General features: G+C 28.2%; 6 protein-coding genes, 1 long non-coding RNA gene and 3 other non-coding genes across 15 annotated transcripts in view; 5 read left to right on the top strand and 5 right to left on the bottom strand.

Moving 5' to 3' along the window:
- Nucleotides 1–13,022, bottom strand: part of LOC135924403 (solute carrier family 12 member 3-like) — a 44,793-nt gene extending 31,771 nt beyond the window's left edge. The window contains exons 1-3 of the mRNA XM_065459460.1: nucleotides 12,584–13,022; nucleotides 11,310–11,399; nucleotides 6,743–6,818 (exon numbers count right to left, since the gene is read on the bottom strand). Of these exons, the coding sequence (XP_065315532.1) occupies nucleotides 6,743–6,818; nucleotides 11,310–11,399; nucleotides 12,584–12,958 (541 nt within the window). The 5' untranslated portion in view covers nucleotides 12,959–13,022. The remainder of the gene's footprint in view (nucleotides 1–6,742; nucleotides 6,819–11,309; nucleotides 11,400–12,583) is intronic.
- A 10,115-nt stretch (nucleotides 13,023–23,137) lies between these two features.
- LOC135924990 (uncharacterized) lies at nucleotides 23,138–26,140 on the top strand. The gene is made up of 3 exons (XR_010571481.1): nucleotides 23,138–23,255; nucleotides 23,297–23,437; nucleotides 26,024–26,140. It is a non-coding gene; the product is annotated as an uncharacterized LOC135924990 (long non-coding RNA).
- Nucleotides 26,141–26,942: 802 nt separating this feature from the next.
- Nucleotides 26,943–30,683, bottom strand: LOC135923664 (uncharacterized). The gene is made up of 2 exons (XM_065458535.1): nucleotides 30,632–30,683; nucleotides 26,943–28,796 (listed from the first exon to the last, which is right to left on the bottom strand). Exon 2 carries the CDS (start codon nucleotides 28,790–28,792, stop codon nucleotides 27,044–27,046), a length of 1,749 nt encoding a protein of 582 aa, XP_065314607.1. The 5' UTR covers nucleotides 28,793–28,796; nucleotides 30,632–30,683; the 3' UTR covers nucleotides 26,943–27,043.
- A 10,544-nt stretch (nucleotides 30,684–41,227) lies between these two features.
- On the bottom strand, nucleotides 41,228–41,392 carry LOC135925598 (U1 spliceosomal RNA). Its single transcript, XR_010571683.1, has one exon. It is a non-coding gene; the product is annotated as a U1 spliceosomal RNA (small nuclear RNA).
- Nucleotides 41,393–43,025: 1,633 nt separating this feature from the next.
- On the bottom strand, nucleotides 43,026–43,190 carry LOC135925597 (U1 spliceosomal RNA). The gene has a single exon (XR_010571682.1). It is a non-coding gene; the product is annotated as a U1 spliceosomal RNA (small nuclear RNA).
- Nucleotides 43,191–45,460: 2,270 nt separating this feature from the next.
- LOC135925596 (U1 spliceosomal RNA) lies at nucleotides 45,461–45,625 on the bottom strand. The gene has a single exon (XR_010571681.1). It is a non-coding gene; the product is annotated as a U1 spliceosomal RNA (small nuclear RNA).
- A 1,205-nt stretch (nucleotides 45,626–46,830) lies between these two features.
- LOC135924402 (uncharacterized) lies at nucleotides 46,831–47,226 on the top strand. Its single transcript, XM_065459459.1, has one exon. It carries the CDS (start codon nucleotides 46,831–46,833, stop codon nucleotides 47,224–47,226), a length of 396 nt encoding a protein of 131 aa, XP_065315531.1.
- Nucleotides 47,227–47,333: 107 nt separating this feature from the next.
- On the top strand, nucleotides 47,334–47,933 carry LOC135924401 (uncharacterized). Its single transcript, XM_065459458.1, has one exon. The coding sequence runs from the start codon at nucleotides 47,334–47,336 to the stop codon at nucleotides 47,931–47,933; it is 600 nt and encodes a 199-aa protein (XP_065315530.1).
- Nucleotides 47,934–47,935: 2 nt separating this feature from the next.
- Nucleotides 47,936–48,304, top strand: LOC135924400 (uncharacterized). The gene has a single exon (XM_065459457.1). The coding sequence runs from the start codon at nucleotides 47,936–47,938 to the stop codon at nucleotides 48,302–48,304; it is 369 nt and encodes a 122-aa protein (XP_065315529.1).
- Nucleotides 48,305–61,177: 12,873 nt separating this feature from the next.
- On the top strand, nucleotides 61,178–70,869 carry LOC135923854 (uncharacterized). 6 transcript variants are annotated; one of them, XR_010571282.1, is made up of 10 exons: nucleotides 61,186–61,295; nucleotides 68,638–68,709; nucleotides 68,811–68,882; nucleotides 68,994–69,069; nucleotides 69,132–69,324; nucleotides 69,370–69,483; nucleotides 69,526–69,650; nucleotides 69,712–69,828; nucleotides 69,871–69,943; nucleotides 70,041–70,864. XR_010571282.1 is itself a non-coding variant. In XM_065458831.1 (10 exons), exons 5-8 carry the CDS (start codon nucleotides 69,265–69,267, stop codon nucleotides 69,728–69,730), a joined length of 315 nt encoding a protein of 104 aa, XP_065314903.1. In that variant the 5' UTR covers nucleotides 61,186–61,295; nucleotides 68,638–68,709; nucleotides 68,811–68,882; nucleotides 68,994–69,065; nucleotides 69,132–69,264; the 3' UTR covers nucleotides 69,731–69,828; nucleotides 69,871–69,943; nucleotides 70,041–70,869. The 6 variants fall into 6 exon arrangements, 1 of the variants encoding a protein (XP_065314903.1); XR_010571280.1 differs by having other exon boundaries at nucleotides 68,994–69,065; nucleotides 70,041–70,859; XM_065458831.1 differs by having other exon boundaries at nucleotides 68,994–69,065; nucleotides 69,132–69,321; nucleotides 70,041–70,869.
- The last annotated feature ends 1,220 nt before the right edge of the window (nucleotides 70,870–72,089 follow it).

Below are 72,089 nucleotides of genomic sequence, written 5' to 3'. Positions count from 1 at the left end.
CAGCTACTATGACAGTAGTGAAGGCGCTGTAATCGAGCCTGAGCCTTTTAGGGTCCGGTAATACGGTAAATGGTAAGAAAAATTTACATTTGTTAATTAGCAATGAAATCTTTCTGAGGACCACAATCTGGACAAGCCTTTTTATATTTTACGGTCCGTAATATAATATTTTACCTATTTTAGTATATTGTATTTTTTGTTAATTTTTATGAGGAGTTATTTTGGTTTTTGTGAATTTTTAGTTCATTTTTATTTTAGCTGTATGAAAAACCATAAGTTTATTAAAGAAGCATTTTACTTATAGTCCCAATAAACAAGGATTAAATTAGGTAAAAACAACATAAAAAGGTCTTTTTATTTAGGACCATGGTCTGTATGTTCATTATTAATTAAAATGTATAATGTTAGAATGATAATAGCTCACAGTATCAGGTCAATTCAGCGAAACTTTTATCGCGAATGTCGTTTATCGCGAAAAGTTTTTATAACGAAGGTAAAATCGCGAAACCAATTCTGCGAATTTATCTCCGCGAAACATTTATAGCGAAAACAATTTCGCGAAGCCATTGTCGCAAATTTATTTCCGCGAAACCTTAACCGCGAATTTATTAGAGCGAATACATTTTAGCGAAACATTATACGCGAACATTTTACAGCGAATTTTTTATCGCGAATATGTTTGCGCGAAGTCATTATCGCGAGCGCATTACCGCGAAACAATAAATATATTGCGAATGCATTTATTTAAAAGAAAACAAACAACATATTATTTATTATTAAAAAATGATATGCTACTGCTATTGTAATATTATTTTTGTTACAATTTATTAGTGATTTTCACGCCCAAGATTTTTAGTAAAAAATATTTATTTAAGTTCAAAAAAATTTATGAACAAATTATGATAAAAATTTTAAATCTTCTTTGTAAATATATCTTTTTTAAGGAATTCTTTTGTGAAATTTATTATAAATATACAATTTTTAGGTGAAATCTTTTATAGCTTTTTTATCATTTTTGTAAAATTATCAATTTCTTAAGTAAATTAAAAGAGGTGGCTAAATATTTTTTTTAAAATATTTATATTTAACTTATTTATGTTATTTTATGATCTTTTTAAGGATAATATTCTAATGTGACAATTGTCATATTCGTTATTTTTAAGATTTTTGAAATTTTTTGACTCAAAAGGGTAAAAATATCATTTAGATTGTAAACATGCTAAATTAAAATTTCATGAAGATCTACCATTGAAAAGTGACAATTGTCATATCGTTATTTTTAAAGTATTTTGATTTTTTTTGACCAAAATGCGTTAAAATAAGTATTGCTAGTATGTTTAAATAAAACACAGTGAAGATGTACCCTAGATAAGTGACAATTATCATAATCATATTTTTAAACTTTTTTAAATTTTTTTAACGTAAATGGGTAAAAATATAGATTGTTAACATGTTAAATTAAAATTTCATGAAGATGTACCATAGAAAAGTGATAATTGTCATAATCGTTAAAATTCATTCTCGATAAAAGTTTCGCGAAAAAGTGTTTCGCAATAAAAGTTTCGCTGAATTGACATGGAACCAATAGCTCAACTCAAAGAATGTTCTATTGAAGGAGATTTTTTAATTGGATGAAATATATTCAAAATTAAACAAGTATGTGAAGTAAGGAAGTGGAGAATTAAGGATAAGAAAGATATTACTTAGAGTTAATTAAAGATTTACGGGATATGTATTAGAGTCAAGATACATTAAAATAAGTTTTAATAAAAATGAATGTCATATCTGACAGTTTTATGTGATTATAAATAAGCGAATATAAATTTAAATATAAACGTGTTATAAAGACAATTTCCTTGGGTTGAACCATAATCACGATACATATATCATAATAGAATTAATTCCAATGTAATAGTATTTAAAAATTAAATTCAATCCGTGAAAAAAATTTTTTTTTAAACACAATGAGCTATATTTTAGATAAATTGTTTATAATCAAAGCTGGTCATCAATTATTTTAATTAGGTGACTTTATCATTGTTTATATATGATTTAATGCCCTGTACAGACAAATACGAATCCGAACAGACCAAACACAGATGTCTGCCCCGGACTCAGGCCAATTCGGAGCTTGATTTTAGAAGATTCTTCAGATTGGATCGATATATAAATTATATTGTCTAAATTTTTTTATAAATATCATTTTCAAAAATAACTGTAAAATTATTTATTATCCTTTCAACCTTATAAAAAAAATCCCCATTTCGTTGAAATATCGCATACTATTTTTAAACAGTTCTAAATAAAAAAAAAATGCGAATTGGATTGGAATGGATTCAAACATAATTCTAAAATAAAATTTGGGTAGGATCAGACTTGAATATATAAAAAAATTCTCGAATCAAATGGGTCGGACGAACTTTTTAGAGATTTTTTATCGGATCGGGTCGGATATGAAAAAATAGGTATATACTATGCTTCAAATCATAGTGATTATTTAATAAACATCATTTTGAAAGTAAATTAGAAAAAAATACAAGCCTTCAAAAAATCCGAAAATTTCCGATATACACATGAAAATGCCGAAAATTAATATTTAATATTGATTAAATAAACAGTTATTCATGGTAGCTCGAGTAAATGTTTATTAAAATGTTAGCACGATATTCTCGGTGAAGTATACAAAATTTGCTAAATTTTTATGTATATGTATACTTCGCCGCAAATTCGCGCTAACTATGAATGCAGGGTAAGTAAGATTATGGTTATTGTGGCTAGGGTTTATTTTGATATGTAATATTAATTTCCATATTAATTTTCGAATATTGATTTTTCATCAATCATATGACACTCAATTCTCAGATTCTCTGCGTGATCATAATTAATATTGTTTTCTAATTGGATTATTAAAGAAGATTCTTTTTTTATTTTCACCTCTCGTCTCTTTCTCAAATATGATCTTTTATATTATAAGTCGGTAATAAATTTATCGATTTTAAAACCAAAAAAATTAAATGCTTTTTGTTTAAAAAAAATAATTTCGGGATCTAATTCTTATCATTGATTCTATTGTGTCGATTTTTAATTTCCGCTTAAATAATCTGATAAACAACATATTTTAAAAAATAAGAAGTAAAACACCAAACAACACTATTTTAAAATTTTTTAAATAAAAACCAAAAAATTAAAGAAAATAAATAAATAAGTTGAATTTCTTTATACCACTGGAATGGGGTGGAGCACATGACGCAAGATTGTCAAAAATTAGGAAATTAGGGGAGGGGGGCAAGTTATGAAGTGTATTATGTGGGGGTGGAGGATGGGGGGGGGGGGGGATAGTTTTGATTTTGATTAATTTTTAATGCCAAATTTGATTTAATGAGAGGGGGGCTAGAAGATAAGATAGAGGTGAGTAGGGGGTAAAAAGCGGGTAGGAAATAAATCATCATTGGCTTAGGGATAAAATACAATGTATAAAATATAGAATATTTATTTAAAATAGTAAAAGTGGGGAAAACATAAAACATGAAATAAAGAGTCAAGAAGAGCATATTTATATTAAAAATTGAAATAATAAAAATTAAAATATTTTTCAAATTAATTATAATTATTTTATAATATTATTTTGAATTTGGAATATTGATTTGATATTATATCAATATTATGCTTCCTTTTCTTTAATAGGAACAAAAATTTACAACTGAAATTTAAAATTTTAAAATAATCGATTTAAAAAGTAAGAAAAGAAATCAATTATAGAATTATATGATTCGATCTTTTATAGACCCTAATTTAATAAGATTGTAAATGTGCTGAATCAAGCCTGTTTTACCAGCCAAAATAGCGCGAATAAAAAATATGTGAGAATTTTCTAAATTTTTAACAGGTGAGAGGAGCTAAGTGGGTAATTTATATTCTTTTTCTGCTGTCCAAAATATATAATATATTCTATATTTTATTAATTGCGCTTGCTTCGCTATTTAAAATTTCTCGTAAATTAACCCTGACCTCAAAGATGCAGCAGGAGTTATATATGGAACCAAAAAAACTTACTAGTTAAAATTTATAATATTAAGTAATTAATTATCGAACCGGGTCCGGGTTTCGCCTGATGAAAGGATATGTAAGTATTTAAAGGCGGATGATTAAAACCTAACGTCATTTTGCGGAACGTTAGATTTTTTGATCATTTTTACCAGTATAAAATTGATATTTAGTCAGTATAGAATAGAATCCCTGTTAAATACAAAATTTGTAGGTATTTTTTTTGATCAGTGAAAAATATTGATTATTAATAACATAATTTGATTAGTAAAAAAAAAAAATTTGATAAGTAGTAAATTCGATTAGTAAAAAAGTAAAATCTGTGAGGCCGATCGAATGTCCTATAAAAATAGGTTTTTTGTAAATTTCTTATCATTGAGATTTGAATGATACCTGTGGACTGTAGCTAAAAGGGTTAAGGGTCTGTCCTCGTTCTGGAACAACAAATTTCTAAGACCGCCATATTAAACTAGATTAGAGTAAAATAAAAAGGTTAGCGAGATATGTAGGATTAATATACAGTTTAACTAAACTTCAAATGCTTAACCCTGCATTTATTGATAGCACGAATTAGCAGCGAAACATACAAATTCGTCACGAATTCGCGTTAACTGTGAATGCAGGGTAAGTAAACTACAAATTCTGCAACTATAAATTATTTATATACTCTATTAATTATGTTTCTATTTCTTTTCTAACAATATAAACGAGTCTATAAAATTAACTTCTTTTTCTTTCTTTCTTTAAGAGGATCAATTAAGGGAAAATTAATCTGCATATATTAATATTTTTTGTCACATATAATTGTGTTGGAAAACAGTTATGTATAATTATTCCCCCATTTAAAAAGGGGTGAACATATTTGGAAATTTAGAAAAATCATTATTTTTAGTTATAAAAATTTAGAGATCATTTTTATAATAGGGGAAGAAATAATTACTTAAAGATAGCGGTATAAATGGGGTCAATTCTTCTCCGTTTTGTGTTTTGTAAAAATGGGGAGGGGGGGGGAGTATAAAATGTATAAATGGTGTTGTTTGTAAAAGCTAATTTATTGTACCGGCGGCATAAATATTTTTTGTTTATAATAGTATAACATGTTTATTTAAAGAGTTCGATGTATTTTAAGTTAAGTGTACTGACTTAATGTCAGGTATTTGATTTAGTTTTATTAATTTTTATCTTAAATTTTTCCCAGGCCGAATTCCCCGAATGATGCTAAAGAAGTGATTAAGATGATATTTTTAATTTACCATTGAAATAGGGATAGTTACCTTAATATTAAAGATTTGATCTCGAAAGGTAACATTTATTATTTTGTAAGAATGTAAGTTTATGATTTTTAAATTATATGAAAAAATTATATTAAAATATTTTTTCTTTAATTTGATAATGTTCGAATTCCAACCCTCAAGATTTTACTAAATCAGCACCCGACCTTCTAAATTTAGGGTTCAGGATTGAAGAATTGTTTTTTTTATTTGCAATATTAAAAACTTTATTATGTGGAAATTCATTTTTCTCGTGGAATCATTTTTATCACATTTTATGTAAAAATTTTAAAATTTTAACTGCCATATTTTATAAAAAAAAATATATAAGTTAAATATATTTTAAGAATATTTATTGATGTTTGGTTGGGCTATGGGTTAGCAATCATATTTAGCACCCTCTATTTGATGTGGTCCATCGATGTTTAGAATATAATATAATTAAGTCTAAATAATTGTTATATACACTACTAATTAAATCATATATAGAATACTAATGAAAAACTTGAAATTTCTCGGTTATAAAAATATGTATAGATCTTAAAATAAAAATAATACAAATTAACAAATATATTTAATTTAATTAAATAGAATAAAAAAATATAATTTTATATTTAATTCGCAAGATAGCGTTTATTGCCATTGATAATATTATAAATAAATTTGAAAATAATATTCTTAGCCAGTAAATTTTGAGTCAATAAAATTAAACTTTAAAACAAAATGATGAAATTAATTAAATCTGTATAATCTTTTATTAGTAAATTTAAAATAATGGAGAGAGAAAAAAAGTTTACTAATTAAATTGGTAAAAACTGAAACGGGGCGGGGCTACAAGTTATTTTAAAATAATGATTGTTTTAGGGTTCTTTGTACTCTGATGTTAATAATATGAGGGGGGGGGGGGTATTTACTGAGGGGGAAGGGTATAATATCGAAATTTTTACATTGAACACTTATAAACTGGTAAAATTAATCAAATACTAAAAATTTTGTTATTCCACTGAAGATATATCTTTTTAGATACTGGCAGTAGTATTGTTAAACGGTCCATTTTGACAAATTTTTAAAACGGCTAACTCAATATTTTATCCAGAAAAATATTATGCAAGCCATAAGATTTTGCTCATAGATGGCACAAAGGTTTATTAACAAAATCTCGAGGCTTAGGCAATATTATTCCTTTTTAAAAATCGACTCAAATCTAGCCGTTTAACAACACTAACTGGTAGTTTCGAATAAAATACGGGAGTAAGAAATAAATAATTTTAAAACATTTTCGAGTTACTTATTAATGAACGATGAAGTTATAGCAAAAAAAAAAAATTAAATTTATATAATTATTGAAAATATATTATTTGGTTATTTATGAAATATATAATTATATTTTTGAAGAAGAAAAAAAGTAATTATATATTATGATAAACCTATTCCTGCTTGTCCAACTATCCACGAAAGTCTCAAAAATAGCATAACACCCCATATATTGAGCGAACAGCGTATCTTAAAAAAAAATACACATAAATATCAAATAAAATTTAAAGCGCATTCATATTATAAATAATTTTCAATGGCATTGTCGAAAAAAAGGCTCTAAAAAAGAATCTCAAAATATCTAAATTTAATAAGAACACGTCCAAAATATTTTCTAGCAAAACACGCCCTTGTCGCTCAAATGTTAAAAAAAGAGAATGATTTATAAGCATTTCATAAATATTATGATATCGCGATGCCATTTTATTCAATTTTATAAATAATCATCTAAATTAAATTATAAGATTACATTGAAAATTGGTAGTAATATTTTATTTTATATAAATTTAGGTTTATGATTATATGAATGTGACTTTTTAAACACTCTTTTGGCCTGGCCCATATTTTTTTGATTTTTTAAAACCAGCATTCTAAAATTTCGTTATTTTCAATAATTTAGGCTGTGTTTTATCAATTCAATCGTTTCAAAGGGAAATGTACATATGAACAGTAAATAAATATTAATTAATCCCAGCCTAGATTCCATTTTCAGAATATTTTAGTATAACGGGTCTGCAGGTCTTTGATTTATATTACTAATACTAAATCAGAGTTTGAAAAAAAAAATGTTCAAAAAATTTTGAGCAATTCTTTGAAGATATTTTTTTTTAAATTTGTTATTTCATCTTGAAAGATTTTTTTCTTATGCATGGAAATTAACATATAATTTACTTATAAAATATTTTTTGCAAAAGATTTTTCAATTTTTAGGTAAAATTTTTCAAAAATTTCAAAAAAAATGTTGATTTAAAACTCTGCTTTTTAATATATTAGGTTTTCTGTATCGATTATTATATAGAAAATGTAGGTTATCATTAAAAAATAAATATAAAATAGAGATTGGATTTTCCATTCCAATTAGTGTTATTAATGAGTCGATTTTTAAAAACGGCTAATCCAATATTTTAGGCTAAAAATAATAAGTAAAGCCTGAAGATTTTTTTTTAGAGATTCCTGAAAGGTTTGAGCATCTATTATTTTGAGGCCTGCGTAATATTATTTTGGCTAAAACCCTTAATTTAAAATTGGCTAAATAGAGCCGTTTAATAACACTACATTCCATGTCTTATAAGGTATAAAAAAATTGATTATATATAAATAATAAATATATTTGGACTGCCAAAATAATTTTCCATAAAATAAATGAATAAAACTTTTGAGAAATTTTTGTGTTTTTACAATAGTAAAGAATGTGAATCATTAAAATTTGAATTTTTTAAAAAAAGGAAATTAAAAATCAAATTTTACTTTCAATACAAAAAAATATGTTAAAAATGTAAACTTATTTTTTCCAAAAAAGGAAGCAAAAGATATAGAAAAATAGTTTTTAATTTAATACGATTCAAAATATAAATTGCATATGTTTACATGTAATACGCCTAAAATTTTAAAAAGAAAAAAAATGTAAAATATATTATTACTATTTAAGAAGACTGTTAGATTCCTTAATAAAAAAAGTATTTTACTATTAAACTTTCAAATTATGGTAATAAAATTTGGGGAATGGTATATATCCTGCTTATGATAAATATTTATTTATTTATTTTTTGATAAAAAATACAAGTACTCCCCCCCCCATCAAGCCTTTTTTTGCGGGTCTAATATGTATCCCCAATCCGATATAATAAAAAAAGAGAAAAGAAAGAAACTATTTCCCATGAGATTCGAACTCAACCAATGGCGTAAAGGAAAAATATGATTAGGTAAAATTTTGTGTTCAAAAATTTGCTTCAACTTTTTTAAAATTGATAAAATTCCCTCCTTAATTTCTAATTCTATAAAAATCATCTCAAAAATTTCTATATTTAAAAAAAGTGCGTGTAAACATAAAAATCTACGAATAAAACAATATTATATATGCACAGCGACAGCACATTTCATTTTATAAATCAAATTTCCCACATATAAAAAAATTTGTTATAAATTATATTTTATAAAAAAAAGTGAAAAACGGGAAGCTTCCCGAAGTTGCTATAATTAGTATGGGATAGATTTAATCTTTCCTATTAATAACAGTAAGCGCACTTAATATTTGCAGTACTACCGTTAGACATTAGAGCCTGAGAGTAAAAAAAATCATCTATTGTAAACGTTTTTAATTTCACCGTAAGAACTGATCCATCTTATTTTGGTATCACATTTTCCATAGATGTCTCAAGTCTGTTTGACTACTTTTTTAGGCTACCGCTGCTAAATTATAAAATAATATCAAATCTTTATACTTCCATATTTTTGGTTCTATCTTGAATTTTGTAGAAATTTCCTTAATTTTCTAACAACTTTTTTTTAATTCTGTTTATCTAGTGTTGGTAAACCGTTCGATTTGAGCCGATTTTTAAAAACGGTTAACTCAATAATTTAACCATAAAAATATTGCTTAAGCCTCGGAATTTTGCTAATAGATGTTCAAACCTTTGTGCCATCTATGAGCAAAATCTTTATGTTTGCGCAATATTTTTCTGGATAAAATATTTAGCGGTTTTTAAAAATCGGCTCAAATCGAGCCATCTAACAACACTATGTTTACCAAACCGTTTAAAGCATTAAACTAATGTATATACTATTTAAAGAATACATATTGGCCTAATCTTAATTATTAAGTGCTTTCGAAAGTTTGGCAATCTTCATGTTTAGGATTGCTCTCATGAGATGCAAATTCATATTGTAAAAAATATAAACAAATAATACATATAAAGATCGGAATCATGAATTAAAAATATTTTTAATCGGGAAAAAAGAAACCATAATAAATTAATTAAATTGGGAATAGGGGGTAGTTTCGATTTGAATTTCGTTTTTTTTGCTATTTGTATTTAGATTTTATTTTTTTGCTAATTATAATGGGGGATGGGGTGGGGTAGTGAGTTAAATTTGGAAGGAGGGTAGGGGTAAAATTTTAAAGGGGTAAGAGTTAAAATTTTAGAGGGAGTAAAATTTTCAAAGGTGGAGGGGGGGCTGCCCAGATAATTAGGGCTTCTATTATTTTCGTCCAAGCACGATTCCAATCTTGACAATTTTAATTAATTATTTTGCAAATAATGCATTTTTCTTATCTACCAAATGTAAGCACAAATAATGTACTACATATAGATAATCTAGCTTGAAGTCATTGTTTTTATTTAATTTATAACTCGGATTCTTTTTGGGTTTAGCAAAATTTTTTAAAGAATTAATAAGCATTAGTCAGACATTGCAAACCAAATATTTCGTTCTTCTATATTTCCCATCTTAGGATAAAGCAAATTTTGACAATAAATTATTTTTTTCTTTATACGAACTACCAAACGGATTAAAATAATATACAATTAAACAAACATTTAATAAAATGTTCAGAATAAATGCTTTCAGAAGCTTTTCAATCGTAAGGTTGACTAAAATTTTGTTGCTAACAAATTTTTTCTTTATACTGGCTACTATACTATTTAAAGTTCCCAGGTATTAAATAAATCATGAAATATTAACGGAGAGGATATATAGCTATTACATATTCTAAAAATGGAATATTAAAAATAATGATGGAAAAATTTTAAAAAGCCCTAATCATAATTTTTCTTAATGAGGGATCCGGCCGAAGGCTGGGCAAATGAGGGTTTGGGGGCCAAGTTCTCAAAATATTTTTAGTAACCTCTTCCCTTGAATATCCTGGCCAAACCACCAAACACGTGTAAGGAACATCGACAAGTTTGGATGTATTAACCTAGCCTCTTATCTTTTATTCCACTCGTGTCCTGTTTCGAAAAGAAATTAAAGAAATTTTTGTTTGATCCATCTGATCCGAGTATTATTTTCTTTTCAAAGATCCCATCCGATCCAAAAATTTACTTTAAAAATAGATCGGTGTGAAAAAAGTAATTTATTTCAACATAGGCAGAAAAAATAATTGTGTTATTATTGAAAAGAATATTTATAAAAACATTTAGGAAAATAAAATTTTTTTTAAAAATTTTGTCAAGGTTCAAGTCTGATTAAGTTAAAATAAATTTTAAAATCAAAGTCTAAATCACAATGAGTCTGAGAGAATATATATGCAATACCCACAGGCACAAGTTCAATTGAACTGAACTCAAACTGTTGATTCATGCAGGGCTCTAGTATTTATTAAAAAATTATACTACTCATAAGAAATATATTTTACTCAAACATTACATCACCTACTCAAGACAATAAGTCACCAAGTGGGATAAAAAATTTGATAAATCTCGTATATTTACAGCGATATAAGAGATATCTATAAGATTTAAGATATCGTCTAAGTATAATTTGAAATAAATTGGTGAAAATTGCCTAATTAGTTAGATATTAATTTTTAACATGTTAAATTTCGATTTTAAAAAAAAAAACATTAATCCATAAATGTTTAAAGCATCTAAAAAGAAAAGAAAATTTTATATTATGCGTTAGTATTTGTTAGGGAGTAGGGTTAAAAAAAAATTAACACAAATCTCTTTTGAATAAAATTACCATAACTCCTTTAATCCAACCAAATTTAGTTCCTTTCGATATTCCTCTCTGCAAATCTTCTGAAACAACATCTAAACTTTGTCTGGGTTTCTTGAGAATTTTTTTAAAAATAATAAATAAAAAAAAAATTTTTAATTTTTAATTTATTTTTTTAAATTGCATAGATAAAATAAGAAACAAAGGATGTGAGACTAATTATTTCATTCTCTTTTTTTTACATATAAACAGGCCAGATGCGACACTAGTTTCCAATTTGCCGGAACTCAATGGGTGATAACTATTCCTTTTCCCTTATTGTTCTTTAGAATGTTTTGACTAAAAGTGCAGGAATGTTTAACATAAGCATTTATAAGTAGAAAATAAAATTTCTTTTAATAACTTTATCCATTTCTAACCATATGCCATGTGTAATGTTGTTAATGAGCCGATTCTTAAAAACGGCTAATTATATTTTATTCAGAAAAATATCATGCATGCCTAAAGATTGTGCTCATATATGGCACAAAGGTTTGGACATCTTTTAACAAAATCTTGATACTAAGGCAAATCGGGTCAAATCGCCATTTAAGCAACACTAGTCATGTGTAAGGCTTTTATAAATTCAGTATTTCAATGTCCTAGGTTTTTTTTTAGCAAATTTGTAAAACTTAAATCATTTATAAATCATGTTTTTTATTTTAAGTAACTAATCTACTCCGTAAATGTTAATTTCTTAATTTTTGTAGATTTTTTCATACAAATTTTTATGATAAAATTGTCAGAAATTCAGAGAATACTCTACATGTATATACTGGAATATGGAAATAATTTCATTTCTGGCTGGCTTTTTGAAATTAAAAAAAATGCAAGCTGTAAATGAGTTGTTTTAAAAATTCTTTATTTCCCTGAATATAATATAACCTACCTTCAGCATATACATTTTTATATTAATTTTTGTACTATATATTTTTTTTCTTTAGTCAATCCTAAATTTTTATTTTTATATCTACTCTGTAAGTGGGAACCAAAAAATCAGGAATTATCAAATATTTTGTCTTGAAAATAATTTTTTTTATAGTTTTTACTATAGTTTTATTTTGATTTAATATTAAAAAAAGTTTCAAGAGGAATAAAATAAATTAAGAATATATTTTGTCATTAATTAATAAGATAATTAAATTAAAAGTTCTAAGGAATTTACATTGTATACTAATTCTAATCTATATAATTTCCTACATAACAAAGATGAGATAGTTTACAAATAAATATATAACATTTGCAAATTTTATATATACTTGTAATAGATCTCTATCACCTGGCTCATGTAAATCTGATAAACTTGGCCTTTTTTTATTTTTATCTAGAGAAAAAATATCTTTATAATGTTCAACTTTAGGAAGAGTTTCATGTAGGGAGATGCGCCTGATTCTTGGATTTTCAGTTTGAATTTCTTCATTGCCCAAAATTTTAAGATCGACTTCATCTTTCATATATAATGATGGATTTTCATATTCATATGATGACGGTGTATTTTTTGCATCAATACATGTCACCATGGGTGCAATTTCTCCTGAGACAGAATAAATTTGAAATCTAGAATCATTTTTATTAATTGGCAGAAAATTTCCCTTTCTTTCATCTTCCTTAGGAATCTTATCTCCTGATAACATACCGTAGTAGGTATTAATTTTCAATCAATTTGACATTTATCACTTAATTTTTTTTTAAAAAAAATTCAAGTTTTTGAATATTTGGATGGGTGATTAATATCAGCTGTTTGTAAATAATTTTTAAGTATAATTAATATTAATTAATAACTTATAAAAAGGGAAGATGTTGTAATTATTCAGGACATTTTATTTTTATTAATTGTGTAAAATTTATTTGTAATGGCATTTAAGGGGGGTTTGACTCTTAAATTTTAAATGAAAAAAGGCAAAATGTAATACTCTAAAAATTTATACTTTTATTATAGACCATTATAATACAATAATATTGCTGAACATCCACCAAATCTATATATTGAGCACATAAGCGTAGCTAAATCTTTCCTAAATGGGGGGGGGGGAATTAAAAAATTACTGGGGCCTTCGCTCAGACCTCATTTTGGGCGGGCCTTGGCCCCTCTTTTGTCCGGCCTTCGGCCGGGTTACCTTAGTCTATTATATAGTCATAAAATATTTTTATAAGATAGGAGGTTATTTTAATAAAAAAATAAGCCTGGAACAAATTTTTATTAGTTTATAATATTATAAATTAGTTTATATAAAATATTATAAATTAGTTTATATAAAATATTATAAATTAATTTATATAAAATATTATTAATTAATTTATATAAAATATTATAAATTACTCTATATACATCAATATAAAAGCATGATAATAATTTATTAAAAACAAGTGCAATGACAAGTATAAGAAATTTATTTATAAAAAGTAAGTAGACATATAATTTATATTCCTCTATTATATAGAATTATATATAGAATTATATATAGAATTAGTTACAAAATACTAGGTAATATTATACTTTTACAGACTTATTTGACAGTTAGAGAATATATTACAGTTAATATTTTAAGAAATTTTTCTAATCAATGCTCTTGATAATAAATTTAGCAATAATTTGCATTCAATTATTTAACGCCATCTATTTAATTTATGTAACAAATTTTATTAAAAGTTTATCTTTATATTATTCAACCCCACAATGTCATTAAAAGATATTTTCTTATGTCCTTATCAATATTTTATTGTTTTCTGTAAAATATATAATCGCTATATTGGTAAAAATTACTTGATTGTCATATGATAATTACGTGATACGTGATATAGAACGTTTTCGCCCTCTAGTGGATACAACAGAGCTACGTTAGGTTTTCCTCATAATCCATCTGACTGGACAAATTAAAATGGAAATAAAAATGATGACCCCTTCACACGTTTGTGGGCAAGTCGCACATACTTGTACGCGTAATAGTCCAAGGACTATTATTTAAACGTCTATGGGCTGATGAGGAATGGACAAAAATAAGCAAAGCCCACACCCATAAGATGCTTATATACATAATAAATTATAAAGGCAAAGGGGGACCTAATTTTAATCACACGGTACATAAGGCATAAGATGGGAAATTTGATAGCAAATAATAGATGAAAAGGAAAAAAGTTCGATACAGAATGAGAAGAGAGAAAAGGCAGCGAAAGTAAATAAAGGAAGATAAAACAAAAGTAAAAATAACCTGTGTCAAGGATAAAATTAGATATACTGTAAATCTACTACATATAATATTCCACTGTTTGTATTGTGCTTTAATATTTTTATTTAATTTATGTTTTAATTTTATCAATAGTTATAATTATATTTTACATTTATTAAGATAAATAAATAAAAATTATTCACTTTATAAAAAATTATATTTAATATATTATATTATTTTTGATAGTTGTAGGTAGTGTTGTTAAACGGCTCGTTTTGAGCCGATTTTTAAAAACGGCTAATTCAATATTTCACCCAGAAAAATATTATGCAAGCCTGAAGATTTTGCCCATAGAAGGGACAAAGGTCTAGATATATATTATCGAAATCTCGACGCTCAAACAATATTTTTCTGGTTAAAATATTGAGTTAGCCGTTTTAAAAAATCGGCTCAAAACGAGCCGTTTAACAACACTAGTTGTAGGTAGAGCAAAAATAATTTAAATTATTCTTTTTAAAATTCATGAGGGAGCTACTATTATAATTAAAAAGGTATAATTAATAATGTATAAATATCGCTGCAGAAGGTCGTAAATTATTTTAAGGGGTAGATATTGGTTTTTGAGGGGGGGGGGGTGTACATCCAGTGAATATCGTGTCATGTAGAAGCTGTTCAACATTGAAATAAAAAAATTAAATTTTTTTATGGATAATACTATAATTAGAGGAAGGTCAACATTATACATGATATTTGCTTAATGTTTTTATGATTTTGTTTTTTTAAAAAATATATAATTATCATTATTCAACATTGAAATAAAAATTTTAAATTTTTTTTGTTATGATACTATAAATAGAAAAAGTTCCCAGTAAGAACCTTTTTGCAGTAATTAGCATAACATTATTTTGTGAATAAATCTTAATATAAAATTTCATATTATAAATATCCTCCTGTGTGAGCTCTGTCTAACCTTCACCAAGTATGGGAATTCAAATATTATAATATATTTAATGATTTAGTTCACCATTAATATACTAAATAAAAAAAAAATGCCATATTTAAGATTTAAATACTATTAAATTAGGTACATTAGGCAATAACCATAGTTTAGTGAGAAAAAATCAATTACATATTTAATGATGTAGATTTCATCAAACAAAATAATATTTATAATAAATGAATGCAATAAATATAATATATATTATTTATTTTTGAATTTATTTTATATATCATTCTTATTATACTTAAAATTCATATTAAATTAATATACCAAGAATGACATTTTGACTAAATGAATAATACATATAAATTAATATTATATATATTATTATAGTAATATTTTTATATTTAATATTGACTTTATTTTAGATAAGTCCGTAAATTTGATATATAAAATTAACACATAAATTTTTAGTCAAGTTAACAATTAGGGAATATTTTATATATTTTTTATTTTATTCCTTATTAAGTTTTCGCCAGTTTCGTACCGGATCCTAGATTAGTGATATTTATTAAATTTGGTACAGGTGCCAACAGGTGCTTATCAATGACATATATATATGTTAATGCTTATATACAAAAGTCATTTTAGGGTCATGTGGTTTACATGCCGCTAATGACACTAATGTGCATTTATATAATATAATATAAACAATTAGTTGGAGTGCAAACCACAGGCGCTACAGCAGACTCCTATGCAGGGTTGCCATGTCTCCCCCCAACAGCGGGAGACTCCCGCAATTTTTTAGTTTACACGCAGACATTTCTCTCCCGCAAATCTACCGCAATTGGAAATCTCCCGAAAAAATCTACTGCAATTTTTTAATTTCTCCCGCAATTTTTTTAAAAAGTTTTTAACGTTTTTAATATATAAATAATAATTTTGAGAGACAGTAATTGATTATTTTTATATTTTTAAAATAAATTTTAAATATTTATTCGAAAAACATGTCTTGTTTGTAAATTTCTTTCTATCCTGTTTTATTATTATCTGATAATAAATCCACATCATTTCATTCATCAGTACAAAGGAGTGTATCAACATCGATTCCAATGCAAAAATATTCTCCAAAATTAATATATAATACAGATGTAATTACAGTTGCGGAAATCGTATACACCTATCATGTAGTTCAACATTCACAGAGCTATATCATCACAATGTGGGTAGAATCTTTTTCCCATGATATTTAACGACTCCAATATAAGTGCAAACCTAACAAAAATGAGCAAGGCTATCACAAGTGTTTTAGTACCTGAATCCTAGAGGTCAATTCTAGATGATTTGAAAGCGACAGATGCATCTAATAAGGGAAATATTAAAACATTTTCCTTGATCTTTCGCTATTTCAACAAGAATAAGAACATTTCAATAAAACTGTTTAAATTTTTTCCTCGGATAGTGAAAAATCCAACGATGTAGCTAACCACATAATGTAAATATAGCTGATTCAGGGTTATCAATGATTTGCATGTCAGCTTTCTGCGCTGATAATGCCTCTATAAATTTTGGCTAAAATCTAAGTGTATTTACCGAATTGAGGCCGCACAATAATGAATTAATACCAATTGGCTGTATATGCCATATACTACATACATGATTCTTGCAAGAAGGGAATGTATTATCTGTGGATGTCGAAATAATTATGATAAGATGTTTTAACGAATTTAATTCATCAACTATAAGAGTTAATGAATTAAAAGAGTTGGTGGAGTGGTCTGACTTGGAATGGTGTGAGTTGTTGCGACATGTACCTATCAGGTGCTTGTTAATACCTGCCATCGATAGAATTTTAAAATTTTACAAACCCTTAAAAAAATACTTTTAAATAAAGATTTTAAAAGCTGTCCTAAAATTTTGAAAAATTTTTTCAAATATGAAATAGCAGAAGCATATTTGGGATTAGTTTCACATGTAGGAAATCTACTTCATGAAGTTAATATTCAGTTGCAATCAGAATATTTTTTATTAATAAAGATTCACAAAATCTACAACTCTGTTCATCTCTACAGTTAAAAATTGATAATAAATTTTATGACGCTTTTGCTAAAAATATTAAATGTTCAAATAATACTCTAATTATTACATTTTTAAATGAAGCAGATATTTTTATTAAGATAATTTTAGAATATTTACGATCAAAATTTGATTTTAATAACTCTATTTACAAATGTATAAATATTATGACCTTGGACAGAAACCGTCAATTGATGGTTTTTGTAATTTTATAAATATATTTAAAATACCGAAAGACATTGATGTCTTGTTTGAGGAGATTGTAATTCTCTCTATTTTTTATGATTCGCCAGAATACTTAAAGTTAGATTGTCTAAAAGCAAAGGAGAAACGGGTAGAATTTTTCCGTAATAACAATAAATCCCCATGCTTGGAAAAAAATTGCGAGTATGTCTTCTTTACCTCATTCTAATGCCTCATCCGAGCGCATTTTTAGCCTGATGAGGACTGCCTAGGAAAAGGGTTGTTTTAACAACATTAGATGCCAGGAATTTTATAAATATCTCAATAACGACGGTAGACGTTTAGTTCCATTATTTAAATCTCAAATAATATACAATTAATATTATATTTAATTTTCCATATTTTTTTATTTACATTCGCATAAAATAAATATATTTTTTACATTGTAAATCAAAAATAGAAAGCATTACAATATCCTCAAACAATACATCAATGTCTATCGGTATTTTTAAAATATTTGAACATTTTAATATAGTTTTAGCAATGGCGCCATAAAATTTATTGTCAATTTTTGTAAAGATTAACACATCTGCAGCATAATTTTGTGAATTGTTAAGATTCTTCTGATTTCAACTGCACATTAACAGTATGTAGTAAATTTCCTACATGTGAAATCATTCCTAAATATACCTCTGCCATTCATTACTGAAAAAATTTTCAAAATGTTAGGACAGCTTTTATAATCTTTATTTAAGAAATATTTAAAGGTTTATAAAATTTTAAAATTCTATAGATGGCGGGTATTAGGAACATATTGCAACCAACATTGTGCTGACTCAATTCTGTAAATACACTCTGGTTTTTCCCAAATTCACTGAGGCATTATCAGATCATAAAGTTGACATGTAATTTATTGATAATCCCGAATTTGCTATATTTACCATTATATGGCTAGCTATGTCTTTGGATTTTTCACTATTTGAGGGGAAAAAATTTAATAGTTTTCTTAAAACGTCCTTAATTTTGTTGAAATAGCGAAGGGTCAAAAAAAATATTTTAATATTTTCCTATGCATCTGTTAGAATTGAATATGTATGCCCATGCCCATCTTTCAAATCGTCAAGAATTGACCTCCTGAATTCGGGTTCTAAAACATTGATGATATCCTTGCTCATTTTTGTTCTACAAGTAAAGTTTTCATTTATCTTGGAGTCGTTAAATATTATGGGGAAAGATTCTACCTTCATTGTAATGATAAGTAGCTCTGTGAATGTTGTACTACAAGATAAGTAATTACAATTGCGGCAACCGTAGTTGCATCTGTATTATTTCTTATTTTAGTAGAATATTTTTGTTTTGCAATGGATGTAGATACACTCTCCTGCACAATGTGATTGAACAATAATAAATAAAATAATTTTCATTGAAATGAGTACAATATTACCTTATTATATATTTAAACGTGATAATTTAGCGCCTATCCCTAGGAGAGTAATTTGTATTATAGGTGATACATATCCAAAGATGAGTAAGATAAAGTAAAAATAAACACTAATTGTGGATTAAAGATAAAAATAACTGTTAAAAAAAATTTTAATTTTTATTATAGCTATTTCCCATTCTTCATAAAATTTTCGTATAGTTTTCTGCTTACATAATATTCTATTATTGTCAATATGTTTCAAATATTTATTTTTTTTCAATTCAGTCAATCAAAAAAAATGGTTTGTTGGCAAACCTAATAAAAAATATGAATTTGTTTGTTTGTATTATTTTTTGCCTGTAGGGTTATTAAATCAGCTCAATCCTAAAAAAAATCGCAGTTTTGAGGCAAGGGTGTATTTATCTTTCAAGTTTGAGGTATCCGTTAAGTTTAAATCTAGAACGAGTGATTTAAAATTTAGTTGAGCCTTTTTGGATTTGACTCAAAACATACTAACAATGGAGCTAATTATTATCACTATTTGTTGAGGGTAAATCTCACCCTATACTTTAAATAAAGTAGAAGCAGAGACGACTTATAAAGATTTCTATATAATGGAAAATAAAAATATTGAAATATAAAATTTTATGCTTCTCTATCTTTCTATGTGGTTATAAAAAAATAGAAGATTTTTGATTATATAAAAATTTAATTTTTGCAACAATATTAATGAGAAAAGGGATTCAAATTTAATACTTTTAAAAAAATATTATAATTTTTGTTAGAATCCTCACTTCCCGTCAAAATTTGGAGGGGTAGCTAAAAAAAAATAGCGGGAAGACTTAGCCCGCCTCGCAATGCACTCCTGATTATAATAGTTTAAAGATAACTCTTAACAGTAAACGATTGACATACTCTTTTTTAATATCAACATTTTTAAATATTAATTTAAATGTAATTAGCGAATAATAGAGATAGTTGTTTGTCTTATAGTATAATTATTTTTAGAAGTATTCGATTTAAATTTAATTAAAAAATAAATTTATATGTGGGACGGTAAACATTTAATTCTAAATAATTATGATTGCAATATATAGATTTGATCAATGTTTATAATCTATGTATAAAACTTACATGGATTATGTAAATTTTACTTTATTTAAACACTTTGCGCTATAATACTATTCATTTTATTCCCTTTTTTCTCTATAAGAATAAATTTTTACTCAATTTTGATCATTTTATTTAATATTTTTAAATATACTTTTTAAAGTCAAATATTTTGCCTGGCTAAATGTTTTCCAGAATAAAGTTTAAAGATTTTGTTGCGTTTATCCGTTGTATCACATATATATGTTTTCCTCTACATAATATATGTGTGTTCTATAATATATTATACATAAACACTTTGTTTTACTTTATAGACAATTTTATTTTAGATACTACTTTTAAAAGTAGCGCGCGATTAATACTATACAAAAAAATAAGCGCGCAAAGGCGATAATATTTAAAATTTATCTTGACCACTTTATAAATTTGAATTTATCTAAATTGCAATTTGTAAAATCCTTCATTGAACATTGTTATGTTACAAATGTTTTTTTTCAACGAAGCATTTTTAAAAATTAATCGATTATTATTGATGTGGAAAGAGGTTTTTTCCCCATTGATTTTCAGAATATAATATTTCTTAAAAAAAATACTTGTTTGTTTTCATTATATAATTCTTATATTGTTGCAAAGTAACATCGTTACTGATGGCCCTTTTTCGAGGCAAAGAAATGACGTTTGTTATTTTTTTAAATTATGAGTAACGTGTTTTTTTTAAGTAAATGTAAAACGAAATCTTACTCATTACTTTAAATTTTTTCTTAAAAATATAGAAAATTTATTTTTTATTTCTTTATATATTATATATTATCAAATTTTATATATTACTTAAGTTAAATTTTTATCTCACATCAACCAGCATTCTTCCATTTTATTTTATTTATGTTTTTTTTTGTATTATTATTATTTTTAATTTTTTTATAATCAATCTTTATTAATATAATTTATTTAAAAAGCTATAAAAATATATTAAAAATTATGTATATTAATATCAATAAAATATGTCGACTATTTGCGACCCAAAATTTAGCCATAGTTATGTTGGAATATTTTATTCCAAATTTTTTTGAAAGGAATTCACTAGCCTCATTGGTAAAATGTCATGCCTAAAGTTTTCAAAAATTAAAAAGTATTAGGTGAAAATTGGCGGTTTGCGGATATGACTTTTAATGTAAATATAAAATTGTTGAAATTTTTATTTTTTAATTGGCCTGGTTTAATATATTTATGCTTGTGTTAGAAGAAAATAATAAGATACAAGTAAAATACAATATTGATGATTTACAGAGACTAAAGAATTGTAGTTATTCCATCACGTCTTAATCCGTCCGCGGAGAATAGGTTGATGGGTTCAAGATTGTTAAGTAACTTATAAAACAGTTATTGATGACATAATTGAATGAAATATGGCATTGATATTAAACTTGACTATAAAAACAATTCAGGCCGTGTCTGCTTTCGAATCTTATTACATTTAACACAAGTGTGAGGCCGGACCATGTTACACCCTAGACGTACACCGATGGTGACTCTCAATTATTCATCTGATACATCGACTACATGACAGAATTTTCACTGGATGCAAACCCCCACCCCCTCAAAAATCTACCCTTTTAAAATATTTTCGCCACCTTCGGCAGTTATGTTTTACCATTATTAATTATACTGGTGCTCATTTCATAAATTTTAAAAAGAATAACTTAAATTATTTTAGTTCTACCACCAACTATCAAAATACTGTGAATATAAAAGAATTGTTTTTTGATCATGAAAGTTTATTTGGGAAATAATGTCTATGATTGTTTGTAATATATAGATTTGGTCGATGAATTGTATTATAATAATTCTATAATAAAAGTATTAATTTTTATAGCAATAAATTTTGTCCTATTTGATCTCAAAATTTAATAGATAACCCCTCAAAAAATTTATCATACCCCCATTAAAGCAGCCTACCTCCTCAAAAGAATAGGATGCAAACTATTCCCACCCCTCCCGCTCATGTAAACGCTGAATAGGAAGGAGTGTTTGGGGTGTGTTGGTCTCCCACCTTTTTTTTGCGTCCAATAAAGAGTGGGTGGGGGGGGGGGTATAATTGCTTTTTAAGATGAAGTATTTTCTTGCGTGAGTATTATAATAGAATCGAAGACTTCGATAGAAATGTTAATTTTTTTACTAAAATAAGTAGAGAATATTAAATTTACAATATTGAGTTATATAAATATTGAATTACAAATATGATGTTATACAAATAAATGAAAATTAATATACATAATTTTCTAACAATTAAAACTCTTAGACCAACATTTATTACTTCAACATATTAAAATTAGTATGAAGAATTTCTTTCGAAAAAATGACAATTTTTCTAATATTCTATAACAATTGACATCTATCTTAAAAATCTGTCAAATTAGATATAACTGGATTGTCTCTTATGGTAAAGAATTTCGTTTCCCTAACTTTCATATAAAAACCTTTCATATAAAAAATTGCGAATGAGAATAATTGCGACTATTTTTATGATTGGTTGTGATAATTGCGACTTTATACCCATTGGTTATAAAAAATTAAACGTATTTATAATATATATTTGAAAAATCGTGAATTTTGAAAAGCCTCTATGGCCTAGTAGACAAGAGCTTGGCTTACTTATCCCATGGTCCCGGGTTCGAATCCCGGGAATGGTCATGTTTTTTTTCTTATTCTAACTTGGTGGTTTCATCCTTGGGGGGATAATATATAGGAGGCCGGACTCGACCACGTGATTCCGTATTAATATATTAAATAATAAGAGTTTTATTACATTTTAATATTTTGGTCGGTATTTAGCAAATTAGGTTAGTATTTAGAATATTTCCATACATTCACTCATTAACCATATAAAGTCGCAATTATTTATATGAAAGGTTTTTATATGAAAGTTATACCAACCAAAGAATTTTAAATTCAAATGAGCAGGACTCCTTTAGAAAACATAAATAAATTAGAAGAAGTTGAAAAGCAAATAGCTCAAATATTACAGTATTCGGGTATGATAAAATGTACCGAATATTGTAATATTACATCTTAGGTCTATTATTGAATGAAATGTCCAAAGAAAAATCTGTAGCAAAACAAGTTGAAAATTTAAATAATCAGTTTACCAAAGAAATTGAGAAAGTTTATATTGAATTACTAAGTAATATAAATTATTTAGTGGAAATCAGTTCAGGTTAACATGTTTATATATATGATTATACAAATTATATATTAAACCATGCAAACTTTGCCTAGTTTTTTGTAAATGTTAAAAAAACAATAATCAGAAATCACTGACACTTTCTATCAGGCTGATATTTGGTGTGAGTCTTGCAAATAACATGCAAGACAGACTGGTGAAAATGTCAGCTCATTATTTTTACTTCTCCTAGGCCATAAAATATATTTGCACAAGTTGTTTAACCCAGCCGATAATAAATTTTTACGAAGGAACATAAATTTGCTTAATTACCAGCTTTAATATATTTTTTCAAAACTTAGACCTGGCACATTAAAAATTGATCTATTCACCCAGTTTAATTCAAAAATTGTTTTTCCTTGCTTTTGAGCTAGGTTTCAGGTATTGTTGCATAACCTTTAATATTTATTCTTCATTTTCATATCATATTTTGCAATGTTTTGTGTTGTACAATGAGTAAAGCTAGCCTATTCATTCAATTTTGCGATGCCATATTTTTGATATAGGTATTTATTCTTTGCATTGAGAGAAGGCCCTCTCAATATATTTTTATTCAATGCTTTCATTGTATTTCTTGGATTATCTATAATTATGAATCTTTGATAACATTTAAATTTTGAAATTAATTGGCTGTCAGATACATTTATATTGAATAAAATTTGTTAAATATTTAGGTAAAGTCTAGGCTTGTAAATATCAAAATCATATAATTTGGCTCTCACCACAACAATCACATAAATCTCGAGAAATTCCTGGTCGATATTATATCAGTCTTCTAAGTTGTAATAATAATATTCATGATTCTCATAATTTCAGCCAGATCCATTTTTTTTTGAAAATATTGCATAAAATTGTTATGTATAATAAATAATTTATTAATACATTCCAATGAAAAAAATCAGCAGTCAAATTAAATCTATAGCTGCAGATGAAATATGTGTTTCAGGTGATTTTGATATTTCTCCAAGGGCATAAAAATAAGCTTTTCTAGATCCAAAAAATGCTGTAATAGCTTGATGCTGAAGGTTCTTTTTTGTTTTGCAGTTTTTTTTCCTGTAGCACAATAAGTCTCAGATTTAATTATATTCAACAAATTCTGTCTATTTTCATATACTAGAAATTTTCTAATCATGGTTTTAATAAAGATAAATTAAATATAATTTTTTTTGGTTGATAAATTATATCAATAAGTGTTTAATGTCAAAAATATAAGAGAAACTTTAAACTTTGGTGAGATAAGATATACAAGAAATAAATATTTAAATTAATTTAACTTTTGGTAATATTTAGAATAGAATATAACATATTTGAAATAAAATACCTTGCAATTCACAATTCATGAAGCTGTTTTATGTTTTTTCAAAAATTCTTGCTATGGGGTGAAGGATTTCTCCCACCCTCCCCCACATATGCTAGCTATACACCAGTTTCCTTTTATATTTTTTCAAAATTTTTTATCCCCTTCCACCACAGGTTACACACCTATACTATGGGGATGGGGGGAATCTGCCAAATGCACATTTTTTAAATTTAGCTCTCTTCATACATAAATATACTTTGAATGCCTCTTTTTATGATTTTAAAATTATTTATATAAACTGTTAAATTGTATAATAATATAAAAAAATGTTATGATCAAATTTAAATTAAATCAATTTACAAATTAATTTCTTGAAATAAGTAATCAGAAAACAAAAACTATTATAGTGATACTAAATTATGTCAGCAAAATAACGAAATTAAGTTAATCATGTTAGTATCAGTGCATCCTTGATTATTATTATGTGATTTGAAATAATTGGCTTAACAAGGTTCAAAATCAATCTTTGCCAATAACTATTATCAATTATAACAGCTATTTAGTGAAAATAGTTTATAAACAACCCATTGGGACCCCCCACAAATAATTTTTATCCAAACACGTTTAAAACAGGAGGGCAAGGTGCTCTGAACCTACCAGAGAAGAGGGGATAGGGCCTTATTAAGATCTTATCATTATAATAAAAATTAGGGGAAGGGGTGTAAATGAATGTAAGCGGAAAGGCAAGAAAATATCTAATTTTGATTTCCTTTTTTTAGCTAATTTTGATTTGGTAGGGTATTGCAGTAATAATTGTAGTATTATATATTATTTATACTACTATGGTTTTATAATAGCTTCAATTATATATTCAAATTCCTTTTATAGCCACAAAATACATATATATAGTTTTAGCTTTTGAATAATATACCATCTTTTGTTTTTGATGATTATAAACTTTTTAGCTTTCGACTAATATACCACTTTTGCTTTTGATTAATATACTACATTTTTGCTTTTGATTAATATACTACATTTTTGCTTTCAATTTATATGTAATGATAACTAAAAAATATATTGGCTTCATAAAATTCTATTTCCCTACTATATGAGCCAATCCTCTCATATTATAGATGCTATTATAATTAGCTGTCATAGTACCATTACAAATAAAGTTTGATTTCCTTATTTTTCAATAAGGGTAATATTGGCATTGCAGGATATATGGAAGTAGAGTGCCCCTACCTTTCCCTTTTTGATATCTTATAACTTTAAATTAGGTCAACAACATGAGGGATCATCTTATGCACGGATGAAAAGTTTACAACTCTCTTTAAACTCCTTGGATATTATTCAAAATCAATTGAGTGAACAATTATGATCTTATATGATATGGAATATTATATTATTAAGTATTACTAGTTAATATAATACAAATGTAAATATAATTGAATAAAATGAATTACAATACTCTATCATGTTATATTCCTATTTTTAAAGCAAACATTTTTGGTTATAATCAGGATTTTTTTAAAAAAGGTTAGATTTGACCAAAACTTTAAACGTGAAGATTCATCAATAAAATTTTAAACCGTTTTAATTTTGAAATATCAAGAAGAATACTTTCATATCATTTTTATTAGAAAAGTAAATTTTAAATATTTTACAAATATAAGAAAATTAAATAATTTGAAAAAATAAGTCATTATATAAAGAAATATTTTAATTGCACCGTTACAAGCGTAGTTATGGATAAATAACAAAATATGTTGAAGATTAGGAATACTATTAGTATAAATTATGATTTTGGAAATATTTTAACTTAGATATACTTTTCATATAATTAACATACTTTAATTATTTAGAGGTAAAAAGTGTAAAAGAAACAAGTATTTTAGAAATAATCACTTAAAATGATCCTAATGGGGGCAGACAATGTATTAACGGATAGTATCCATGCATATTGTCATTGGCCAATACTATATAAAATTTACGACCTAAACTACATCCCTGTTCATATCATTGTTGAAAATTTTATTTATAAAACAAAAATTCCAATTTTTAAAATTTATCGGAACTACTCTAATAAATTATTTCTTATAATTCAAACGAATAAGCGTGAATTTCAAATAAATTATGAGCATTTTAAATATCTAATCAATTATTATCTTTCTCAGTAATCCAGCTTATTATCTGAGCAATAAGAAATTATTTATTTATTCTGAGCGATTAAATAATGTCACCCTATATCAAAATTTTACCAATAAATAATGTTCTCACATATTTTATATTAAAATCAACTATTTTTTATCCGTTCCTAGTTCTACAAAAAAATCGTTCATCATTAACTCAGCATCCTTCGCTAAATATTTTGGTAGTTTAATAGTATTGTTCAATTCATTTTTAACGGACTTAAGTCCTGGATTAAAACCAATGTGAATTATGGTGCTAGGATATAGATTGGCATCGAATAGCGTAATGTGATTTGTATTTTGCAACAAATGTTTGGGAGGTGCGGTAAATAAGTAAAACGACGTCTGACCTATCTTCAATACTGGTATGCTTTCTTTAACAAAATTGTACAAATCTGATAAAGTTTCATCGGATCTGAACATAGCTTGAATATACACCCTGTCACATTCTTCGAAAACCACCATGGGATTATGCTTTGGCAAATGTAATCTGACTAGACATTTTGGATATCTATGCATCTTATTCATCGCTTCCAGTTGCATCATCTCACGAGTTTTGAGTGGCGCGTTTTCTAGATCCTGCCTCCTTTTCACTAAATCCGACAACATAAAACGAACATCTAGTTCAGTCAATTCGAAAAATTCGTCAGGAATGGCTTGTGAAGCGAGAGTTGATTTTTCCAGGCCCTTATTAAGTGGCATGAGATAATAAAAAGCTTTCCTATCCAAGGGAGGATTGGTGTTATTTAGGGTAATGGATGAAAATAGGTTGTCGACGTTAATTTTCGCGAAAGATTTTGTATCTAAATTATATGGCGTATTATTTTTATGATTGTCACTTTTTATAATCGCCGGTTGGTTTTCATTATTGCGCGGCAAATTATCGGGATTATGAGGATTTTGTTGATAATTGAAGGATGTTGAGGGAATGTCAGGAGTCATTTTAAGCTTTTTGTAAGTACCATCCAGATTATTTTGGGTTTTTGTTTTAAAATTATGCCCATCGTTATGAATAAGATTATCTTGTTTTGTATTAAAAGTTTTTTCATTTAAAACATTATTGAAATCCGATTGATACGTAGATATATTAATACTTTGTTTGTTTTCATAAAGTTTATCGTATTTCGATTTTAATAGAGATGCATTTACTATTTTTGAAGGAAATATATGACCTTTAGGCATCTGTTGGAGTGGTTCTTCATTCTCCTTTAATATCGATTCTTGATGAACAAACTTAAATTTAATTCTAACTGATCCGTCGTGAACCCCCAATGTTTGAAGCGTGGTGTCGGTCAAATCCTTAACGCCACATATAATTTGTCTAAAATAGATTACTTGCGGGATATATTCCTTATAACTACCAAAATTACTAATTAAATATTGAGCGAGTCGTTTAAAAATGGGATCATGGCAGTCATCGCGCTTTGTAGTCAGTATGGACCAAAGCGTGTCGCTACTGCTAACCTTAAATTGTATTTTCCCTTCAAAATTAAAATTCGGGGACTTTTCTATCACCAACGCGAGGTTAATAGCATTACTATCTTTCAATAAATAATTTTGCGAACTAGTCGAAGCCTCATTTTTTAATAAGATATTCGATTGTACGGAATTTGGATCTCCCAAAGAAGGCGATTTCGATATAAACTCGATTCGCCCATTATTAGGAATATTCGAATAAGTCTGAAAATGGCGGGATTTATCCAATTCGTTACCTCGGTGAATTAACGAATAATTTTCGCTATTAAAATTGTGCTCCTTCCCCACTTTATCTATAAAATCGGACAACGACGAGTAGAGTGATACTGTATATTTTTTCCATTTTTTGTTGGGCAAGCAAATATCGTAAGTCTTGAACATTTTCCTAATGGTGTTAAAGAAATAATATCTAATAAAATAGATTTTCTAATAGGACTCTGAAAAAATAAATCTATGACTATCTTTATTATATTATATATGAGATCTTTGTCCTAGCAAGCATTGTTGTAAAATATATTTAAATATCAGGAGTTTTGAAGAAAAAAAAGATAGCTCAAAATTTTCAATATTTTGTTATGTCATATAACTTGACAATACTTTTATTCTAGATTATAGTCAAATAATAAAATGAGTAATTTATTTTCAGGTAAAAAAAAATTTTGCATTTCTAAATTTGTAATCAAAAAGAATTTTTTAAATCTAAGTCACGATTTTCTGGTGCACTTCTTATAATAAAACCTTTTGCCTTCATGATATTAACAATTTATAAATTATTTTAGTGTGGCAATCTAATTTATTGCTGCAATGGTAATAATAATCTTTTATTTCATAAATCTTATAGATGCTTATAATCAGACAACCCCAACAAGTGTATTTATGTTATGGCCAGAAAAAATCTACCAGTTTTGCAAAATGTTTTGGGAAAAATATCTCGTTTTATTTCTCATTATTTATACAAATTTTATTCCTTAAATTTATATTTATAAAGTATAAATCAATTAATTTACATCTAAGCAATTCTCTAAAAAAATTATCGTAATTCCCTTAGTAAATGAGAATTATTGTGAAATTAAATGCAGATCAATATTACATTTTAATTGTGGAGTAATTTATGATTTACTAATCTAGATGATCCTATCCTATCTAACAATTAAATATAACATGTGAGCTTTTAATTTTAATGCTTCTTCAAAAATAATTAACATCAGTTTGTTTTTAAAATAATAATTTTATCTATAAATAATTCAGAATTTATGCCATAAAGGAACTATTTAAATTCATTTAGTAACCCCTCTGAATATATCCTGGGTAAGCATTTGTATATAAATGAATAATCTTAATTAATTGCATATTTTTTATGGAAACTGGACTATAAAAAAGGATTCTGAATAAAAAGTGGTTGTGGTAAATTTTCAGGAATTTTAATTTCCAAACCTGGTTAAGCAATGGAAAAGTATTTAAAATATTTAAACATTAAATAAACCTTTTAAATGAATAATTTTAGACAATTATAGTAAATATTAAAATTCAAGTGTATTTTTATGATTAAAATTAATAATAAAAAAATGTTTTTGTGGAAAATTAGGAAAATATATTTATTTCAAATTAAAGTTTTTTTGGATTATATTTTATTTTAAAAAAAATTGGAATCAAGTATCAGCAATGAAAATGTTATATCAGTGCATCCCTGACTATAGATAATAATTAAATGAAAAATGTATAATTTTTAAAAATGACTACAATTGAAAATTTTCAGAGAAACACTATAATAGAAAGAAGTAAAGAACCAATATAATCCAGTCAAAGACTTGCACCAAGTGGGTATAAAGCCCTATAACAATATTTATAGGAGGAATCTAACAGACAAAAAAAATTATCACTTCCCAAAAAATCATGATACATCTTACATAAGAACAGAAAAATAGATGTCAATAAAAATTTTAAAAAAATCCTATCCTTATATAACTTTTTTTTATTTAAGCATTATAGATTTGTAAAACACTAGAATTGCCTATTATTTCCTCATTAATTTAATATGGCAAGCTGTTATTGCAATTATTATTATTAAAAGTTGTTTTGAAGTGTTGATTAAAACTAATTTTAATAAGCAACATATATTAATTACTGTAAAACATAATAAACATATCTAGATTTTTTAAAATTCAGATTTAAAATTTTACATATCTAATAAAGTATATATATATTAATTATTTGCGTTACTTTTATGGACTAAAATATTTTATATTAGAAAAAAATATAAAAAATAAAATAAGAACATTTCATGGCAATCACCGCAATCTGTCAAATTTTGATATGACAGTTGATAAGGGTCAGATATTTATAAAATAGTTTTTAAAACTCTTAGGATTTTTTATGAATAAAAAACCTCTCAGTATGAATAGATTTTTTTCTTAAATCAATTTATTTAGATAAAAATATGATATTTATATAATTAAGAAAATAAACATTTTATAAAATCAAAATATTATAAAACCATTTCATATGTTCTTCTATTTTAAAGATGATACCCTTAGAATATAAAACAGTAAAAATTGTTAATTATTAAGGATTGCATAATTAATCGACTATTTGCGATAACCCACCTCCAGATATCGTTGCATTGCATATGATTGAAGAAGTTAGCAATATATGAATCAATAAAAAGCTCAATAATATTGGTATTAATTTCATCTTATGAATTAAATGAAGGAGTAATTGCTCCAAATTTATTTTAGAATTTACCAAAATAATTGCTATTGGATGAAATTTATTATATTCTTTAATCGAATGATAAATATTTGTTTAAATTTTTTGTTTTTAATTAATATATTACATATTTTTTACTGTAAATAATTAGAAAATATTATTTAAAAATGATATTAAAACTCAAATTGATAGACATAATCAAACTTACATTTATGAATTTAACTTTAATAAGAGGAATAAAGTCAAATAAAAAATATTAATCTTCAAACACAAAATCATATTAAAAAATAATTTTGATAATATTGGTAAATTATTTGACTACAATACGTTATTCATAATCATATCTATAATCAGATATAAATAAACCATTTTTAAAGATTTTACTTGTCATCTAATAACCTATTATTTTACATAGATTCCCTTACATTGATCCAAGACCATAATGTACTAAAATTACATATTTTTCAAAAATATTTGATATTCCATATTTCCATGTATATTTTCCAATAACATTTAAGATATTCCATATATCCACTTTCCAGGGACAGACTGGGAATGCTTCGACACCGTGGGCGTATTCCAAAAGCCTGTTTTATGGGGGGGTTTCCCCATACACCCATTTACGGGCCTTCGGTTGACTTTTGCCCGGCCTTCGGCGCTTCATCTCGTATTCTATATTAAAAATTTAATATCTTATTTTGACAAAATTTACCAAAACGAGGTGTTAAAAAATTTATTACGATTATTTTAATAAATGAAAAAAAAAACCAATATATTATTAAAAGATAATTGCTCGTTTAAAATTGCACTTGAAATAATACTATATTATAATTTTTTAACAAATTATGTAGCAAAAACGAATTTGTCTTTAAATAAAGGAGGATATCATCTCAAATTAAATTTGGACTCCCAATTTACTAATTTGCCCTTTCCAATATTGGCACGCTATCTTTTTTTATTATTAATTTGCTAAAGCTTCGCTCACAGCTACTTGAGTAACTAATAATGTTAATATAAATTCGTAAGCAAGCAATAAATTGGAGTGTGTCGCGATATGGAGATTGTAAATAAGCCGAAGATTATACACACAAATATGCGAGTCATTATTATCTTCTTCGCATTCCATATTATGGCCAATTTTTTCTTTGGATAGCATATTCGCAGACTTTTATTTGCATATATTTTAGCAAAATAAATTAATTCTTGTCATAATTTACGACTGGGGACTTTCACTAATTCGGATAATATGTCTAGTGATTACCCACATTATTAATATGTGGAAATTTATTAGGGTAAAAATATTGTATATCACCGAGTCCTCTATTTTCTGAAAATCTCTCATTAAAACTTTTAATTATTTGGTTTAGCTCGTCCATTCATCTGAATATATTCTTTTTTATAAATATTCGTTGAAATAGTCATTCACAGTCCATGACATTTTCAGGTAACATTTGATCAGTGTAGTTCATTTAATTTGAGTATCATATCTTTTGTTGATTTACCTTTATTTTAAATAAGATCAAACTAGAGATTGATAATTTGGCAACTTCTGCCATAAGATATAGTTATACTATCAATATTTTTTATATGAAAAATATCTATTTATACATTCATGCTGAATTGATTATGTGTTAATTATATATAATATATTCTGTCTGTTTCCGCAATTACGAAATTACTTTTTAAAATTAAAGCATGGAATAACATAATTCACAAATAAATGCAGGTGAATGTAATATGTTATGAGGTTTTAAATTAAATTTTTTCTGTTTTAAAACGTAATCAATATTTAGATAATTTAGAATTTTTTAATACATTTTCTTCAATCAACCAATTTGTATTTTAATCGGCTTCTAAAATTATCCGTCCTTTGTCCCTACCCATTAGGCAGCCCACCTGCCGTTATTTGCAGTCCATCCCTGCCAATATCTCATATAATACATGAACCCCCGTTCCCAATTTACGATAGCCACTCACTACAAGAACTAATAATAGGAAATAATTAGAAAACTGATAATTATGAATTCCTTTTCCTCAGAATAGTTCTTTCTCAACTTTCTGAACAGGAAATACAAAATTAAACTCATATAGGTAATTTTATTTATTTTGGGGAAAAAAGTAAGGTAATAAAATTGATTTAAGATTTAGAATATATTTATTTGTACATTAACATAAATAATATTTTCATATTATTTATTAATAAATATCTTCCTTATTAATCTAATGAAGTAGCAGATAATAAAGTTAAAGGGTATGAAAAATGCAAATGTTATAAATGATTATGATGAAGCTTTTATATATCAAATATTTTAAACAAAAAAACCTATAATTTTTAATTCTTGATTTAACTATATTAAACCCTTATATATATATTAAACATTAAATATATAATTACAAAAAAAATAAAGCTTAAGAAATATTTTTTTTAGGAACAGATTATTTTTCATGATTTTAGAGAAATGCCGAAGTCCATGATGCGAATTAGAGGTCTACAATGGATGGGTTTCAACCCAAAGCCCGCCTGCCCATTGTTTAAAATTTTTAACCAGTTTGCCTGTCCGTGCATGTCTTTTTTAGTTCACCTGCTTGCCCATATACCTAAAAAATTTGTTTAACACGCCCTTCGCCCAATATTCAAAATTATTATATGGCTGGTTTCATTTTATTTTAATGAATTTTTAACTACTTATAAAATATGCAATATTATGAAATTAAAGGATTTTTAATAAATATGTTCTGCTCATTTCTCCCGAAAAATATTTAAACCCCCACCCAGGGCCCGCTTATTGTTTTAAATATATTTTCCCGCCGGAGTCCGACCAATGTTTAAAACTTTCAGTGGCTAAACCAACTCCGAGTTGTCACAACCAAAGAGACACTTCTCACTCAAGATCCCCCTTAGCCGCGAGACAAACCTTTAACCCAACTTCCAAGCCAATGATCCGGGAGCCTGAATTTAAAAAAATAATAAAGAATTTTAGTTTATTTTTTCCTTGGACCAGGGGGGGGGAGTAGACCTTAATTTCCTGTACTAAATATTAAATATAACTTTCACATGTAAATATAAGATAATTGATCTGTGTTGCATAATTTATAGGTTGGTTTGAGAAGAGCTCTGATGTATGGTCTGGTCCTAGAAATTAAAAACTAAGTAAAATAAATTCGAATAAATAAGAGTAACAAATTTTTATGTGTTTTTTGGTAGAGTGTGAAAAGCCTGAAGTGTGAAGGTGGATTATGAATAGAAAACTGTATAAATATAAGCAAAAATCAATTTTTAATGAAATAACTTGATTACATTCTAATAAAACTGAGAATATTAAGCACAGACCCTAACCATTTAATAAAATACAAAATTTCATTTAAAAAAAAGTGACGCGTTTTAGAGTTATAAAGATTTCAGAACGTAACACTTTTTTTGAGCCACTCGGTATATAAAGAAAAAAAATATAGATAGAACGGAAATTGAATGCGGAAGAGTCTATCAAAAGAATGTAATATTGCATAAAAAATCTATAATATAAAACATCTTTTTAAATTTTAATATATATATATATTTATTTATAAATAGAATAAGTTTAACTTTTCAAAAAATAATTTTGGAAAGAATTTATATAGGTTAAAATGCCAATACTAGAGGGGGGCTGAAACTTCTGCAAAAATAGGTTATTTGTAATATGATTGTAACTATAGCTATATCATAGAAACTAAAAATCGCCCATATAACTCTTTAGGTTTAACCGCATATTTTTTTGGTAATATCAAACAGATGCTTGTTTCCAGTTTCAGTATCCTCATGAGAAAATATAAAAACTAGGCATATTCAAAAACGAACACAAATTGAATAGTACATTATTAGTAGTCGATTCGTTGAATCAGAGATTTTCTATTCATTTGGTACAAATAATAAAATTCGAATAATTATTGTTTTTAGAAATATTATAAAATTATTCATACGAAAATATATTGACATAATTTAAAAATTTTTTTTTTATTTTATATCTAATTTTAAACATAAAAAAATGATTTAAATAATCTTATGATACCGCATATTGATTTAATTTATAATGCCTTGCCAATTTCTTTCTTCTTTATGATAGGCTATTTTTTGGCAGAAAAATATAGTTTGCAACTAAGAAAAGCCTTGTTCAAGCAGCGATATATATATATTATTATGTCAATCACATTTGCTATAGACTGATAATAAAAAATAATTAAATTTTATTAAAAAAATATTAATAATCATTACAAAAAATTTAACATTCAAATTAAATTATTCGAATAACATGACTTAAATATAAAACAAAATTCCTGATAATTTGTTGAATAAACGTTATCCAAAGATATTTGAATTATTCATATTATTTGAAATTTTAATATTCATATTTGTTGTGTTTGGCAAAATTTTCTTTCGATGTCCTCCCATTTTTTTGTTAGTAGTTATCCCTTTTGTTTTTGTATATCATTTGTTCTTTACATTCTTATTTTCCCCCACGTTATTAATTTATATAACACGATATTAATTTATATAAAACATTGTTATTTTTCTCATGACCAAAAGCCACTTGAAACTGGTCCAAGCCAGATTAATTATTTCGAGAACATGCTGTCGACCCTTTTGGTATATATATATATATATATCGTTAATGATATGAAATTTATTTTGATTTTCTTTTTTATTTTTTCATCGAATTTTTTTTACTGAAAAAATTTTTAACATCTTAAATTATATTAATTGTTTGATTCAAAAAAAGAACTCTTTAATTTAGATATCGCTTTTTTTATATCTCAAAATACCCCAAATATCGTGTATCGGCCTCGTGCCGTCCTTCTAGAATAAATATAAATGAAAGCCGCACAAACTACGGTGTGGTGAATGCCGTTCCTTATTTTTTAAATTAATGTAGGTTTAAAATCCGCTCTAATCCTGCGGTGCGAAGCAATCTTCTCCTTCTTTTTCAATTTAATTTAGGATCAAAATCCACCTTAATTCTAAGATACGGAGCAATCCGTTGCTTCATTGTATTTTAAATTAGGATGAAATTCGGACTTAACTGCGGGACGGTTGCCGTCACGGTTCCTGTGACTTAGGTCGCCTATAGAGAATGATGGATGATTTTTTACTCTTTTTGACAGATTATAGTACGATGATCAAAATCTCATCAAAATTGGGCCGTCCAGCCCCCTTCCCGAAATTTCCGGATCATGGAACTCATACGATACCTCCCACACCCCAATGTTCGATCTGCCTAAGGTCGCGGTTCCGTATATTTCAATATTCGTCATTTAACAATATATTTTTTAAATAGGCCTAGTGGCAACTATCTGATTTTTAACTTCCTACAAATTTATGCCCACCTAAAGATATATTCACCCCCAACCTCCCCCTCCCCTCCCGAAAAACTGGTTATTTCGTAAATTTACGGAAAAGGAGCTCCATGTTTAAAATTATTATCTCGAGCAACAAATAATATATTATAAATAAATATTCAGAGTTTTACAAAAAATGTTATATGGAAAATCAATGGTGTGGTGACTCTTTAAAATGAATTTTAATGAATGAATTATCGGTCTAGATAAGTCGTATATGCCATTAGATAAATATCATACAACACAACAATAACAAATTATTTTTTTTATAATAATAATAGCATCTTCAATAAGATGCTATTGAAAATATTCTCCAATAAATATTCCATTTTTGAGCCAGAAAAACAAAGTTATTATCACAATAAAAAAAATGTAATCATGTCACAATAGAAAATATATAAGAGGTTTGTTCAAATTGTTACCGTTTAAAATATCGATAATATATTTATTGTATTGTTTAAGAGTAAATTGATAGAGATTCCGAGAGAATTTACAGAGATTATTAGAAGTGTAACGGTGAATTATGTTGAAGAATTTAAATCTAAAATTTTGTATAAATTATAAAAAATGTCCACTTACTAGTATTTTTAATTACAATTAACTATATAATTCAACACAAAATTTTACGACTTTATTAATACTTTCAATTACAATTAACTAAATAATTCAACACAAAATTTTACGACTTTATTAAAATGAATTCCAAAAAAAAACTACACAAAATTATAAAAAACTAATAATGAATATTTTATAAAAGTTTTCTTTTTTATATAATTTCTAAATATTATAAGAATGAATATTCAAAATTTAAAACAAATCGGAGTTCATAATATAATAATTTAATCAAACAAATTAAATATTCAAATATAATCATATACATAAATATAATAAAATATAAAACTAAATATTAAATGACCATACAATAATAATCAAAATTCCAATAACATAACTATTCAAATATACGATTTAAAAATAATTATTTAACTATACAAAACAAGTAAAACCCTATTCAAATATATACAAATTACAAAAATAACTATTTAAATAAACAAAAATGAAAAAAAAAACAAGTAAATACAACACAAATATTTAGAGCTTTACTGGTATACTTATTAATTCCGGAACCAGTTTAGCGAACTACAAAAAAAGAAACCGAGAAAATAAAATAAAAACTGTTGTAGACATGTAAATTTTTGTTATAATGTTTTTAAGAGAAAGGAGATTAATTTTTGTAATATTCATATTTCAGAAACAAGATTGTACTTTATTTTAATTTAAAGATGAATTGGATGTTAAAATGAATGATTATAAATAATTGTTGGATAAAAAAAAGAGGATATTAAAGTTTGATATACAAAATTATTATAACATTTTTTTTCGCCTTGATTTTCTTAACTTTTTATTTTTCACAGATAATTTTCTGAATTTTTTAATCTTTATATTTCTTTTAATTTTTTTAAAATTTTTCTCTTATAATTTTTTACTTTTATTTGATAATTAGTATTTATCGTTAATGATTATGAATAAAACTTTAAAATCTTAAATTTTCCCCATTACAACAATGGTGCCGAAACATTATGTTCTATGGGCCTATTCAGTCTAATTAACTCTGAAAAGAAATTTTAAATAAAGGGGGAAGGGGATGTATGAAATGACCATCGACACTAAGACAAAGAATTGCAGGCAAATGGTCATAGTTCGAAAAGTATAGAATTAGTCGTTTTATTTACAAGATATCGTTATAGTTAAAAATAATTCGTCACAAGAGATCGTTATACGTACAAATGTTAGTTTTAACTAAAAGAAATTAGTTACAATTTTTATTAAAATATACATTTAACTGTTATAGTTGATAATATTTAGCAAAATATTAGGTTGTTGATAAACCAAAATCTTCATAAAGAGAAACGGATTTCATCATTAGAAAATTTATGCCTCAATCGAGCTCAATTAGAGATCGGATTTTTATTTTGGATCAAAAGATACAAAAAATCATAATCGTTTAAGAGATCTTAAGACAAAGTCGATATCTTGGCAAGCGCAAACTGTCGTAGAAGACATAGAAATCAAAAAAATCGATACGATTACAAGAATTAGATGAAAAGAGCTAATCAATTACAAGAGAACGTTGGAAACAAGCGACTAGGTAGAGATGCAATCGTTAATCGTTGACAAATTATTGCCAATTGTTTATCAAAACTGTAGAATAGGATAATAAAGTCGACGAGAGACAAGAATTCGTGGAAACAATCGTTAATCGCAGACAAATTATCGTCAATGGTTTACCGTCAAACAGTTCTTAGAAGTGAAGAATACTAGACAATGGACAACCATCGTTAGAACTTAGAAGAGATTAAAGATTTAGCAGAAAAGATTTAGTGGATATATAAGATCAGTAAAGTCGAAATCGAAAGAAAGTTAGTCATTCGCTGAATGGTGAGTCTAATCTAAGTGGTATGATGTTGTAGACATGTAAATTTTTGTTATAATGTTTTCAATAGAAAGGAGATTAATTTTTGTAATATTCATATTTCAGAAACGAGATTGTACTTTATTAATTTAAAGATGAATTGGATGTTCAAATTAATGATTATAAAATTTGAATAATTGTTGATAAAATAAAAGAGGATATAAAAGTTTGATATACAAAATTATTATAACTTTTTTTATTTTTCGCCTTAATTTTCTTAACCTTTTATTTTTTCGTATTTTTCTTTTTATTTTTTGTTAATTTTTCCTTTTATGTTATATTATTGATTAATTTATAGAGTAATTAATAAAGGAATTAGTATTTTATTTTATTTCTTCTATTTTATTTTTAGGCCCCAAAGTCTCAAATACAGCACAAACAATGATATCACGCTTTAAGCTGAGACAAGATTTTGAAACCACTAATTCTGAAACCTACCACATCATATGTATTGCTAAATCATTATATTTTATTGTTTTAATCGGCTTAGTAGATGAATTAAAGGGAAACAAAGTTAATGAGAAAAAAATTATCAACATCATGCCAGGATGAAGAAGATAGAAGTTCTAAATATCTGGGTCTCGTTAATATTTATTTTCATTAAATTTTTAAATTAATTTCACCAAACACAAAAAATTAATAGAATTGAATCAAATAAAAACCCCGGTATTTAACCCTAAAATCAGTCAAACTTATGGAAACAGTGCGTATATAATATTTTATAGTGCCACAAAACGTTTGGATACATCAAAATTCATTGAGCCCTGACAAATTGGAAGCTAAAATGAAGTTACTGATTAAATAAATATGTCGTATTGGGTTATGGAATACAGGAAGGGATTCGGAATGTTAATATATATCATTTGCTCAAAACGTTAAATTTATATAAAAACATCTGATTTGACAAGAAATATATTTCAGTTTGTATAGAGTACCCATACTGTGTTTTAGACAATTTTTAATTTAAATAAATTTATCATATAAAAATGCACAAGATTTAATGGCATATAATTTGAACTGAAAGTCATAATAGGTAATAATTATATATCCTGGAATACATTTGCCGTTAAAGATTTTAATCCATTTGCATCGATTGTGGCCTGCCCATCGAATCGAAATCCCACTATCCCTTGAACTGACAACCCCGCCATAAATACATCAACAACATTCACCTAGCTGCCCATAAATAAGATAATACCCCATCCACCCTCGAACCAATGGACCTTTCAAAATCCCTCATTCCATGGATTAAAGGTCTCTCGCTGACTTGACTATACTTGTGTCGATTTTGCGGCAAAGTCCAACCTCTAATTTTCTGTCATCATAAAAACAGAAATCCTTAAAAAACAATATGCAGGCCTTACCAACAGTGTTCATACATATACCTTAGGCATGTTCGGTTCGGAAGTGAGGTCCTCAATTTCATTAAAACCATAGGGAAAAAATGAGACAGATCTCTGGGGACACTAATAAAGGATTTTACCATCGTAAGCAGATTTCCGGTCCAATTTTTTAAGAGTTCACTCTTCTCTAGGGTGATATTTACCTTTTTTAATATATTTTTTTAGTTCCTTTTAATTTTTTTTTTTTATAAAATATATATAATTTTTAATATATTCTTATTCGTTTTTTTTAAATATAATTTTAATTAAATATTGTTCGTTGTATTTAATTTTTTAACATTTTTTTAAAGTTATTTATGATGAATTAATTTTTTTTCTCTTCTTTTTAGCTTTCAATCTCCTTCAATATCTCTCTCCACTTTATTACTCGTGCTATCTCTTTTTATCTAATTTATATTTTTTCTGATATCCCACCGGAGGATGAATTAATAAAATATTAAATTAATTATTATTTATAATAAAGAGATTCCGAAAAACTCTTAGTTTTTTAATCCAAATGCGGAGTTAAATAATTATTTTCACAATTTTAAATTAATCGAAAGCTAGGGTTTTCATATATTTCCACAATTAGTTTCTAATTAAAATTGCAGTTTATGTTAAAATATGACATTAAATTTAAAGATAGCTCAGTTTTATAATCAATTGAATGATTTTATACAATACAAGTGAAATTTATTTAGAAATTAAAGTGGAATCTTTTTTAGTTAAAAGTCGCTAGCAGAGTTTAAAATTGCTCAAAAATATACAGAGATTTTGCTATCGGATTTTTGAATTCTGTTAGAATTTTGTGATTCTTATGCATAAAAAATTTTTAAATTGTAAACACATTCAAAGAAATAATTAGCTAAATTGTTTACAATATTTTGTGGTGAACCGCGCGTACGCGGTTCACTCAAACCCATAAATTACGCGCTTGGAATACTCACATTTGGAGTATCCATAGCTATCAGCAAGGCCTATAGTGCAATGGCCAAGCCTCAAACTAGAGGAACCGCCTTCTTGATCACGGTGTCCTCTGCGCCAAGTAAGTAATAATGAAATGTTTTATGTAATGATATATAAGCAGATATTAAAAATAAAAGTATAGTCGGTTTAAAAGTGCGTATATAATATTTTATAGTGCCACAAAACGTTTGGATACATCAAAATTCATTGAGCCCTGACAAATTGGAAGCTAAAATGAAGTTACTGATTAAATAAATATGTCGTATTGGGTTATGGAATACAGGAAGGGATTCGGAATGTTAATATATATCATTTGCTCAAAACGTTAAATTTATATAAAAACATCTGATTTGACAAGAAATATATTTCAGTTTGTATAGAGTACCCATACTGTGTTTTAGACAATTTTTAATTTAAATAAATTTATCATATAAAAATGCACAAGATTTAATGGCATATAATTTGAACTGAAAGTCATAATAGGTAATAATTATATATCCTGGAATACATTTGCCGTTAAAGATTTTAATCCATTTGCATCGATTGTGGCCTGCCCATCGAATCGAAATCCCACTATCCCTTGAACTGACAACCCCGCCATAAATACATCAACAACATTCACCTAGCTGCCCATAAATAAGATAATACCCCATCCACCCTCGAACCAATGGACCTTTCAAAATCCCTCATTCCATGGATTAAAGGTCTCTCGCTGACTTGACTATACTTGTGTCGATTTTGCGGCAAAGTCCAACCTCTAATTTTCTGTCATCATAAAAACAGAAATCCTTAAAAAACAATATGCAGGCCTTACCAACAGTGTTCATACATATACCTTAGGCATGTTCGGTTCGGAAGTGAGGTCCTCAATTTCATTAAAACCATAGGGAAAAAATGAGACAGATCTCTGGGGACACTAATAAAGGATTTTACCATCGTAAGCAGATTTCCGGTCCAATTTTTTAAGAGTTCACTCTTCTCTAGGGTGATATTTACCTTTTTTAATATATTTTTTTAGTTCCTTTTAATTTTTTTTTTTTATAAAATATATATAATTTTTAATATATTCTTATTCGTTTTTTTTAAATATAATTTTAATTAAATATTGTTCGTTGTATTTAATTTTTTAACATTTTTTTAAAGTTATTTATGATGAATTAATTTTTTTTCTCTTCTTTTTAGCTTTCAATCTCCTTCAATATCTCTCTCCACTTTATTACTCGTGCTATCTCTTTTTATCTAATTTATATTTTTTCTGATATCCCACCGGAGGATGAATTAATAAAATATTAAATTAATTATTATTTATAATAAAGAGATTCCGAAAAACTCTTAGTTTTTTAATCCAAATGCGGAGTTAAATAATTATTTTCACAATTTTAAATTAATCGAAAGCTAGGGTTTTCATATATTTCCACAATTAGTTTCTAATTAAAATTGCAGTTTATGTTAAAATATGACATTAAATTTAAAGATAGCTCAGTTTTATAATCAATTGAATGATTTTATACAATACAAGTGAAATTTATTTAGAAATTAAAGTGGAATCTTTTTTAGTTAAAAGTCGCTAGCAGAGTTTAAAATTGCTCAAAAATATACAGAGATTTTGCTATCGGATTTTTGAATTCTGTTAGAATTTTGTGATTCTTATGCATAAAAAATTTTTAAATTGTAAACACATTCAAAGAAATAATTAGCTAAATTGTTTACAATATTTTGTGGTGAACCGCGCGTACGCGGTTCACTCAAACCCATAAATTACGCGCTTGGAATACTCACATTTGGAGTATCCATAGCTATCAGCAAGGCCTATAGTGCAATGGCCAAGCCTCAAACTAGAGGAACCGCCTTCTTGATCACGGTGTCCTCTGCGCCAAGTAAGTAATAATGAAATGTTTTATGTAATGATATATAAGCAGATATTAAAAATAAAAGTATAGTCGGTTTAAATTAAATAGAATAATATAGCAGTCTTTTAATGTTATACAATTCAGAATGATCTTAAATCATATAATATATTTATTATTAAACCAAATAAATGATAGTATTAATAATAAAATTAAAAAATATTTAATATATAAATATAGGAATTTTAACATAATTAAATTTAACACCGCTAGGTGGCGCATATTCACTATTAATATATAAGAATAAAATGATTTATTATCAAATTATTTATAAATATTGTATTAAGATAATTTATTATATATGATAATAATTAATTTCCATTTCTTACATATTATCATGAAAATCAAAATTTGTAATATAAGAATGCTTGAAATATATTTAAAATATTATTGTGAATTTAAGTGAATCGAATTAACAAAATTCTCTACCACATTATTTATAACCATTATTAGATTTATGACTTTTCTTTAAATAATATTGAAATTTGTATAATTTTTTAAAAAAATGATAAAACACTAAAATATTAAAACAACTATATAAAAATATATAAAATTAATAATAAAAATATATATTAATAGTATCGAAGGCTCTAAAAAGAGCTTATAATAATGAAAATGTACCTAAAAAGCAAAAATATTATATAAGAGATTTTATATCATTTTATGTGCATTTCTTTTATTAATCTCTAAAAATAAATATGGCATATTTTAACTTAAAATATTTATATATCAGTGTTATAACTTCAATTTAAAAAAAAATAATTTCAAGACCTATAAAAATTTGATGTGTAACACAATTGCAACTAAATGATTTTCACACACCACAGATCAGATGACATATCATTAAGCAGGCAATATCAGATATTATGAAATTGGATGAAATGAAACCCTGACAATATTGGATTAAAAATCCAGGATGCATCCAACCAAATAATACAAACCTGACACTTGAATGCATTTAAAAATTACTGTAATGTAAAGTGAAAATCTTTCAAATTAACAAAATTACCTTTTACAACATATGTATTAACTATTTTTTAAGATAATTAATTGAAAGACATAAAATTTCTTCCAAAATAATATTTTTCATTTTCTTTTAATTAATCTAGTGTCAAATGTTTTATATAATAACTATATATTCAATTTAGTTTAATAAATAAAAAGATTTTATATTATTTTATGTACTCTTTTGAATTACTTAAAATATAACTATTATGGCATATTAATTTGAAAATTTTTAAAATATGATATACTAACATTATCAAAATAATTTGTATATAGAATTATATCCAAAAAATAAGCATTGTATATAGAATTATATCCAAATAATAAGCATTGTATATAGAATTATATCCAAATAATAAGCATTGTATATAGAATTATATCCAAATAATAAGCATTGTATATAGAATTATATCCAAATAATAAGCATTGTATATATTATTATTTTAGCACATATTAAAATATTATTAAACAAATAAGTAGAGATTGTAAAGTTGACAAAACCCAGTATTGTTTATAAAGATTCAGGCTGAATGGCAATAATTATTATACACAAGACTAATTATATCAGCCTATTAAGTAACTGAAAGATAATTTTTAATTTGATGTTTTGTTTATTATTGTAATACTTAAAATTTGATGTTTTGAATATCAATGTAATACTTAGAATTTGTTAAGTAACTGAAAGATAATAATTCTTAATTTGTGTTTATCATTGTAATATTTAAAATTTGATGTTTTGATTATCATTGTAAAACTTAGTATATGATGTAATAATTAGAATTTGATGTTTTGATTATCCTTGTAAAACTTAGTATATGATGTTTTGAATATCATTGTAATAATTAGAATTTGATGTTTTGAATATCATTGCAATATTTAGAATTTGATGTTTTGAATATCATTGTAATACTTAGAATTTGATTGTGAATATCATTGTATAGAATTTGATATTGTGAATATCATTGTATAGAATTTGATATTGTGAATATCATTGTATAGAATTTGATGTTTTTAATATCATTGTAATACTTAGAATTTGATATTGTGAATATCATTGTATAGAATTTGATATTGTGAATATCATTGTATAGAATTTGATATTGTGAATATCATTGTATAGAATTTGATGTTTTTAATAGCATTACAATACTTATTAGATGTATATTTATTTACAATTGCTAACAAATGAAAATGCTTAACATATGAAATATTCCGAAAAAGATTCTAAATTGTTTACTTTATAAAGGGATTTGCGCGTACGCAAATCCCAACTACCAGAAATTATGCGCTCGAATTACCCACATTTGGGGTAATCGTAGCCTTCAACTCGACCAATAGTGCAATGGCAAAGCCTCCAACTAAGGGAACCGCCTTCATGATCACGGTTACCCTCGCGCCAGGTAAGTACTGAATGTTAATAGCATATAGTGATATATGCCAACAAATTACTTCATGAATATAGGTGTCTATCAAGAAATAATCTATTTTCCCAAAAGTATTTGATTTAAAATATTAATTAGATAAAATATAAATATTTACTTTTAATTTATAAGTGTAATTAATATAAATTTATTGCTTATTAAATTTTTTATAAACAAATATTTTTTACTTATTTATTAATAATTTACTAAGGATCTATCCTCTAGGTGGCGCAAATTTTATCTATGATAATTTTTTATTTTATTCATTAATTTATGTTGTAGTACATTTTCCAAGAAAAAAACATTATATTATTTATATTTAAACAACTTTTATGTGATAAGAAAATAAAATTATAACAAAAAATATAAATTTAAAAAAATATAATAAAAATTGTGATTTACTAATTTTTTTACTATTATTATAACTTACCTTGATATAAATTGTCGATATAACGAAATTATAACAAATGAATGAAAGTTAATACAGTTTGATTAATTTTATAAAAAATTAAGAATTGAATAAATAGACAGCCACAAATTAAATATATTTAAAATTATTAGCTAATTATGTTTAGCTTGAAAAGTTGTAAGCAAGTATTATAATTTAGTGGAAATAAAATTTTAGTTCAACTAATGAAGGTAAAGTGTTAGCAATAAAACTAAGTTTTTATGTGAACGTTTATTAAAAGTTTGATCACTGAATGTGATTGGTTGGTGCAAGGGAAAGTCTGAAAATTTATATTTGGGCCAGGCTGGGAAAACAATTGATGAATTTGTATGATCCTACCTTCAGCCTCATCGTGGCGGGGGAGTGGCAACGTTTTTGGCGGCTAATGGAGGTCTAAAAGGTTCCCTGTGATCTGGGTCTAGACTAGGATCACCGTCTCCTCGACTGGGTGTAAAAACCATTTAAAGAGGTTGATCTTGCTACAAAATTTCCCTATGGTTACAACGGCATATAGATGTGTGCTGCATACAGGAGACTATATGGAAAGGAAATGGGACCAGAATGATTGGCAAGACTAGCGAAAAATATAAATTCTTTTGGCAAGGAAGTAATGATGGTAAGGCGTTGGGGTATTGGTTGCGGAGAAATTGGTAGACAAAGTAGTCGAAGTGAGAAGGCTAGATATCCAGATAATGGTTTTCAAAATTATTTTTGTTTGAAAGCTATACAATATTATTTCGGCATATGTTCCTCAGGTTGGAAGAAATGAAGAAAGATATATTTTGGGACAGTCTATTGGGGGTGACATCGAGTCTGGCATATGAAGAAGGGATTATCCTGGCTGGTGATCTGAATGGACATGTGGGAGCGAATAGTGAGGGTTATGAAGGAGTACATGGAGGGTTCAGTTACGGCATGAGAAATTTGGAAGGAGAGAGGATTTTAGATTTTAGTGATGCTATGGATATGATTGTCTGTAATACAAAGTTTAAGAAAGAATCCGAAAAGCTGGTGACTATAAGTCGGGTAGTACTAAAAGTGCAATGGATTACTTGTTATTTAGGAGATGTGTGTGATCGATGTATAGTAAAAAATGTGAAAGTGATACCGGGAGAGGGATGTATAATTAGCATCGACTAGTTGTAGGAGATCTCACTCTTAAAGGTACCAGGGTCACTAAAAGAAAGTTTGTGCCAAGGCTGAGGATTTAGAAATTGAAGGAGGAGAGTGCTAGACGTCAATTCAATATGACATTGGCGATTAGGGAGGTGGAGGTGGCACAAGCATCTGGGGTAAATGACAAGTGGGATGCCATAAAGAAAGCCTGGGTGATGACAACTGAGGAGGTATGTGGATGGTCAAAAGGGCCGCCTAGACATAAGGAGACTTGGTGGTGGAACCCGGAGGTATCAAAAACTGTGGATGAGAAACGGAGGTGTTTCAAAGTATGGTATAATAGCAAAGAAAATAGTGATAACGATATTTACAAGATGGCTAAAAGAAATGCTAAGAAATTAATAGCGAAGGCTCAAGAAGAAAAAAGACACGAGTTTGCTAAAGAAATGGAATGCGCTGATGGAATTGGAAATATGGTTGGAATGGCAAAGCTGATGTCAAAAAATAGGCAGGATGTGCTAGGTTTAAAGTGTTTGAAAAATATGGAAGGAAAAATAGTGATTGATAGTAGTGGTATTAAGAACACCTGGAAGATTTACATGAAAGGACTTTTGAATGAAGAAAATGAATGGGATAATAATGTTAGTTGTGCAAAGGTAGAAGGTCCAGGGTGTAAATTTGGCAAGGATGAGATAAAGAGAGCAGTGAAAAAGGGAAGGCATCGGGATTAACGATGGTGGTATCAGAGATGTTTAAAGGTTCTGATGATTTAGGGATTGAATGGTTAATGAATTTAGCCAATCAATATGTCACAGAAGGAACTATTACCGAGGACTGGCGAAGATGTATAATTATCCCAGTATATAAAATGAAAGGTTATCCTTTAGATTGCGGGTCTTACAGAGTTATTAAACTCTTGGAACATGCAATGAAAGTATTTGAGAGAGTGTTAGAGAAGCGGATAAGGGAACAAATTAAAATTGATGAAATGCAGTTTAGTTTTACATCGGGAAAAGGCACGACAGATGCAATTTTTGTGGTGAGACAAATGCAGGAGAAGTATCTTGCGAAGCAAAAAAAAACTCTGTTATGCGTTTGTTGATTTGGAGAAAGCATTCGATAGGGTGCCGGAGATTACTAGATGGGCCTTGAAAAAATCAGGTGTGGAGGAATGGTTGGTTATCACAGTGATGGCAATGTAGAGCATAAACAGCAGTACGGACGGATTATGGTGATAGTGACAGCTTTGAGGTGAAGGTAGGACATCATCAAGGATCCGTGCTGAGCCCATAATTATTTATCTTAGTAATGGATATGCTGGCTAAAGAAATACGTGAAGGACTTCCCTGGGAGGTATATGCAGATGACCTTGTATAATGGCAAACAGTGAGGAAGAATTGAGGTATAAAATTAGTAAATGGAAGATGACTATGGAAGCAAAGGGCCTGAAAATGAATGCATCAAAGACAAAGGTGATGATTGGTGGGGAAAATCTAAAGATGGAGGAATCCGCTAAGTGGCCTCGTGGTGTATGTGGGAAAGAAGTTGCTAGAAATTCTATCCAATGCACCAGATGCCAGAAATGGGTACATAATAGATGTAGCGGGAAAAAAGGAAGTTTGATGTTAGGAAAAATGACCTTAATTTGTAGAACATGCATGAAAGGGTTACATAATAATGATAACCTAGAAAATGGTGGTCTGGATATTGGCAATGGGTTAACCCTAGATAAAGTGGATAAGTTTTGTTATTTAGGTGATATGCTAAACGCAGATGGTGGTGTAGATTCTGCCGTCGTTGCAAGGACCAGACTAGCTTGGAAGAAGTTCAGAGAGATGTCCTCTATTCTTACAAATAAAAAAATCTCTCTGAAGTTAAAGGGGAAAGTTTACGTAAGCTGTGTGAGAAGTTGTTTAGTTTATGGCGGCGAAACATGGTCAATGAAAGCGACTCACAAAGCCAAATTAGAAAGAACAGAGATGAGGATGATTAGATGGATGTGTGGGGTATCTCTGCGAGAGAGAAAAACTAGCAAGGAATTGCAAGCAAGATTGGGTATAGAAATGATTGGAATGGTAATGCGACGAAATAGACTAAGATGGTTTGGGCATGGGGAACGTATGACAAAAGATGACTGGGTAAAGAGATGCATAATAATGGAAGTAGGAGGATCATGACCTAGAGGAAGATCCAAGATGACGTTAACAAATGTGATAGCGGTGGATATGAGAAGCATGAATCTTACAAATATTGATGCTCAGGACTAGTGTTGTTAAACGGCTCGGAGCCGATTTTAAAAAACGGCTAATTCACTATTTCATTCAGAATAATATAACTCAAGCCTGACGATTTTGTTTGTAGAAGGAACAAAGGCTTGAACATCTATTAGCAAAATCTCAAGGCTTAGGCTATATTTTTAAGACCAATATTGAGTTAGCCGTTTTGAAAAATCGGCTCAAAATGAGCCGTTTAACAACACTGATCAGGACCGTCGAAAATGGAAAAGAAAAATCAGAGGGAAAACTTGCCTACCCGAGTAATCCTGGAAATCATCATAAAACGGAGAAGAAGAAAGTACAGTATTTTTAATTTAACCACCCTCAATATTTTAAAGTTGTTTATTTTGGTATTCAATTATATATATTTTTGATTAGGCCTTGTATAACAAACCTGGACTGGGCCAAACACCTTAACAAAAAATTGGAAATGGGTTAGTCTAAGCATAAATTTGACATAGCTGAGCTGGGCAAAAGTTAAATTCCAACCATGCCGGTGTAGCGTGTGAAAATGATCTGTGAGATTTCGAAATCTCACACTTTCAAGATCCCACGGATGGGTTGTGAGATTTTGATTTAAATGGCCCCCAATGTTTTGGAAGCGATAAATTAAAAGTAAAAGTTTTCATGACAAGTAATTAAAATTACTAATATTATAATCTAGTGACAATAATTATATACACCCTAACTGTCTAATTATAATCTTTGATTGCTTTGCAAGATATATTTGTTTCATTTCAACAGTTCATTTGTATTTTTAGATTAAATTATCAAATAAATAAACACTTTTAAGCAATAAAGTAAAGGATTTATATAATTTCTATTTATAATATATATATAAATTAAATTGCATATAATTTACATAAAACATAATTAAAAATAATATAATTTATAAATTTATAATTATATAATTAAAAATAAAATTCTATAATTGAGTCCCCAAAAAGTAACCATAATTGTGTCTAAAAATTTCTATTTGAATTTTTGTCGAATAAAAAGGAATTCTCTTGGTTCATTTGTGAAAAGTTTGGTTTACGTCTAGGTTGCGATATAGTACAGCCTCATCCTGCATCAAATGCAAATCACCCGCTGATTCAAAGGGTAGATATGGCTTAAATTGCATTTTTAGTCAAGGGCGACATCAACGCCACAGCTGTAAACCATATAATAAATAGAAGCTTAACAGCTTCACACATTCCAAACAATCTTGAACCATCAAATTTATCTCAAGTAGATGGTTTAAGACCTGATGGTATGACAACCATACCTTGGGCCCTCCGCAAATCACTCATATGGGGATACACGTGTGTCTCATCATTCCCTTCAAACATAAATTTCAATTTAATAACACAGGCTGAAATAAAAGATAAACAAATACAAAAATTTAAAAAACTTCATATTCACTCCAGTAGCGACTTCTACTAACGGGCATTTTTCGCCTTCAACATTTTTGTTTTTAAAAAATCTTGGTAATAAAATACGACTTTTCACAAATGAACCAAGAGAATTCCTTTTTATTCGACAAAAAAATATATAAATTTTTAGACACAATTATTGTTCCTTTTTGGGGACTTAATTATATAATTTTATTTTTAATTATATAATTTATAAATTGCATATAATTGAATAGTCGATTATTTATAATTATATACAAATAAACTTGAATTTTAGAATTATGTAGCGTGATCTTATTGGTTATATGTTACACTACCTACCTTCAAAATCTTGGTTCAGATCTCCATATATACCTTTTTTTTAAATTGAAAATCTGATTGTTTTGTTCTTTTTATTTTTCACAAAATTCGGCATATCTTATAACCCGATGCTGCCTATCTAGTCTGTATTTTATATTTTTAGTCTGTATTTCATACCAAAGAGTGGGTGTGATATGGTTCAGATTACTTTTCCGCCAAATGGGTGGGAATTTTTCATAATGTCTTTAAGTAATCGGTCAATGCATCGCAAAGCGTGTTTAGTCATCATTGTGGCCTCATCAATAATAATCAATTTGCTATTTTTAATATCTAGAGCTAGCGAACTATGTAAATTCATATGGGATGTGTTACCTTGGCAATATATGAATATTATTTAATTTATTATTTGTAAAGGAAGTAAAAATATCCTTATTAATATTCAATTTACACAATATGAAATTTATATAATATAAAACAAATTTAAGTTTAAATAGGTCCAAAACCGAAGACTACAATCTCATAACTATCCAGATTTGACCTTTCCTCAGATTTCCTATATCAATATTAATTTATGATACCTCCCTTTTCCACCCTACCCTCTAAAAATCATTACCTATCCTTTAAATAATGCAAAGAAATGGTAAGATAAATTCTTAACTTAAATGACTTAATCATAATGCTTATTTTGTTTACCTAATATAATATTTTTTTAAAAAATCCATCTCTATATTATTTTATGCTTATATTTGAATAGGGTCAAATAAACTAATAAGCAAATAGACGAAGAACTTTATTAATATAACTATTTATCATATAGTGCACATTATAATGTATATATAGAATTTTATTTATAAACTAAAACTTTCATAAAAAAAATATATCAGCTGAATATAAATTATAATATGAATGAAATATATATATTTTTATAATAAAATTTATTTGATCCTAATAAGGAAATATTAAATAATGACTAGCTGGATGATAAATTATTGCAAAAATATATATTATGAGGAATATAAATTATAATATGTATGAAGTATTTATATTTTTATAATAAAAATTATTTGATCCCAATAAGGAAATATTAAATAATGACTAGATGGATGATAAATTATTGCAAAAATATATATTATGAGGAATATAAATTATAATATGAATGAAGTATTTATATTTTTATAATAAAAATTATTTGATCCCAATAAGGAAATATTAAATAATGACTAGATGGATGATAAATTATTGCAAAAATATATATTATGATGAATATAAATTTTAATATGAATGAAGTATTTATATTTTTATAATAATTATTTGATCCTAATAAGGAAATATTAAATAATGACTAGATGGATGATAAATTATTGCAAAAATATATATTATGAGGAATATAAATTATAATAATGAAGTATTTATATTTTTATAGTGCTGTATGTTATAAATAGTTTTATTATTTTCTTTGTATGAGTCATGAAATATTTTTTTTTGTTTGAAATTTTATTTTTAATATTTTTTTTTAGTTTCGCGCAGTCATCTTGAACGTCATTATATAAATATTTTTTTGTTTGAAATTTTATTTTTAATATTTTTTTTGTTTCGCGCAGTCATCTTGAACGTCATTATATAAATATTTTTAATATTTATTATGTAAAAAAAAAATAAATAATAATTTAATATTTATAAAAAATAATAATAATCTTATATAAACTAAAAAAAAAGTGGAAATTCATTATTATTATCAATTATATTTTTTTTTATTGTTTTAAAGAAAAATAAAACCAATTTATTCAAAAAAAAAAGGGGTAAAAAAATAAATAAATATACTGTTAAGTTAAACATTTCTGTACGGTGAAATTTTGAAATTGGTGCCGTGTTTATACAAAGCAACCTGGTTAGTGCGGTTGTCGTAATATCATATAGTGGTATTTGAGTCTTCGAGTGAAAAATATCATATAGTGGTATTTGAGTCTTGAAGTGAAGTGTACATCGTCTTCATCTACATCTACGGTAAAATATCATATAGTGGTATTTGAGTCTTCGAGTGGAAAATATCATATAGTGGTATTTGAGTCTTGAAGTGAAGTGTACATCGTCTTCATCTACATCTACGGTAAAATATCATATAGTGGTATTTGAGTCTTCGAGTGGAAAATATCATATAGTGGTATTTGAGTCTTGAAGTGAATTGTACATCGTCTTCATCTACATCTACGGTAAAATATCATATAGTGGTATTTGAGTCTTCGAGTGGAAAATATCATATAGTGGTATTTGAGTCTTGAAGTGAATTGTACATCGTCTTCATCTACATCTACGGTAAAATATCATATAGTGGTATTTGAGTCTTCGAGTGGAAAATATCATATAGTGGTATTTGAGTCTTGAAGTGAATTGTACATCGTCTTCATCTACATTTGCGGTAAAATATCATATAGTGGTATTTGAGTCTTCGAGTGAAAAATATCATATAGTGGTATTTGAGTCTTGAAGTGAAGTATACATCGTCTTCATCATCGACATCAGCTGTCCATTTATTTTTTTTTTCCTTTCTCTACTCTCTCAAAATAAAAAAAAAGTCTTATCGTACGGAAGTGCTGTCCGAATTTTACGAGTTATAAATCTGTTACACAAAATTTGTCCATTTATTTTTTTTTCCTTTCTCTGCTCTCTCAAAATAAAAAAAAAGTCTTATCGTACGGAAGTGCTGTCCGAATTTTACGAGTTGTAAATCTGTTACACAAAATTTGCCCAAATTTTTGTCGTATCTTTAGACTTATTAACTGTAGATGTACATGTGTATTATTGGGTTGTTTACACTATTAATAATATCATATCTATTAACATTACAAATAACAAAAATTTTTATTTTGAAATTAATTATAAATTTTTTATAAGGTCGAAATGAAAAGTTTAAAATTTGTAAAATACTGGGAAATACAATATAATATTTTTGGGGCATTGGTTATATTAGTAATATGGATGTGTAGCTTAATATGGGGAAGAAAGTTGAGAAGAAGTCGAAGTGTGAAAATAAAGGGGCAGACATTGACTATAGAAGGACATAATGGGGAAGAGGATGTTATGGGAAAGGTAACATGGTTCCCAGTGCAGGAGTTAATTAATGGGTGGACGGATAGCGAATTAGATAAATTAACCTATAGGCCTGAAAGGAGAGATTCATATACTAATCAGAGATTGGGGACATATAGGGGACCTAGAGAAAGTTCACAGGGAAGGAGAGGAGAAATGAGACCTAACTTTGATTCAAGAGTAAGGGGGAGAATGAATTGTTATAATTGCGGAAGACAGGGACATATGGTCAGAGATTGCCAAGAAACGAAATGTTTTGAATGTGGAAAATATGGACATATAGCCACGTTTTGTTCAGGAAGACGTGATAAGCTACGATGTGCAGGTTGTGGTCGATTTGGTCATAATAGGGAGGAATGCAATGTGGGTAATTTCAAAACTAGAGGCGGTTTTCCGCAGAGGGACATGGGGCAAAGTGCTCCAAATGTTAGAATTATAGAAAGTGAAAAAAATAAAGAGGTAGGAATACCATTTTTGGCTGTGAATAAAGAGCAGAATAGAATCTGTTTCCGTTGCCGGAAGGAAGGACATGGGGCGAGAGATTGCGAGTATTTGTGACTATATGATGGCAAAGAGCATGCCGCAAAGGTCGGGGGGCTTTGGGCGAAAGAGATGGAAAGATTAGATTATAGTGAGAAAGATTGGGTATCAAAGGGCATATATATGATACAAGAGGAAAGGATACATGATCCTTGCCCTAGAGTTTGGATAAATTTGAATGGAAATATGGTATCCATGTTATTTGATACCGGGGCAGCCATATCCGTGATGGGATATGAGAAATATCAGAGTATTTGGTCGGAAGGGATAATTAAACGGGAGGACATCAAGATCCGTCAGTTGGATGGATCAGAAGTCGCAGTGATGGGAAGGGTGGAGTTAAAGGTGGTATTAGAGAATAGAGTGGAGATTTTGGACTTATGGATAGTAGATCGAAAAGTAGAGTCAGTAGTGGGATGGGATTGGATCACCCGAATTGGTCCAGATTGTGGTTTTTGGGGGTATTCGCATGGTGTGGTGTATTTTTACCTGTTGCAAGATATGAAGAAAATAGAGATATGAATTTGTGGTATGGAGAGAGATTGCCAGGAATTGAAACCTTTTTGGAAGGGGAAAGGAGAAGAGAGGATAATAGGGTTGTTAGAGACTGTAGGGGAGGTTTTGGGGGGAACTATAGGGGAGATATTGGGGGAAATTTTAGGGGAGGTATTGGGGAGAATTATAGGGGAGGTATCGGGGGAATATAGGGGAGGTATTGGGGGAACTATAGGGGAGGTATCGGGGGAATTATAGGGGATTATAGGGGAGGTATCGGGGGGAACTATAGGGGAGGTATCGGGGGAAATTATAAGGGAGGTTTCGGGGGGAACTATAGGGGAGGTATTGGGGAGAATCTTAGGGGAGGTATTGGAGAAAATTTTAGGGGAGGTATTGGGGAGAATTATAGGGGAGGTATCGGGGGGAACTATAGGGGAGGTATCGGGGAGAATCTATAGGGGAGGTATCGGGGGAAATTATAAGGGAGGTTTTGGGGGGAACTATAGGGGAGGTATTGGGGAGAATCTTAGGGGAGGTATTGGAGAGAATTTTAGGGGAGGTATTGGGGAGAATTATAGGGGAGGTATCGGGGGGAACTATAGGGGAGGTATCGGGGAGAATCTTAGGGGAGGTATTGGAGAGAATTTTAGGGGAGGTATCGGGGGAAATTATAAGGGAGGTTTTGGGGGGAACTATAGGGGAGGTATTGGGGAGAATCTTAGGGGAGGTATTGGAGAGAATTTTAGGAGTTGTCGCGACTTTGGGAGAAAGGAAGAAAGAAATGATACTGAAGAACAGAAAGAAATTCATGATCAAGGAAAGTTTGAAGCGGAGCTGGAGAGATTGGCAGATGGGAAAATAATGTTGCCAGAAGAAGAGACTAGAGAAGATGATGATTTGGAACAAGGAAATACTAAGGGAACACATAGCCAACCAATGGAAATGGATGGAAAGGAAACGAGACGACTGGAAGAGAGGGAATTGCGGGATAGAGAGATAGAATTTGGTATGATCAAAGTACAAGAGGGAGTGAGAAACTTGATGAAAAATTACAAGGAGATTTTTGATGAGAAGTTGGGTTGTCTCCGAGATTATGAAGTGGATATCAAATTAAAGGAGGGATATGTGCCCAAGTTTTGTGCATTACGTCGGATACCGTTCGAATGGCGAAATGAAGTAGACAAGGAATTGGAGCAGTGGGTGCAGAAGGGCATTGTTTGTCCAGTGGAATATAGCGAATGGGCAACACCGTTAGTACCCGTGAAGAAGGCCAATGGAAAGCTTCGTTTATGCGCTGATTTTCGGGTCACGCTAAACCCGTGGGTTGTGGAGATAAAATATCCGTTACCTCGGATTGAAGAAATATTAGCTAATTTAAGGGGTAGCATATATTTTTCAAAGGTGGACTTTTCGAACGCTTATTTACAATTGAAGGTGAAACCCGAGGTACAAAAGCTATTAACGATCACGACTCCGAAGGGATTGTATGCCTTCTGTAGATTGCCGTTTGGACTTAGCGTGTCGGCTCCAATTTTTCAAAGAACGATGGCGGCAGTTTTTCAAGGACTAGAGGGAGTATTTTACTACATGGATGACGTATTAGTGATGGGAAAGACTCCCGAGCAACACGAACGAAGATTGGAGGAGGTGTTCAAAAGGATCAAGGATAAAGGATTGCGGGCAAGCGTTGAAAAAAGTGTGTTGGGAGTATCAGAAATCGTATATTTGGGGCATAAAATCAATGGGAAAGAGGTCAGACCTTTAGACAAAAATATGGCAAATATAACAAGCATGTTGAAGCCTAATAATAAAGTGGAAGTACAAGCTTTCTTGGGAATGGTGAATTATTATCACCGTTTTGTGGAAGGCTTCGCGCAGATAGCGGCGCCGTTGTATAAATTGTTAAAGAAAGGAGAAAGATTTGAATGGAAGATTGAACAGGAGGAGGCTTTTGAGGAGTTGAAATTGAGGATTGGAAGGGAACCAGTACTAGTATGTTTTGATAACGATGTGCCAGTGATATTGGCCGTTGATGCTTCAAATAGGGGTGTGGGTGGAGCGCTATTACATTGTATAGACGAATTGGAGAGACCTATTTTATTTTTCTCAAGAATCTTTAGAGAGGCCGAGACAAGATATTCAGTGATCGAACAAGAAGCGCTAGCGGTTATATTTGGATTGACTAAATGTCGGGAATACTTGATCGGACGTCGATTTGTCATATATACGGATCACAAGCCCTTGGTTCATCTTTTCAGAAAGGACAACAAGGAGCTCATGTTGTCGCCTAGGTTGCAGCGATGGCTATTGCTGGTAGGCAGTTTCGACGTGCAAGTGAAATACCGACGAGGAAGAGAAAATTACTTACCGGATATTCTTTCTAGATGTGGAGCGGGAGAGGATTGCGAAACGAGTAGGTCGAAAGATATGGATGAAGAGGATGAGCACGGGTTGATTAGAGCGATAGTCGGAATATCTAAAGGAGGACCAGTTGCATGGGAACAACTCAAAAATGCTACTTTAAAAGATCGCGAGTTGACGAGAATCAAAGCGTGCATATTGGGTCGGAAGCAATGGCGAGATGGGGACAAGAAGTTCAAGCAAGTGGAGAAAGAGCTAACGATAGTGGACGAGTGTGTGGTACGAGGAAGTCGGGGAGTGGTGCCGTCCAGATTGCGGGAGGCAGTAAAGACAATGATCCATGCTGGACATCAGGGTATGGAACGAATGAAACAATGGGGGCGGGAATACGTATGGTGGCCTGGCATGAATAAAGAAATCGAGAATATGGTGAGAAGTTGTGAAATGTGTAATTCATGGGCAAGTATGCCTCGAAAGGACAAGAAAAGTATTTGGCCTAGGGCTACTCAACCATGGGAAAGAGTACACTTAGACTTTTTCGACTTCGAAAATAAAATATATCTCCTCGTAGTGGACGCTTACTCAAAATGGGTAGAGTATCAAGAAGTAAAGGGGTTAACAACGCAAGTGGTAATTAAGACGTTAAAAGATCTTTGGGCAAAGTTTGGGGTAGCGGAAATAGTCGTGTCGGATGGAGGACCCGCTTTTATAAGTAAACAATTTAAAGTTTTTTGTACTGAAACTGGGGCGAGACACATTTTGGCACCTCCTTACCACCCAAGCTCGAATGGGCAGGCGGAAAGGATGGTGGCGGTGGTAAAGAGTTGGTTGAGGAAGTCGAAATATGGGGGTGGAGAGATTTGGATAGCGATTGCGTATTATAACAATAGTCGAAAGGGAGAGGAATTGTCCCCAGCAGAAAAGTTTTTGGGCCGTAGAACTCGTATTCAGTTGGATTTCTTAAGACCCAAACCGGCGCAGGAGGAAAATTCAATGGATAATCAGTGTGAATTTGTGAATGGTCAGACCGTATGGGCGAGAATTTTTGGAGGTACCCGAAAATGGGAGTCAGGAATAATTATACAGAACATGGGGCATAAAATGGTGAGAGTAAAATTCGTGGACGGAAAGGAAGGAGTTAGACACGTAGAACAGATACGGAAGAGAGTAGAGTCTGAAAGATTGAAATCTAGCCATGATGCGGCGAGGAGAGAGGGATAGATATCTTAGCAATTCTCGAGTTAAAGCACATAGAAAATAATAATACTAATAATGATAATTAACCCAAGATGATAATACCTCCGCAGTTCCGAGATTAAATCAAATTTAATTTAAAAAAAAAAATCGATAATGATAATTAACCCGAGATATTAATACCTCCAGCAATTACGGGATTACATCACATTTAATAGAAAATAAAATAAATATCAATGATATCAGTTAGTCAATGATTTCGTGATTCGGGGAATAAAGCGAGTATTTTTTTTTAAAAAAAAGGGGGAACTTAATTAGAGTGCCAATAAATGATGCACAAAAAGTTAAAAATGTTGGATATGTTAACCAAAGTAATAAATTAAAGTAAGGGATAATTTTGAGAGATGCCGGGATCGTAAATCAAAAGTTGGGAATAGAACTTGTATATAATTGGAGAATAGAATAAAAAGGAGTGACAATTGGACTAGGAAACAAATAAAAAGTGGTTCCAAGTTGGACTGAAACACGGAAAAAATTTCGGCAATGACAGTTGGAAGCGAGACACAAACAAGGAAGGTTCCAATAATTGGGCGTTAAAAGGGGAATTTTACAAATGCAAAATTAAAATTTTTTTTTGTATAATTGTTAATTTTGTTAAAGAAAATTTTCCTGTATTTATTCATTTTGACCCAAAAGAAAAGTGAGTGAAAACTGTTATTAATTTTTTTTTATATATTATACCTTTTCCTTAAAAAAGAATGTCGGGGAGGCATCGGTGCATATATTGGGAGAATTTAACCGTTAGGATAAGTATTTATCGAGGATATGTTAATGAGGATGGGCGACCGATCTCGCCTTTGAATTACCGAAGCATAATAGACCATTCGCCTCCAATACGCCGAAACAGTAGATCGCCCCCGGTCCAAAGGGGAGTGTCCGGAATAATAACGAACAATTTAGATCACTCCGAATTACCGGAGCCCCGGCACCTCAGCATGCGCTCGAGGAGGAGACGTTCTTGTTACTTGTGTGGTTCGCCTAGTCATTTGCGAATGCGGTGCCCCCGTGGGCCAAATCGTAGGCAAGACTTAAATGATAATAGGGAAACGACGAGCCACAGAAGCCGAAGCCCGGGAAGGAGCGACGCACGCCCAGTTAGGACCATTTTGCCGCCTTTGACGATAGGGGCAATGCCGCAACAAGATCCATCCATAACTGCGATGGGGCGACCGGTGGGGATTATTGAGCCGTTTCGAGAAGAAACGCCGGAGGCGAGTCCCAGGGCCTATTACGCTGAAGAGTGGCCGATGGTTGATTTGTCGGCCTCTGAGATTCAGGAATTGTTGGAGGATGTAATGGGACCAGAATAAATTTTACAAATTTTGTAATAATAAAACAATTTTTTTTTAAAATATCATTTTCCTTAATAGATTTTCGGGAAAAATACGATAAGATATTTTACATCATATATTTTTTTTTATTTATGTTAACATATGTAGAGAATAATAAATAATTACATTTTGATTTTATGTACAAAACCCCCTTGTTTATCTTTGTTAAACAACAATTTTAATTTTTTTTGTATGTTCAAGGGTTTTCATTTAATGGGGGCGTGTTATAAATAGTTTTATTATTTTCTTTGTATGAGTCATGAAATATTTTTTTTTTGTTTGAAATTTTATTTTTAATATTTTTTTTTAGTTTCGCGCAGTCATCTTGAACGTCATTATATAAATATTTTTTTGTTTGAAATTTTATTTTTAATATTTTTTTTTGTTTCGCGCAGTCATCTTGAACGTCATTATATAAATATTTTTAATATTTATTATGTAAAAAAAAAATAAATAATAATTTAATATTTATAAAAAAAATAATAATCTTATATAAACTAAAAAAAAGTGGAAATTCATTATTATTATCAATTATATTTTTTTATTGTTTTAAAGAAAAATAAAACCAATTTATTCAAAAAAAAAAAGGGGTAAAAAAATAAATAAATATACTGTTAAGTTAAACATTTCTGTACGGTGAAATTTTGAAACTGTAAACATTTTTTAAAAAATCGAACGCGTTCGCGTTCAACGTTCATTGACAAAAATCGAACGCGTTCACGTTCAAATTCAAAAAAAGGAACGCGTTCATGTTCATGAACGCGTTCAAAATTTTATGATAAATTTTTTTTTAAATTAAATTTAATATAAATAAATGCCTTATATTTTTCAACACAATATATTAGCCATGATAAAAAATAATAGTTTTATTTTGATAATATAATTATAAATACAATATAATAGCAATGACATATAATAATACCTAAACTGACAATTCATTCATAAAAAGTATGTATCAATTGAAATCAGCTGGAGACGCCATTAACACCATGATGAGTACATCGAAGATAATTTGTCTTAGAACCAATTCTTCATTTTCATTCTTACTATAAGTAATACCATGGTTATATTTATAATAATTATTTTACCCTCTAGTTCTTAATATCAAGAGTCCATTATTTATTTTAATTTTATATTTAATTAGCTACTGATACAATTTTATTAATCAAACATTAAGTTTTATCAAAAGTATTTTTATTTTCTTAATTAATAATATTTACATTAATTATAATAATATAGTCATACCTTATAAAATAGGTTTAAGCTCTTTGCTTGTAATATGCAGGTTAGCAATATAAGCAATTTTTATTCAAGTTTATTATCAATCTTATTTACTTTATGCAATATATATCTAAACTGAAGATTCCATATAAGAATATCTAATATTGTAATATTCATACTAAATTAAAATATTAGCTCTAAATTTTAAAATATCAAAAAATTTATAGGCTACCATAAAAAATTTTTCAAATGGTCAACCTAGTTTATAATTCTATAAAATAGGGAATAAAATTATATGAAATTATATAAAAATAGTAAAATATTTTTATTGATAATTAGAATACCAAACTTTATTCATATCATATAATAATAGCCTATTTATAAATATGATTTTATTTTTTTTATAAGAAAATAAATATAACTATAAAATAAATAAATATATTTTTAAATATTTAATAGATATTTTAATAAAAAATTTAAGTAGAGGGGGTAGAAGTAAAATTTTCAAGTAATCTCTATAAATTGTATAATTATTTTATAATAACTTTTTTTTCATTATAAAGATATCCAATATAATTATATGTTTATATAAATATAATAAAAACTTGTTCCAAATTTTTTTATCTATCTATCTGACCCATACCATATATTTTTATCTAATTGGCCACATATCCAAATTTTTTTATTTATTAATTGTTCAGCCTGGCCCAGTTTATTATAATTTTTGCTTTTCATGGCTTGGATAATTTTAATTTAATCTAAAATTTTGCCTAATAGGATCTTCTAAAGACTAAAGGTTTTTGATAGTGAAGATACTTTATACATACTAACTTCCAGAAAAAAAGATTTAAAGTTAGGTACATGAAGAGTTTTATAAACAAATAAATAAATGTATGTTTACCATGGCGGGAGGAAAGTGGTGCTTATGTTGCAGGGGGGGGGCTGAGAGATTTGGAGGGTGCAGGTAGTCTGATTTGATTTTTAGAAGCTTTTTTATTGAGCTTTTATTATTGTTTAGACGTATGAATTGTTCCATCGTCAGATTTAGGCTTATGATTTCTTTTATCGTTCTGTATAGCCAATATGACTTGTATTTACCGTATGTTTTACCTTCATGAGACTCGAGCCAGATTATAGCTTCATGGACTATGTTTTGTCTGAAGTTTCTGATGGTGTGACCAAAGAGTTGAATGTGCCTTTTTTTGAGAGTAGTCTCGATCGGGACGTTTTTTGAGATTCGCCATAGGCTGGCATTCGAAATTATTCTTGGATAGAAAATACCGTTGAGCTGGCGCAGACAGCGGTTTACGAAAACTTGTATTTTCTTTGTCTGAGATTTATTTATTTCCCAAGTGTCGCTGCCGTAGAGGAGGACTGGAATGACTGTGGCGTTAAAAATTCGGAGCCTTGTTTTGACTGAGATCTCTCTTGCTGTCCATAGTTTGTAATATTTCATAAAGGTTATTTTGGCGTTTTTTAGTCGGGCTTCGATTTCACCGCTGATATTTCCTTTATTATCAATAAGTACGCCAAGATATTTAAAATTGTTAACTATTTTAATTTCATTTCCCTCAAATGTTAAGTTATTTATAGACGCCTCTGGGGATGGCATAATAAAAGTTTTATTAAAGTTGATGGTTAAACCTACTTTGTTGCTATGGAAGTAAGTCTATTGTCTCATCTCTTGATTTGGTGATTAAAACTAGATCATCTGCGTATGAGATGATTCTTAGGTGATTGATATTATTATTGTTTGATGATATATCAACTAGGTTCATGGTGCTCGTGGTTTCCTTTATAATTTTGTTTATGATTATATTGAACAAAATAGGTGATAGTACACAGCCTTGTTTTACACCTCTTTTAATCTTGAAGTAAGGTGAGAAAGTTTGGCCTAGCTGTAATTTGGCCCAAGAGTTATTGTAATGGTACTTTAAAATTTTAATTATGTTTGGATCGATATTGCAATCTTCTAGAGCTTCCCAGAGGGCATTGTGTTTCACGTTGTCGAAGGCTTTGCTGTAGTCTATGAAAGTAAATATAAAAGGAAGTTTATATCTAAAACACTTCTGTAGATAGATTTTAAGAGCTAGGATGGGTTCATTGATGTTCTTATTTGGCCTGTATGCGCAAATATTACTTGACAGGAGGTTTTTGGTAGAATCAAGAATTCTGTTCTTCAGGAGCACCATGAACACCTTTGAGACTGTGGAGGTGAGAGCAATGGCCCTGTAGTCTGCGAAAGATGAAGGATGGAGTTTCTTGGGGAAGTTGCAGATTGTGGATTTATTCCAATCATCTGGGGTTTTGCCTGAATGCCATATTTTGGTGAATATGGCTAATAGATATTTAGAAATTCTCTCTGGAGCGGCTTTCATGTGTTCATTTCTGATCCCATCAGAGCCGGGTGCTCTATTGTTTTTTAGTTTGTTTATGGCTCTGTTAATTTCTGTGAGGGAGAAATCAGAGTGGGGTAATGGCAAGATTGTCTGTTGGGGGCTCACTATCTTGGAAGGGATCCTGGACTCAAAGGCTGACATATAGAAGTCTGTCCAGATGGCCATTTGCTCTTCAGGGTCTGTATATTTGTTACCTCCTTGTAAAGTAAGTATTGGTAATTTCTTAAACTTCCTATCCAATATCCATAGCTGGTTTGCAGATGTAAAGGCCATCCTAAACATAAATATATCAGATCACAAACTAATCAAAGCACATATAATAATACGAAGTGATGAATGGAGGAACAATAATACCAGGCGCATCCATAGCACAATACGTACAACGCCAGAACAACCTACCAAATGGCACTTCACTAACATTAACAAAACAGCCTATAATGAAACAATATGCTCAGGCCTAGCTATGATTATTCAGTTCTTCCCTACTAAACCATTAGAAGAATGTTGGTCAGACTTCAAAAGTGCGATTTTCCACGCCTACAATAACCTCAACCACAGCCAAATACCAAAAAGAGAATGGCTCTCAGCAAATACAAAAAACTTAATCCTATCGATAAAAAACGATAGCAGCCGCAATTTAGAACTATGGAAACGCATTCAGAGATTACTACGTAGCGATCGTAGGATTTTCTTAGCAAAGAGAGCGGAAGAAATAGAAATAGATATGAGGAACAACAAAACTCATGACGCCTACAAAAAGCTCAAACACTTCTGCAAACCAGCATGCTTTAAGAAATTACCAATACTTACTTTACAAGGAGGTAACAAATATACAGACCCTGAAGAGCAAATGGCCATCTGGACAGACTTCTATATGTCAGCCTTTGAGTCCAGGATCCCTTCCAAGATAGTGAGCCCCCAACAGACAATCTTGCCATTACCCCACTCTGATTTCTCCCTCACAGAAATTAACAGAGTCATAAACAAACTAAAAAACAATAGAGCACCCGGCTCTGATGGGATCAGAAATGAACACATGAAAGCCGCTCCAGAGAGCATTTCTAAATATCTATTAGCCATATTCACCAAAATATGGCATTCAGGCAAAACCCCAGATGATTGGAATAAATCCACAATCTGCAACTTCCCCAAGAAACTCCATCCTTCATCTTTCGCAGACTACAGGGCCATTGCTCTCACCTCCACAGTCTCAAAGGTGTTCATGGTGCTCCTGAAGAACAGAATTCTTGATTCTACCAAAAACCTCCTGTCAAGTAATATTTGCGCATACAGGCCAAATAAGAACATCAATGAACCCATCCTAGCTCTTAAAATTTATCTACAGAAGTGTTTTAGATATAAACTTCCTTTTATATTTACTTTCATAGACTACAGCAAAGCCTTCGACATCGTGAAACACAATGCCCTCTGGGAAGCTCTAGAAGATTGCAATATCGATCCAAACATAATTAAAATTTTGAAGTACCATTACAATAACTCTTGGGCCAAATTACAGCTAGGTAAATAAACTTTTTTATTATATAATATTTAACCTATTTATTGTCTCTATAATTTTTAAACTTTCTCACCTTACTTCAAGATTAAAAGAGGTGTAAAACAAGACTGTGTACTATCACCTATTTTGTTCAATATAATCATAAACAAAATTATAAAGGAAACCACGAGCACCATGAACCTAGTTGATATATCATCAAACAATAATAATATCAATCACCTAAGAATCATCTCATACGCAGATGATCTAGTTTTAATCACCAAATCAAGAGATGAGACAATAGACTTACTTACAAGTCTATGCTTTCATAGCAACAAAGTAGGTTTAACCATCAACTTTAATAAAACTTTTATTATGCCATCCCCAGAGGCGTCTATAAATAACTTAACATTTGAGGGAAATGAAATTAAAATAGTTAACAATTTTAAATATCTTGGCGTACTTATCGATAATAAAGGAAATATCAGCGGTGAAATCGAAGCCCGACTAAAAAACGCCAAAATAACCTTTATGAAATATTACAAACTATGGACAGCAAGAGAGATCTCAGTCAAAACAAGGCTCCGAATTTTTAACGCCACAGTCATTCCAGTCCTCCTCTACGGCAGCGACACTTGGGAAATAAATAAATCTCAGACAAAGAAAATACAAGTTTTCGTAAACCGCTGTCTGCGCCAGCTCAACGGTATTTTCTATCCAAGAATAATTTCGAATGCCAGCCTATGGCGAATCTCAAAAAACGTCCTGATCGAGACTACTCTCAAAAAATGGCACATTCAACTCTTTGGTCACACCATCAGAAACTTCAGACAAAACATAGTCCATGAAGCTATAATCTGGCTCGAGTCTCATGAAGGTAAAACATACGGTAAATACAAGTCATATTGGCTATACAGAACGATAAAAGAAATCATAAGCCTAAATCTGACGATGGAACAATTCATACGTCTAAACAATAATAAAAGCTCAATAAAAAAGCTTCTAAAAATCAAATCAGGCTACCTGCACCCTCCAAATCTCTCAGCCCCCCCTGCAGCATAAGCACCACTTTCCTCCCGCCATGGTAAACATACATTTATTTATTTGTTTATAAAACTCTTCATGTACCTAACCTTGATATAATTATCCAAAATATACTTAACTCACTAATCTAATATTCTTAAATAGTAAGGCAGATTTATTTAAAAAAATATATCATATTTATATTAAATAAACAAATTCAATATAGACCATAAACTTAAAATTTACCAATACCCCTCCCTATAATTTACATTTTACTTAATCGGGTACGGGCTTTTCTCTCTCTTCTTATTTCCCGTAGGCGTTTAAGCAAGTGGTTTCGCCTCTTGCGCGCACAGGTAACTGCAGCCTGCCAAAAAACTGTGGATGGGCTCATCTCATAGGTTACCCCCAAATTTCTTAACCCAATTAGATGGGATGAGATAGTCCAAGCGTAGCTCTGCTGTTTCATATAGCGATAAAGGGTAATTGCGCTTATTATGACGTATGACGTAATACCATGGTTATATTTATAATAATTATTTTACCCTCTAGTTCTTAATATCAAGAGTCCATTATTTATTTTAATTTTATATTTAATTAGCTACTGATACAATTTTATTAATCAAACATTAAGTTTTATCAAAAGTATTTTTATTTTCTTAATTAATAATATTTACATTAATTATAATAATATAGTCATACCTTATAAAATAGGTTTAAGCTCTTTGCTTGTAATATGCAGGTTAGCAATATAAGCAATTTTTATTCAAGTTTATTATCAATCTTATTTACTTTATGCAATATATATCTAAACTGAAGATTCCATATAAGAATATCTAATATTGTAATATTCATACTAAATTAAAATATTAGCTCTAAATTTTAAAATATCAAAAAATTTATAGGCTACCATAAAAAATTTTTCAAATGGTCAACCTAGTTTATAATTCTATAAAATAGGGAATAAAATTATATGAAATTATATAAAAATAGTAAAATATTTTTATTGATAATTAGAATACCAAACTTTATTCATATCATATAATAATAGCCTATTTATAAATATGATTTTATTTTTTTTATAAGAAAATAAATATAACTATAAAATAAATAAATATATTTTTAAATATTTAATAGATATTTTAATAAAAAATTTAAGTAGAGGGGGTAGAAGTAAAATTTTCAAGTAATCTCTATAAATTGAATAATTATTTTATAATAACTTTTTTTTCATTATAAAGATATCCAATATAATTATATGTTTATATAAATATAATAAAAACTTGTTCCAAATTTTTTTATCTATCTATCTGACCCATACCATATATTTTTATCTAATTGGCCACATATCCAAATTTTTTTATTTATTAATTGTTCAGCCTGGCCCAGTTTATTATAATTTTTGCTTTTCATGGCTTGGATAATTTTAATTTAATCTAAAATTTTGCCTAATAGGATCTTCTAAAGACTAAAGGTTTTTGATAGTGAAGATACTTTATACATACTAACTTCCAGAAAAAAAGATTTAAATTTATACATTTTGAATCCTCATTGATTTTACTTCATATGTATACATTTTTGAAAATTATTTTATGAACATTTCAGCTTGTTTTATATATGATTATATATTGTAAAGCTTATTTGATAAAAATTTTCATAAATTGTCTATATCTTCAATTCATAATTACAGATAATAATTCTCTTTTTTAATTTAAAGATAGATAGCTATGAGTCGCTGTACATCATGCAACAATAATAGCTATACAAGCTTAACTTCTAATAAAAAAAAATTATTTTCATAGGTTATTTCTTATAATATTCTTTTTTTATTTTAAGACATTAATATTATTTTTTTTAAGATTCCCTATTATGAATAAAATTTATCTTATTTATGGCTTTAATCCATTTTGATAGCAAAAAAATTTTATTCCAACCAAATACACCAAGCTCTGTGGAGCTCATTTTTCAGAAGAATGGTTTCTTCCCTCAGTTATAGGATATGCTATTCTGAAGGAAGGATCTGTACCATTCATTTTTAATTCCAGACCCTTTCAGGATGTATAATATATTTATTTTAAATTAATATTTTTTTAAGATAACAAATATCCCATTAAATAGATATAAAATTCTTAAAAGTTCTAACTTTATAGTAAAAAATGATTATACTTATGCTGCTAATAGTTACTCCTCAACTAAAAGGGTAAAATATTATTACTTTATAAAAGATCAATAAAAATATTATTTTTAATATTTAAGAGAAAATTAGATATCCTTAACAATACTCTAGAAGCTGAAGGCTTAGAAGAGCCTGTTAGAGATAATAGCCCAGTGAGCCTTATTTATTAAAATACTTTATTTTCATCTTTGAATATTTTGATTTTATGTGTATCAATATATAATTTTTATTATGCAAAAATATTTTATTTAAGAATACATCTGCCAGCTATCAAAATACTCTTGAAGATGAGTGTTTAGAGGAATCGGAAAGAGATGTAAACCATGTGAGTCTTTATTAAAATATTGATGTAATTTATTTATTTAATATTTTTGAATTTTTTGACTTTATAGATATCAATATATAATTTTTATTATGCAAAAATATTTTATTTAAGATTATATCTGCCAGCTATCAAAATACTCTTGAAGATGAGTGTTTAGAGGAATCAGAAGGAGATGTAAACCATGTAAGTCTTTATTAAAATATTGATGTAATTTATTTATTTAATAAATTTGAATATTTTGACTTTAAGGATATGGTCTTTCAACAAATATAAAAATGTGTCAATTACTTGGTGCCTCTTTGGACCCAAATAATTGTATCCTTATTTTCTTCATCCGAGCAATTATAAGGAAAAAGTTTATGTTATTTTGGACGTTTGCCATATGATGAAACTCCTTAGAAATCTACTCGGCGATAAAAAATTTTTAATCAATAATGGAGTAGTAATTACTTTTAAAATATTTCCTAAATGTTATTTTTACAAATAGGTAATAAATTGGAAATATATAGCAAACCTTCATGATTTACAGGATAAGGAAGGACTAAGGGCTGCAAATAAAATGGGCCGTTCTCATATTGATTATCATAAGCAGAAAATGAAAGTAAAATAAAAAGAATTTTTTACTTTTAAAATATTTTTAAAGGTTAAACTTGCCATTCAAGTTTTTAGTAGCTCAATACCAAAAGGTATTCTTTTAGCACATGAGCTAAAAATTGATGGGTTTGAAAACTGTGAAGGCACAGTAGACTTTATTCAAATGATTGATTGGTATTAAATAAATACCTTGATAATATTAATAATATTTTTATACAATGTTTGATTTTTTAAGTACTCGAAACATGTGCTAAAGGGTTTAAGGCCCCACTATCTAAAAGATCTCTTCCATATTATGAAGATTATTTTGAAAAATGTATCAATACTCTTAAAGCTTTAAAGTTTGAAGATGGTATATATGTATATGAATCAAATAGAAAAACATGCATTATAGGGTTAATAGCATCAATGAAGAATATTCTGGATATTAAGAATGAATTATTATTGGGACCTAATCCCAAACTCAAGTAGTTTATATATTTTTCTTATTTATTTTCATATATTTTTATACCTCTTAATACTAACCATAATTATTATTAATTTTTTTTTCTTTTCTTATTTTAGTTATGTTTTAACCTACAAAACATCACAAGATCATCTTGAACTATTTTTTAGTTGTTTACGCAGCAGAGGAGGTTTTAACAATAATCCTTCTACTTATCAATTACGATCGGCCATAAGAGATGTCTTGGTAGCAAAACTAGAAGTGATAACAACAGGTAATTGTATTCCAATCGATAATATTAATCTAATTTGTGGAGATTTTCAGAAAAATGCTGACAATAACAACCATATTAATCTTTATGAAAATTCGTTAACATTTGTTCCTAATATTGCGACATTATCACTCTACCTTGAAAATGTATCAACCTATATAGCAGGGTATATAATACACATAATATCTGAAAAAAAAGTAACATGTTATACATGCATAACAGGTATGATGGATTATCAAAATCATAAAAATAGTGATGCTTATAATTTGATAAAAATAAAAAACAATCAGGTGTTAATAATTCCTTCTAAGAGTGTTTCAATATTATGCCAAATTTCTGAAAGTGCATTCCATGTTTTTGAAAAATCATTGCTAATAAATAAAAAATTTATTTTCAAAAGGATTGTATCATTTATTCTTTTTAAAGCACATCAAACAAATATTTTTGATGAACTTATTGATCATATGCTTAATCAAGAAGCACTATTCTCCCATTATCAAATTCTAATTACATTAATAATTGAACATTATTTGCACATTCTATTTCATCATTATGGTAATAATCTAAATAGAAAATCGAATATCAATATTTGTCAGAAATTGACCAAAACAATTTTATTTAATGGCCAATGAATAAATTGTATAGTGTGTCTGAATTAAGATTCCTTTTTTTAAATTTAATATTGTTGATTTATATCATGATCATATATTTTTAAATGTTGATATTATATTTTATTAAGAAAATTTATTATATCTTATAAAATATTTATAAATTTTCTGTTCATTCTTACACATTTTTAATTAGGTTATGCTTATGATTTTGTAAGAAATACATATGAGAATATGTTAAAATAAATAAATACTGATACGAACACATAATAATAAAAGCCATATTAGAAAATGAAACCAATTTTAAAAAATAAAATATTACAAACAAGGAATGATAAAAACAATAAATAAAATAAAACTAATTTGAAAATTAATACCAAGAGATAAGATTATATATGGGAATAGGATATCCGAGATAAGATTATATATGGGAATAGGATATCCGAGATAAGATTATATATGGGAATAGGATATCCTTTTAAAAGTAAAAATATTTTAAACATTCTCAATAACTGCGATAGGGTTGCTAAATGTTAAGGTTTAATAGTTATTAAGATCTAATCATATAACTCCATAAAATATTAAATTCATAAGGTTTTTTTTTAATTATAATAAATATTATGAATAATATAAAAATCATTTTAATCATAAAAATTAAAAACTTTATTATATATTATATATATTTTTTTAAAATATACAAGATTTATTATTATTATATAAGTAATAATAATTGATAGGATATTTTTGAAGTTATTGCATTATTTTATAATAATAATATGTTGCCATAAGAAATAAAGCTTTGCTAGTTCAGATATAAATTCAGAATGTTCTATTCCATTTCCAAAATCTATACATCCATGAAACTCATTTTTATACCAATGAATAAGTCGCTGTATAGACATCCAAGGCTTAAAATAATTGTACATGTGAATTGGATTGAATTGTTAATCCTTTTGGAGGAAGAATCGAATCTAAAAAACCTAAAATAAAATAATTTTAAAGTTATAAAAATAAGTTTATTTCTAACCTAGCCTTATTTGTATTTGTTGACTCCAAATTCTTAAGAATTATAAAACATCCTACTGAGCAAAATTTTAAAACTAATTAAAATAATCCAGCCATGCAAAGCAAAGAATTGGGCCAGGCACAAGTTCATAAGTAAATAAAACTCTTAATTTCTTTTTTATAAATCTAAATGTAATTTATATGGAACCCACAAAATTGTGACAGTTGATATTCTTATATGGAATCTTCAGTTTAGATATATATGATTGCATAAAATAAATAAG

This window comes from Gordionus sp. m RMFG-2023, chromosome 2, assembly GCF_954871325.1.
Source record: "Gordionus sp. m RMFG-2023 chromosome 2, tfGorSpeb1-WG-v2, whole genome shotgun sequence".
Classification (NCBI taxonomy): domain Eukaryota; kingdom Metazoa; phylum Nematomorpha; class Gordioida; order Chordodea; family Parachordodidae; genus Gordionus; species Gordionus sp. m RMFG-2023.
Note: the sequence above shows the minus strand (reverse complement) of the source record. Positions and strands in the feature narration are given on the sequence as shown.

Bases quoted from the DNA above. Each gene is read 5' to 3' on its own strand.
- LOC135924401 (XM_065459458.1), top strand. From the start codon at position 47,334: ATGACATTGGCGATTAGGGAGGTGGAGGTGGCACAAGCATCTGGGGTA.
- LOC135923854 (XM_065458831.1), top strand. From the start codon at position 69,265: ATGATGAAACTCCTTAGAAATCTACTCGGCGATAAAAAATTTTTAATC. The intron at 69,322-69,369 runs GTAGTAATTACT...TTTTACAAATAG, and splicing joins AATTTTTAATCAATAATGGA to GTAATAAATTGGAAATATAT. The intron at 69,484-69,525 runs GTAAAATAAAAA...ATATTTTTAAAG, and splicing joins ATCATAAGCAGAAAATGAAA to GTTAAACTTGCCATTCAAGT.
- LOC135924400 (XM_065459457.1), top strand. From the start codon at position 47,936: ATGGTGGTATCAGAGATGTTTAAAGGTTCTGATGATTTAGGGATTGAA.
- LOC135923664 (XM_065458535.1), bottom strand. From the start codon at position 28,792: ATGTTCAAGACTTACGATATTTGCTTGCCCAACAAAAAATGGAAAAAA.
- LOC135924402 (XM_065459459.1), top strand. From the start codon at position 46,831: ATGTTCCTCAGGTTGGAAGAAATGAAGAAAGATATATTTTGGGACAGT.